The 58725-nt window shown below is 32.9% G+C and overlaps 7 protein-coding genes and 1 non-coding gene across 8 annotated transcripts; 4 read left to right on the top strand and 4 right to left on the bottom strand.

The window, feature by feature from the left end:
- Positions 1–6891: 6891 nt before the first annotated feature.
- Positions 6892–6963, top strand: TRNAH-GUG. Its single transcript has one exon. It is a non-coding gene; the product is annotated as a tRNA-His (tRNA).
- Positions 6964–9803: 2840 nt separating this feature from the next.
- Positions 9804–15859, bottom strand: LOC122602812 (auxin response factor 8-like). The gene is made up of 14 exons (XM_043775410.1): positions 15805–15859; positions 15354–15466; positions 15164–15262; positions 15000–15056; positions 14706–14861; positions 14552–14636; positions 14105–14195; positions 13829–13993; positions 13629–13751; positions 13390–13465; positions 11852–11999; positions 10669–11693; positions 10391–10581; positions 9804–10310 (listed from the first exon to the last, which is right to left on the bottom strand). Exons 1-14 carry the CDS (start codon positions 15857–15859, stop codon positions 10133–10135), a joined length of 2562 nt encoding a protein of 853 aa, XP_043631345.1. The 3' UTR covers positions 9804–10132.
- An 11887-nt stretch (positions 15860–27746) lies between these two features.
- LOC122605946 (pentatricopeptide repeat-containing protein At5g66520-like) lies at positions 27747–30142 on the top strand. The gene is made up of 2 exons (XM_043778914.1): positions 27747–29432; positions 29611–30142. The coding sequence occupies exon 1, from the start codon at positions 27827–27829 to the stop codon at positions 29426–29428; it is 1602 nt and encodes a 533-aa protein (XP_043634849.1). The 5' UTR covers positions 27747–27826; the 3' UTR covers positions 29429–29432; positions 29611–30142.
- A 1585-nt stretch (positions 30143–31727) lies between these two features.
- Positions 31728–34139, top strand: LOC122602753 (protein LEAD-SENSITIVE 1-like). The gene is made up of 2 exons (XM_043775344.1): positions 31728–31906; positions 33065–34139. Exons 1-2 carry the CDS (start codon positions 31801–31803, stop codon positions 33889–33891), a joined length of 933 nt encoding a protein of 310 aa, XP_043631279.1. The 5' UTR covers positions 31728–31800; the 3' UTR covers positions 33892–34139.
- Positions 34140–35604: 1465 nt separating this feature from the next.
- Positions 35605–37403, top strand: LOC122602751 (2-methylpropanoate--CoA ligase CCL4-like). Its single transcript, XM_043775342.1, has one exon. The coding sequence runs from the start codon at positions 35665–35667 to the stop codon at positions 37318–37320; it is 1656 nt and encodes a 551-aa protein (XP_043631277.1). The 5' UTR covers positions 35605–35664; the 3' UTR covers positions 37321–37403.
- A 3855-nt stretch (positions 37404–41258) lies between these two features.
- Positions 41259–43152, bottom strand: LOC122602752 (2-methylpropanoate--CoA ligase CCL4-like). Its single transcript, XM_043775343.1, has one exon. It carries the CDS (start codon positions 43107–43109, stop codon positions 41460–41462), a length of 1650 nt encoding a protein of 549 aa, XP_043631278.1. The 5' UTR covers positions 43110–43152; the 3' UTR covers positions 41259–41459.
- A 5967-nt stretch (positions 43153–49119) lies between these two features.
- LOC122603215 (2-methylpropanoate--CoA ligase CCL4-like) lies at positions 49120–51220 on the bottom strand. Its single transcript, XM_043775862.1, has 2 exons — positions 50053–51220; positions 49120–49896 (listed from the first exon to the last, which is right to left on the bottom strand). The coding sequence occupies exons 1-2, from the start codon at positions 51059–51061 to the stop codon at positions 49235–49237; spliced, it is 1671 nt and encodes a 556-aa protein (XP_043631797.1). The 5' UTR covers positions 51062–51220; the 3' UTR covers positions 49120–49234.
- A 2201-nt stretch (positions 51221–53421) lies between these two features.
- Positions 53422–56643, bottom strand: LOC122605518 (ATP-dependent zinc metalloprotease FTSH 6, chloroplastic-like). The gene is made up of 5 exons (XM_043778473.1): positions 56063–56643; positions 54918–55458; positions 54515–54828; positions 54135–54375; positions 53422–53906 (listed from the first exon to the last, which is right to left on the bottom strand). The coding sequence occupies exons 1-5, from the start codon at positions 56641–56643 to the stop codon at positions 53565–53567; spliced, it is 2019 nt and encodes a 672-aa protein (XP_043634408.1). The 3' UTR covers positions 53422–53564.
- Positions 56644–58725: the final 2082 nt, after the last annotated feature.

Here is a 58725-nt window from a genome sequence, read left to right as displayed (position 1 = left end):
ATATATTTATGTACTTATTATTATTCAAGCTTACTATTATGTACATAATAGTTTATAAATCTATTTTCAAGATGGTCATTATATCTTTGTGTTCAAATATACTTTAATTAGCTTTGTGTTTGGATTGTTGGACATTTATAGAGATTTTTGGTTGTTATCGCAACTTGTGAGTCTTGTACAATTATTTATGTAACTCAACTTCTTGAAATAAAATTTTTGGTTCATTGACAGTTCACCAAGTTTGATTAGAACTAATTTATAGTTTGAGATCGTATTGAATGATTATAGTTATTATTTAGGGCATTTCTAAGGCATTTCACTGCACTAGGGGGCAATTATCACTATGCTTGAATATCTAGGAGGCAATTTCTCTTAATGAACCTCTAGGGATCGAAACCTAGATAAATATAAGTAAGTAGTCCTAATTTGAGATTGAGGGTTGTTACATTAAAAATATATGATATCATAATAGATTTTTATTTCTTTCAAAACTATTTTTTATATTAGGCAATATGTCATTTTTTTTCATATTATTTTTTTAACCTTAAATTTTTTTAAATAATATGAAAAATAATCGATTGTGTCTTAACTCTTTAGATTTAGTTACATATCTACCATTGATTTATAATAGTTACTTTTTAATTCTTCATCACCCTAATCGATTTTATATATTAATGTTCATCTTTACAAGTATGTTGCTATCTCTATATCAAATTATAATGTAATGACAACAAATTACATACATATTTCTATATATTTTTTTGTTTTAAATTTTTAATTAAGCGTCCTGGGTTGAACCCGGGTTGATTAGCTAGTTTCAAAAGTAAAATATGATTGTGTTTTTATTTGACTAATATGAATGATTATCCAAAACTCCATATGATGTTTTTTTATTAACCTTGTCATAGATATTTGTTTTATTTATTTAATTTTTCTTAATTCATTGTTAGATAAAGGTTGGATTTATAGATGAATTTTAAGTTTTATTTAAGTCATTAGATAAAATGTTGATGTTATATATCTTTTTTAATTTTTTAAAATTTAAATTTAATTTAATAAATTCAAATATGATCATTAATTATGAAATAAAGATGAAATAATTAATTTGATCTAATGGTTATAAATTAAAGATGAAATTCATCTAAGGATTCTTATTTGTTTAAGAATGAATTTGAACTTTATTATATATATATATATTGGTAGATTATAAAAATAACTACTTTAACGATATAATTATGAAAAATAAATTTTAATTAAGTAAACACAACCTTAGTCTTTCAATTTTACATAATTAAAATTTGTGTATTTAATTAGTATTGATGTATATAATGAAATTATATATAGAGTTGGAATAAAAATAAGTTTAACATACTTTTAATTAGCAACAAACTTTTTCATCACCAATTTTAGATAAAACAACTCACATAACGGAAAACCATCAACGTTTGAGGATCGGTTGGGTACGCTGTACATTATAATTTTTATGTTTATCCAATCCCAAAATTGATTCCAATTATCAGAATTAGATAAAGCAGCTTAGAACATTTGTATGATCGTAAGCGCCAAGATTTTTCATCATAGCTGACTCTAAATCCAAGTTAACTTCTACACCCAACTTCATTTTCTATATTTGTTCTTCATCTTCGATTTAGATCAAATGCTATATGATGTGACTAATTTATACCCATTACCCACATCATTATTGGCCATTTTAGTAGATGTTTTAAGTCGTTTTTGTATGCATTTGGCGCGTTTATGGTGTTTGTTAGTGTTTTCAGGTTCTGAACAGGTTACGCGTTCATTTGGTACATTTTCGGTTGATTATTGGCCAGGAAATACGTTATGGTAATGAAAGTCGATTTGAATGGACGAGGCGGCAGAACTTAGCAAGTAATCGAGACCGAAACAAGTTGATCTTGTACAAGCTCTAGACTGCGCCGCAGTGGGGAGCCACAAGCCCACTGCGCCGCAGTCTTGATCCAAGGAAATAAATGGAAAAACCCCCACTGCGGCGCAGTGGGGATGGCAACAGAAGGACTGCGCCACAGTCTGTTGAAGAAAAAAAGAAGTCGTGGAATCATACTGCGCCGCAGTGGTGATCACATGGACCACTGCGCCGCAGTCAGCCGAAGTCAAAGTCGACCAACACCTCACTGCGTCGCAGTGAGGAGAAGCCAAGACCCACTGCGCCGCAGTGGGTGCACGGGGAAACAGACTTTGTTTTGTTTCTGCATCAGATTTTGGGGAGGTATAAATAAGAAACCCTAAGTCGAAAATTAGGGCATTCAAACTTTTTATAGGAGCTGCTCTATCAGGATTCTTCCTTCTCCAATCAAGTGTTTCACTTAGGCAGACTCATCGAAGATATTACGGGCACCCATCTAGATCGTATCTACATTATTGTCTTGCAATTTATTTTCTTCAAACAATTGGTACATCATGTTTCTTTTCTATTTCATTGATTATTGTGAATTGATCATGAGTGGCTAACTGTTTAATCATCCACCTTGATGAAACGAGACGGATAATGTGATTGCTATATTTTTAATTCAAAAGGGTTTATTTAATTATCGTTGTTCCGTGATCTTGATGATTTTAATTCTTTTCATTTAATTAAATTCGATATTGGTTGCATATGATTCTTCGTTGGTGGTACCAGTTGAATGTGTATGTGATTTTAAAACGGTTACTTGTCTATAAGTAATTATCACTAGTTCATGGTATGATAGTGAATATCATTTTAAGAAAAGATTAATTTTGTCAACGTGATTGATATCGGTTGGTGGTACCACGTTATTGTCACATAGGTTCAATTGATAATTTGATAGTCAATAAAACTGATTGTTAGAAGAATTGTCTTGGTTTTGGTGGTACCGGCTTGGGTAATTCAACTAGTAGTTAGGTGATTCGATAATTTGTTTACGGTTGGTGGTACCACGTGAGTAGTGTAATCTTGTCACGATTATCTTTTGAACTCTAGAGAATTTGTTCTTCATCAAATGCAATCACATTTGAAGTCAAGGGAAGTCAAGGTGGATGACTTTTAATTATATTATCTGAACTTGTCTTTTAAATTTATGCAATCATTTTGCAAATCAATTTATTTAATTGTCAAAGGGGAATTTCGAAGCAACACTTGTTTTCCAAATCATTTAACAAGCAACTAATCATTTCACAGTCCATGAGAACGAACTCAGACTTACCTCTCAACTATATTACAAACGATCGGGTCCACTGCCCGTGAGTGCGTAGTAGTGAGTTCTTTGGTAGTTTTAGCTTATAAATTTTAAGTTCGATTTTGCACATCACTATAATCTAGATTAATGCATCTTAAATAATCACTTCTTAAACTTATTACATCAATACATGTGAATATTAAGTTAGTTTAGAGATCCAAGATGACCTAACTTAAGAGGTTTATCTAACTTAAGAGAGCATAAGTTGACTTAGTTTATAGCTAGCTAAATCAAAATAAAAATAAAAAACTCAAAAAATATAAGCTGACATTTACACAACATAATAACTAAAAAATAGAAAAAAGATATCGTTAGAAATCTAAAGCACAAACTAATTTAAAGTTTTAAACTAAATAAACAACAACAATAATAAAACATAAAAAAGGTACAACTTGGTTAGTCCAATCCACATTAAGTCAAAAAAGAATTAAAATGTAAAGTGAGGGTTTAGAACCCAGGATCTATCTTAATATAAGTAAGCATAGAAACCAATCAACCATATATTGATCTTGTATATTATGTTCAACTTCTCTAATATATATCTTCCCTAAAAGTCATATTAACTATTAACCAAAAGACACGACAACAGTTACTGTTAACGTAAAAAGATTTTATATAGGTTATAATTAGTAAATATGTTACTATAAAAACTTAATATATTTATCTTGCGTATTACGTGGGAAAAATAATCTAGTTATCTATACACCATTAAAAAAATACTCTTTAAATGTTGTGTGGTACAATATTTTTTTTTTTGAACCGTGTGTGGTACAATATTATGAAACATATATGATGATATAGGTCTAATGTATGAGTTTTTTCCCATTAAAAAAGAAAAATATTAGACGTGTCTATATATAATTCAGATTTTCGAAGCATTAAAATTCGCTTTTTTGATATTAAAACTAAGTTGAATTACAATGTAAAGTTTAAGTAGCACTAGATTATAGAGAAAATATTGTTAAATTAAGAAGATAGATGAATAGTTAATGAATGATGGTAACATATATTGTATCAGGTTTCCATTCAATTTACTCACGAGAAATGGCTTTCATGAGTCAGGGTCACATATCCAACCTTTTTAGCATGATTTATTTATTTGCTTTATTATATTATTAATATAATAATTATATTAATTATTGATATATGAAGCTACACATAGAGGACAAAATCAATCACAATGTTTTTTTACTGGATCACAACTTTTATTATTATAATAAAATGCATTATTCTATTTGTTTGGTAAAAACAAATGAGTACTTGGTATAGACAAAGAAGTGAACTTGCTTAGATTGGGTCCATATGGTTATCATGGCAACAAACTATCATTTTGACAACCATCTGTTTGACACTTCCTATAGAAATTTAATCAATAAAAACGATTGTACCAGCATTTTTTCCAATTCGATTATTCAGATCTAGTGGTACAAACTACAAAGTCTATATAATTTTATTTTATTTTATTTTATTTTTTATAACTTCTATCTTGTATCTTGGGGACAAATAGTCAACTCGAAACGTTAAAATATGTTGACAAACCTTACTACACCACTTTCGCTACATCAATATGTTTGTTTAAACTTGAGGTCGATCTTGTAGTTAATTTATTATAACAAATACAAATATAATATTCTAAAAAAAAAAATTTTTTTTTTTTTGTTCTCCATTTTTATTTTATGATAGCTGTGTAATAGAATTTTTCTCACGCCATTCAAATGTGAGGTTTTTATAAACCAAAATAGTCGATTGTATTAACCGGACTTTGCTATTTGCTAAATAGCCATTATTATTCTCGATCTATAGCTTTTGCATCTATAAGAGAACAACAAACTACAAGTTTGTAGAAGTGAAATCAAAGGTAGCATCATTGATACACAACAGATGTTTAACAACAGGGACAATAAAAGTCAGATTGTCTTTAATCAAAACACATAAGATCAACCTTTTTAGTGATCAGTATTTGATGATGTGGATTGTGGACCTTATCTTTCTTTTTCTACAATTATCTATTATTATTATGAACTACAAACAGCAATTGCGTTGTTTCAAATATACGTTGTCTCATACTTGTAATCAATCACATTTCATTTTCCTAATTTTCGTTTGCCAATGAATATAAATAAAGTTTAGTCAATAATTTTACTCGTTAAAATCACAAAATGATGTTCTTTTGAAGCAAAACTTGAGAAGTACTCATCATCATAAAGATTGCCCAGATTCTTTTCGTGTCGGGAAAATGTACCAAGGCTTCTAAAGCATAGATTTCATATATGTGCAATCATATATGATAGCTTTTGATTTCAATTTTACAGCTTATATTTTTGTTTTTGTAAATAGACATTTATTCGAGAACAATAGAAATATATTTGCACTCGAACGTTACAGGCAAACGTATATACAAAATTTTGAAACTTTACATGATTTAGATTATCTCGCGTATCAATACATGAAAATTGGTGTGTATAAAAGGACCACCTTTTATAGATGAAAAACACACACATAGCAAACTCACTGCAATTCTCCGAATCAGCATCCCATCTCCGTGCTTCGTTCCTTTTTCAGGCAAGTGTTTAAATTTGATAGTACTCTGCTTCGAGCTGGTGTACCTTGGGAACAGACTACGAATCTGTATAAGACAAGTGTGTTTGTTTCGTTCATTTCGTTGTCTTCTACAGTATTTGAACTTATCACTTCTCATCTTCGGTTTCTCCTCATGTTCTTATTATTGTTTATTTACTTTGTATATTTACTTTTATTGTATCGTAATTAGTTAAAACAATGAGAAGTGTTTTATTCAGTATTTCCAACAAAAAAGCCGTCTCACTACCCGGCCTAGTCCCAACAGCATCACACCGTGATGTAGGGCCTGAAAGTGGTAAACACCACACCGGGTATATGGTTGTGTATTTTGTTTCGTTTTATTTAAACATATAGTCGATTTTTCAAAACATGGACAGGTTTTTGAAATATTTGGCATATCCCATGATATGATACATTGTACACATATCATCGAAAGCTTTATAAAAAGATCATGAACCAAACACATTGTTCGGTCCAAATGTCCAAAATGAATCCAAACATGTTTATATTGTTGGTGAAGTGAAGCATGTGGGTGGGTTCTACAGTATTACCTTTGCACCAACAGATTCTTGGCTCCAAGCGATGAGAAAACTAGTACAACTTCTTTATGATCTGAGATAGGAGTATATATTTTGCTCAAAAATCTATAATTTTTTTTAGCAATGATTTTGATAGTGATAATGCATATGAATATCGTTAATATCTTATTAATACTTCATATGTAAAAAACCTGATTTAAGGTGTATGGTCATGCCCAGTAGTCTAATGCGTTACTAGAATGTGTTTCTACTTTCTAGTAATTGTATATCGAGTACAATCACTTAAAGTCACATATAGGAAGTCTTAAATTTCTTAACCACACAATATAAATTTTTATGTACTTAATTACTTGTTAACCTAAAAATTATCACTAGCAAAACCTTTTATCTAAAAGTATCAAAATCCATACTGCATTTGAATTTAAGATTCATTGTTTCGTGAAACTGGCTACCACTTTCCAAAAACCCCAACTAACTTTCCTAAAGTTAAGCTACGTTTATATTTATAACTACAAAATTAAGTTAAGAATAACAAAGTGGCTGTAGTTTAGTGGTAAGAATTCCACGTTGTGGCCGTGGAGACCTGGGCTCGAATCCCAGCAGCCACACTTAATTTTTTTCATTTATTTTTATTTACTCTTTGCTCAGAAAGTTTACATGGATTTAATTTATTAATCGAAGATCTTTATTAGCGATTTCATCTATCTAATGACTAGAACTCATATATGGTTGTTAGAAGTTTTAAATTAAAAACAAAATTTGTATAATGTATAACTGTATACTTAATTAGTAAATGCATTCTTCAGGTTTCTCTTCTTCATTTTTTTTTTAAAAATCTTTTTTGACTTATATACAGCCTCTTGTGCTGCCTTGTAAACATCTTTATCTATATAATATGATTTTCAAAACAATGACTAAGTGAGTAACTGCAGAGAGAAAGAAGTGAGATCCATTGAGAGTCGATTGAAAGTCTTAATCCGTTCATGTAAGTATGTCTTTGGAGATACAATTATGACAAGGAGACTTCTATTATTGTATCTACTCCGATGAGACTGACTTGTGAAAATGTTAATGAGTATTAAAAGGAGTGTCCATTCTTGTAATCCGGTTGTAATTAGTGGTTTTGTGAAAATGTAAAAGGAGTGTCCATTCTCATTCTCTTGAGCCAAACAGTTAAACACTACCGAAAGAAGATTGTGGATTTTTCGTAATTATTTAGTTACATGCCTAGCAGCTTTTGGCTCGGTTGGATGAAAGATGTTTGAAAAATAAGTGGCTTATGCCACACACCAGGCAGGCAGTGGCGTGCCCAAAGGGGGGAAGGGGGTTAATACCCCGTCAAAATTTAAATTTTGTTATGTATTTTTAAATTTTTTATGAACTTTAAAAAAAAATTTATATGTTTTTTTTATCATTTTGCCCCATTTTAAATTTATATTTCACTAATTTTTTAATTTTGCTCCCTCTGATATTTTTTCCTGAAAGCGCCACTGTACGCAGGAACCATTTTGAGACTAGTCGCATTGAAGAGGTTGTTTGTCCGGTTAGACAACAACAAAAACAGAATAGAGTATATTGTTATATATGGCTTATTTTCATAACAATTAGACTAACACAATAAACGTACAATGCAACAGTGATAAGAACTTTTAATTTGTCTGAATATACTATGAGTCGGTAAAAGTAAGAGTTACACTAGTTTTTATTATGCAGTTTTCAGCTTGTTAATATTTAGTTTGTTAAAACTTATAAAAAGAAAAATGATATTTTAAAATAGGAAATGTGTAAGTATAAGTTGATAATAACAAATATGAAGATTATCAAATTGTTATATCTATCTAATACAATATTGATTAAAAATGTGGAAGACATATAACAAGATCGAAGGTATAAATACGAAATAAGAAAAAGATGTAATTTATCTATAATATAACTAAAAGAAGAGGTTGGGGGTACATTTGTATGAGATTACACATGAAACCACGATCAATTTTAGGATTATAATTTCATTAAAGATTTAAAAATGGATATATTGGTATAGTTGTCCATAATATCTTACAACTTTAATTGTAAGCAATTATTATGTTATTATTTATTTATGTCTTTTAATTTAGTTTGTTGTCCATTATCGGTTTATTATGGCTTCTTATTCAACTACAAAAAATAAGACTACGTTAGTTCATCTTGAATATCTTAACCCAACACATGATAATCATCATCTACGACTCCGTGATGTGCATGTATGGACTGTTTCGGATTGTAACAACCCAAAGAAAATTAAAACATTCGAGATGGTCTTTGTTGATGAATTAGTATGTTTTTTTTATAATTTTTTAAAAGTTTCTACTATATATGTATATTTGTTTTTAGTTTTTTGTTTCTAAACATGCATATTTGTTTTTGGGCTTCTTTTATTTTTGGGTTTTGTTAGTGACAGCCCTTAGGGTTGTCAGTAAAAACTAATTGGGTGCATTAAAATTTGTACCTTGCTGTTTGAAAAATCAGGGGCGGTTTTTAATATATAATGTACAAGTTTTTAAGCATGTAACATGTTGTTAGTGACAACCCTTAAAGCTGTCATTATCATTTTCCTTTATTTTTTTAGACACACATATAAATATATAGCCTAAGAAAAAGGGGTAAAAATTTGTATTTGGTTACAACTTCAGGAGATCGAAAGAACCAACTGTTTTTCTTCACTTTTTTCATCATCTGACAACTTTCTTTCTTTCTTCAAACTACAAATTTTATATTTAACGAATTATTAAAAAATAATAAACAAAAGTAATGAATTTGTCAATAAAAAAAAAAGTTGAAAAAAAAGTAATTGATATTGATATAGAGTTAATCTTCATATGTTTCGTTCTTTAATTTGTCCTTGAATTTTATTTAGTTTTTATTTAACATATTTCAATATTTTTTAAAAACTTAAATTTATATATTTTGACACTATCCGTCTAATGGACGGGCCTGAAGCCTAATAAATTAATGTAAAGTTAGTTAATAATGTTTAGACTCATGTATTTTAGGCCTATAAATCATTGCTCGGATATAAATGACGCATTAAGTTTAAATGTGGCCTCTGAACTTGCCCAATATTACGAATCAGTTTCAGATCATGGCCAACAATTCATACGAGGACAATGAAAGATCAAAAAAAGCTGTGAATCTGTGCTGGCTTACTAGTTGATTTTGAAAATTAAACCGAAGTTTATATTCCATATCTTCAGTTTCATTGGTTGACACACTGATTCACTCATGCCCATTGCCCACTAGCTTTCACCAGTGTTTGTCACAATTAATTACACAAACACACGCAAGTTCAAAACTCGTAATCCACAATAACTTCGTTCCTTCCATATATCTGCTACTTTGCGATCAGTTCTTTCAAAAGAAAACTTGCACCAACAGTTTACATCGAGCATATAAAACATTTTACACCTAAGCATAAATATACCAAGTAAGTTACCAGGTAATTCATGGTATATATAGACGAATAGACAACAACAGATCATACATTTCCACAATAGTTAACAACTTCTTGCTAAGTATTTGTTCTAAGTATCCAATCAAAATCTTGTCTATCATTTACTAAATTACCAGGATACAACTAAAAGACCTAGCAAATGTGATCATAGATAACTCATATACGATACGAAGTAGCACAACATAGAGACTGGTCAATGGAGACCAAAAGCAGCAGCAAAACGCCACATGCTGATAGAAACTCAGTTACTTGGTCTCACAGAGTTGCAGATTGAAAACATCTTTCTTTTATCAAAAACCAAGTGAACCCATGGATGGAGGAAGACCAGAGAGGTCTCTAACATCATTTCCAACACTATTCATCCTTTCACTCGAGGTTTGGCTGAAAGTTTCTAACTCTTGTTTCCCAAGTTTCTGCACATCCTCAGGAGAAAGTATCTTGATATACCAGACACTATTTACAAATGCCCTGCACATGATGTATACACTGTCAAGTTCATTTGAAAGAAAATTACAATAACAGAGGAAACATAGGTAACTTTGACGTACTCCCAAGGTCCGTCTCCAAGGAGAAGCATCTCATTCTCCCTGTCAACGAATACAAGCTGCCAGCCTGATCTTTGAGGGTCGTCAAGCAACCCATCAATATTAAACATCTGACCCAGTTCTTCTCGCAGCTCTGGGTAGCTGTTGAACCGGGTGATGTCTAAAGATCTCCCCACCGAACCTGATTTATAAACCTGCACAGACACCAAAATACAACTAACATTAATACACATTCTAAAAGAAGCTTCAACAGTACACGATAACCATTTCAGTCCTTGCACCTTGACAAATGTACGATTAGGGTTCGGTGGGCCAATTTGTCCTGTAGTGGGCAATAACTCAGAAGAGTCCTGCATGTAGCTAAAGTATGGAGAATTCTGAAACCCAGAAGCCCCTGAAGGCATGGTGGTAAGGTCAGTTTCAGATGATGAAGTACCAATGTTTGAAACAGAAGCAGGAAGTAGAAGCCCAGATGAATCGATACTGGTTCCACCAAATAAACCCTGATTTTGTGCATCCAAGCTTGAAGTCTCCTGCTCCACGCCAGTGTTTTTCTCAGGATATGGTAAAACCGATGGTGTACCCGAAGACACATTGGGTTGTGATTGAGCAAACCTCGACACCCAGGATTGCTGGTTCGATTGCTGTTCAGTAAGTGTGGGCTGGCTTGTTCTTGAAAAACTCAAAAGGTTGCTACTTCCTTCAGAGTTTAGAGAACCCAACATATTCTGCATGGCTGAAGGGGTAATGTTGGAGTTGAATTTGGCATTCGGGTCCATGAACTCGGTTTTCTGAAATGAGTGAGACGGGACATTAGACTGTGGCCTTGTTTGAAGTTGTTCTTGTTGGATCAGATAAGATTCAGGAAACGAATTTGGTGGCCGTTGACTATTGACTTGCTGCTGTTGTGGTTCCTCAGGGTGATTGTTGACTTGCTGTGGAATCTGGGTTTGACCATGCATAAATTGCTGAGGTATGAGCTGCTGAATTGCTTGTTGCTGAGGATGTTGGAAAAGCGGGTTAGAGGTGCCTGAAACTGAATGCTGCTGAGAGAATGGGACAGACTGCTGTTGCTGAAACTGCATCAATTGTTGTTTCAAAGCATCTCCGCTCCCTAAATTCTGTAAACCCGCAGCCAATGCAGCTTGGTACTGCTGATTAAGATTATTTTGAAGGAAGGATGGATCGACCCGCTGTTGCATCCATGGGAACATCCCAACAGATTGAAAATTAAGAGAATGGAGTCCTTGCTCCCCGGTTTCACCTCTCATCCATGCCATCCCATTGACTGCATCGTCTCTGCCATCTATGCAAACAAATGCATCAAGAAAGAAAGTTCAAATTTGAACAAATGTCCAAGTAGGAGAATTAACACAATTAAATCCAGATATTATTTTAGTATCAAAGTTCAGAACCGCTCTAACATAGTTTTAGGACTAGTAATGATGCATCCAATAGTTATACCCTGAAAAGAAGAAGCTCCAGGATACCAAGGCCTTTTCAGACGAAGGGGAAAGAGTGATGGATACATGGGAAATGTTGTTAACGGTTCAATTTCCCATAACGACACGCGGGGCTGCCTCTCACCAGCAGTTGATTCATCCCAACCGACCTACCAAAAAGATATTGAAAAGATTAAAATATGTGAATGTGGTAAATATAAAATGCATGTACAACTTTTACCCGTACCCATAATTATATATCAGCATCTATGCTTGTATAAATGAATAGATATGTTGTAAGTATGAGTGTGTAGAGTGTTATATGTATAAAGTATACAATCATCTATTCTTCAAACTTCCTTTACCAAGAAAAAGATGCACCAAGGTGACAGCTAAACAACTAAAATATGAAGAATTATAAAAAAAAATCTTAACGTGACTAACATATAGCATCACTTATCAACTTTTGTGATTTTGCATTGCTTGTGATAATGATATTGAATATATATGTAACTTTAAAAGGGCTGAAATAAACCCATCCTCAAATTGTGTAAATTGATTATTTAGAGATAACTAAACAGAGCTGGTTACACTTGTGAAGAGATGAGCCAAGTCAAAGCAATAAAAAAACATCCAAAACAGCTTCAACAAATCAAACCCTAAATGGATGATCACCAATTTTTTGAGGAAACTACACTTAGTGAGACCATGCTAAAAGAATAGAGGCTAAAGCAATAAAATAGAGAACCTGTACAATGAATTCAGCACAGATTGTACAAATTGATTAATCAACATTCAGATAACTTATCTAGTCATTGTTAATAAACACAAAGGAAAACTGTAGTCCTAAAAGTTTTCGACCTACTGATGCAATCAGACAACTTGGTAGACATAAAATTCTGAGATATGTAAGGTGACCTATATATACCCAATAAATTAGTCTAAAAGAAACACAGAACAATTGACCCATTAAGAATCTTCCATATGTTAAGACTATAGAATCAACACTATCTAAAAACTCCGTACTTAAATAACAGATTTAGGGAAAAAAAGATGAAATGACAAAGCATCTCTCGTCCCGCAAGACATAAATATCTTCATGTTTCTATTTGAATGCAAGTCAAGACCCCAGAATATAAGTGCATACCAAAAACTTGATTAACTCCATAAGGAAATACTATATTCGTTCAAGTTTTAATTACGTGTAAGTCAATTTATAAAGTTCAAAAGCACCAAATTGAAATCTTAATTGGAATATACAACTATAAAACTATGACCGCTGTGATTCTGTGAACTATCTCAAAAGTATCACTAGTACCAAAGTTATCCAGCTTTCAAAGGTTTCTGAAGTATAGAATGGTGCTAATGTTCAACTACTCATATCAACTAGTAAACTACCTGTAAGGTACTAAGATAGTCCGTACCTACATGATGTTCGTTTTAAATTTGTTGCAAGAATAAATATGTTATATCTATACATATACTAAGTGATAATCTACAAATCCATACATCCAACATCATATACACATGGCAATTATATTTTCGAAACCATTGCTTTACCTTGACAGATCGCCAATGAGAATTGGGCCAGCGAACAGGATCCAGATCACCAATCCCCGTAATTGTACCCATGTATCTAGACAACGGTAAAAATCCTTGCGTTAGATATAGCAAATCACAAGGAAATAACTGATACTTAGTATTGCACCTTCTCTAATATTACCATTAAGAGAAGAACAATATATTGCTAATGTTGCTTCCATCAAATGAACAAAGAATAAAAGGAATCTTAATATTACCTACGAACACTGGATTCTTCGGTTTCAAAGAGCATACGGAAGCGCATCCCAACAGAAACACGTGTATGATACACAGCTTTTACATATTTTGAAAGTGGTATAACAAATTCACATGGACTTGCCCTGGATACATTTGGCACATAAATGAGAAGATATGATAAACACAAAAGAGTTCACATGGCTTATCATCTGTTAGGCACCTTGGATTATAGAATATTGTGAAACAACTATTTGTAGCAGCAGCATGAGCAGCTGCAGCAAGGAGTCCAATGTGCATGCTATCGCTTGATAAAACAGATGATGGCATTACAGTTTGTGGTCGAGTCGCACGACGGATCCCCAAAAGGAGCTGATTCTTTTCATTCCTAGTTTGTAAAAATATATAAGGCAATTAAGCAACATAGCTACATGGACTTTATATATACAGTCATATGCGGAAAATTCAGGCCAAAATGTAACATTGATCGTATATATACCAGATAAAAAGCACAGAATCGCCAGCAACAAGTCTCTTCGCGCTAACAAACACACTCCACCCTGTGGTAAGAAGATGACGTTTGGGCTGCCCTGCATTTGAAGAGCAAAATATGTAAAATAAAGAATCAGATAACATGGATATTAATGGATTTGTAACGTATCATTTTGCCAAAAGTCGCTCCTTACTCACTTGTACTTGTACCCATTCTAATTATCAAGAACAAAAGTTACACAAACCTACTTTACAATGTGCATTGTCTCTCTTGAAGTAAAAAATTAAGTGGCAATATAGTTATTTTGCTTTTAAGTCTCCATCACCAATGGTGCAATCCATCCTATTAAGTTTATATCACATGAATTTTTATCTTCCCTACAATAAACTTAGTCGTATATAATCCCAACAATGGATAATAGTATCAGAGGTGGGATGATAAAAATGAGGATACCGCGAAATATATGCCTGAACTTCCATTCCACATCATGGAGATCCCGTGCAATAAGTTCTTGTGCAGGTGGCTGCTGTGAGAAATCCTGTAGACCCGATATAAAATGTCACCATCTAATTCTATTAGTAAAAGCACAAGTAAAAGATGCAAGTACCAGTGGAGGGAAGACTTTTTCGGCCGCACGGCGAGGAACAGAGAATCCTCCATGGGTACTCGTGTCACTTGCTGTCAACGTCTTGCAAAAATAATTAGTTGGTTGTCTGCTAGAAGTACCCAATTCAACAGGAAGAAAAGTATCCTTTTGTTCTTGCTGAGAAGAAATCACATGCAAATAATACAAATCATAATTAACAAAGACTGTCTAAAGCCTATCAAGTATTAACATGATAAAAATCGGAACTTTTTTTTACGGCCAGCAAAAGATTAAAACTTTGAACACAAAGATTACCGGGGTCAAGGGCTGCAATGTCATTTGGGCATACACTTCATCAGTTTCAACATCTGCCTGAAATTGCACAATTGGGCAACCTTTCGTATGAGTAAATAAACCAAAATTTTACACTAACATTAATCAATTAAATAACTATTAGGCGTTAAACGAATAGAACCCACATGCATTGTAACATTGTGAAGTTGGCAGATCAACTGGGGAGGCAAACTTGGATAATTAGGTATATGGGCATCAACTTCTTTATTAGTAGTGGCAGCAACCTGGCTTCCAGTTTCAATTCACATCACTTAATAGTTACTGACAATGCATACATATAAATTAAAACAAACATAATAACAAATTGTTGAAAACCTGCTCACTATGACCCTGGGGGAAGTACACAACTCGACTTCCAACCATCGGTAACGACACAAGTGGACCGGCACACGCATGCCATAGCTCCGAATTCAAGCATTTCTTTTCTCCTTTCATATATTTATTACAAAACAAACAAAGTATAAATAAAACCAGCAATAAGATCATACATATACAAATGTCAGAACTTATAAAACACTAATTAATCAAGAATGAAATATACAGATAATATATATCAATATATGTATTATGTATGTATGTATATATAGGAATGCTAATACTAGGATACAAACAAGAAAGAATAAATGAAAAGGAAACATACACACACACATGTAAAAAGTCAGATTAAAAAACAAAAAAGCTACCAAAAAATACATAAAAAAATATATTTTAAAGTATCAAAAAAAAAAAAAACATATAAAAAAGAGGAAAGATTTGAAGAAGATACCTTCAATAGGCTGCTGCTGCTGCTGCTGACTCAACCCTGATGTTGAAAGTTTCATTTTTTATATATATATTTATATATATATCTATTTGGCTTATTATATATTTATATATATAGATATATAAAAACTATATATATAATTTTGAAAAACCTTAATCCACTAGTAACCAATAATGAAAAGCCCCCACCCTCCCACCCCCACCCCCGAAAAAAAATCACCCAAATTTCTAACTTAACATTTTATTTCTAACTAAAAGTAAAATTAACATGCATTATACAGCAGCTGTTAAATTTTAAAAAAAATAATAATAATAAAGGAAAAGCAAAACCCTAGCCTAGCTCAGCAAATGGAAAAATCCTAAATTCAGGAAGAAAGGAGAGAGGTTTCATGACCCGGCCGACCGAAGGAAACCTGAAGGAGCAGTAGCTAGAGAGAGAGAATGTTGAAATATAAAAAAGAAGAAAAGTGAAGTGTGTGAGAGAGAAAGAGATAGATGTAAAAGTGAGAGAGAGAGTATATGTATAGATTTTTATTTTATTTTTTAATATAAGATTTATATAAGATTATAGATAGATAATTGTGTGTGTGGGAAGAGAAGAGAAAGAGAAGAGAGGGGTGATCTGGGACCGTCGGGAAGACCGTACCTGGAGATCGTAACCGTTGATTTTGGAGTGACATGACAGTAGGCATGTGCGACCATCCTTCAGTGGTCGTTGTCAGAGTACGAACACTCCCTTCTTCCCTTCTTTTTTTTCACTTATTTTATTTCTTTTCTTTTCTTATTTTTATATTTTAGACAAATATAATAAGTAGCTATCAGATATCTAAGTTTCGCTATATAGCTTTTACATACAATAACAATATTTTTTAATATTTATTGTATAAGACCATTCGTAAAGTTATGTGAATGACGTAGGTGAAAAAAATGAATGGTTAAGAGGTATAGTGAAGGGAGGAAGGTGAATATGATCACCTATCTAAAAAGACAAAATGTGTGGTCCATTTTTACATATTGATTAAATATATTGTGTTTTTAATAAATAAAAATGATAACCAAATGATAGGTGAATGGTTAAGGGAAAAAATAAAAGATGAAAGAAATGAGAAGGTGGTGTTAATTTGGCAGGAAAAAGTGTAGGTGAAAGAGTGAACGGCTACGAATGGTCTAATGGATAAATGATTAAGCACCATGTGTTTTATGAATTAAGTATTAAGATGTGAAAGTATATATATATATATACCTAAACTTAAATATCTAACAGTCACATAATCTATATCCTCTGAAATATTGTTGTTCTTAAATAAATATATTAGACATGTTTGGCAAGAGTTTTTTAGAAGTTTTAGTTTTCAAATTCAAACAATAAGCTTTTATTGTTTTAAAATTTTTGTTTGAATGAACTAGTTTTACTATATATATATATATAAAGAAAACTCCAAAATGAAACGTTACTAGCTTTTATTTTGGATGGAGTTTTTACTTTTATAAAGTATACAAAAACCTCTTGAAGTTGCAGTCATATCTCCCATATCAAACACCTCTAAAACATAAAACTTCAAACTAACAAATTCGCTTAAAAACTACAACTTACATTTACAATCAAAAGTTATATCTACTTTTGTCAAACATGGTCATTATAAAGTAAGTAACCTCTAATGTCGTCTTTTACGGGTTTTGAATCTCAATATCATCTTCGGCGATGTATGAGGGAATTTGAGATGCAAACAACCTTACCACTACCAAATGTAGAAAAACTACTTTTAGGTATTATCAAAAGTAGAAAAAGACTTATCAAACCCTTAACATACATTTACAAAGTCAAAAACTCTAATCACTTGATTCAACCTATTAGTTCCAAACTTATTTGATAAAAACATATTTAAAGTTGGACATATAGATAAATAATGTTACCAAGCTCAAATTTATTATCAAAAAAAAATATGTATGTTCAAAAATATATTAACATTAATAGCTTAAAGTTTTCGGTACATACGTACATGACTTAAAATCTAACTATGTACCTGTTAAAAAATTGTTAATGAGAAATGAAGACGATTACGGAAAAATAATGAATTACAATTAAAAGTATTTAGACAATTCAAATAAAATACTATGTATTATTTATTTTAAGAGAAAAATGAAAATGGTGTTATCTCACATTAAGACGGATAAAAACTCACTCATATGATATTTTTTTAATCTGTTAAAAATTACAATATAAATAAATTTTTATCATACTTGAATAATAATACCATCTTCATTTCCCCTTTCATAATAAATATATATATATATATCAGTGTTAAGGTTATATGTTATATTTGAAAGTTGATAGAACAAACTGAAACAAAAATGTGGATGCTTATATAGTTATATCGCATAAATTATTAAGGATATTTAATTTAATCAAAGATTAGACTAAAAAAAGTGAGCTATAGATGATTATGATAAATAAAAATGTATTATTTGAAAGGAAATATTATATTCACTATACAATGAGTTGATTATTGTAAAATAAGTATTAAAGTAAAACAATTAGGACATAATCTTGACTCCTTAGATCATAATGAAATTGATTCACAAAGATCACAAAGCACAAATATATATAAGATATACGATGATATTCATGATGTAAGATAATTTTTAATGAGATAAAATTATTGTTTTAATGTATTTATTTTATTTTAATACGAATACTTGTTTTATTTTATGTAATTATGCTATAAAAAAAAATAAATGAAAAGGATATGTATTTCTTGCAAAAGCATGTAATGAATGGAGACAGGGAGGGAGAGTGAGGGCGTAAGGATCGAAGATAGTGAAAGGAGAAAGATATTTTTAATTAAATAATTGGGTTTTGATGTATTTTTATACATAGTTTTTTGTTTTCTTTTTGGGTCATACATATACTACTCTGAACACTTTTTTACTGTATTATTCAATGATTTTGTATATCTATTTGCAACACTAGCGCTCTTCCACCGCCATTCACCATCAGCATCAGCATCAGCATCACCATCACCATCCATCTTGGTCCCAATATATATACAAAGAATTTATCCATCCTTCTTAAAAAGTCATGACATTAATGCTTTGTATTATATCTTTTGATTACTAGCATGTATTTGATGCGTGGGCAATGGACGAGCCCCTTATGATTAAATATCCATTGTTGTTTAAATTGGAAAAGGAGAAGAAAATATGTATTGTTGATAGGTTCAATAAGGAAGAGTTGACATTCAACGGGCTCTGGAATTGGATAAGACACCCATCCACATCTGAGGAATTGGGTGAGTTCGCGAATTTAATAAGTTTGCTGGATGGGAGGGTTGTCTCTGATAGGGAGGATAAATGGTTTTGGTTGGGTGCTAAGGATAAAGTCATGACGGTTGGTAATGTGAAGGATCTGATTATTGTAATAGAGACTTCTCCAATAGGTATGTCTTCGATTGGTGCAAATGGGTCCCAAAAAAGTGTAGTGTTTTCATGTGGCGAGCGGCTATGGATCGGATTCCCACCTCGAAAGCTCTTATGGCCAGGAATTGTCACTTAGACAACCCCTATTGTGTATTCTGTGGCGATAGTATAGAGGATGTAAATCATTTATTATGCGAGTGCATTATAGCGGCAAGAGTGTGGCAGCATATAAGCGAATGGTGTAAGTCCCCCCCTTTTTTCGTTTTTTCGATTAAAGACTTGTTGGAATATCATGAGATCAGAGGAAAAAGTAAGATGGAAAGGAAAGCTATAAAAGGCATTATAATGATAAGTTGTTGGAGTATTTGGAAAGCGAGGAACGAGATTAAATTTGAAAAGGTCAACCGCAATGTGACTGGAATCCTTCAAGATATCAAGTCTTTCGGCTATTTGTGGTATAGGAATCGTACAAAGAATAAGAGCATAACGTGGGAAGATTGGTGTAATTTTAAAATTGTATAATTTGTTGTATATTTACCGCCGGCGCTTTGCCGGGGTCATGTGAATAAAAGTTTACTTTTCAAAAAAAAAAAAAAAAGCATGTATTTGGAATCGCTTAAGGGGTGTTTGGTATGATGGAATGGAATGGGGAGAAAGAGAATGAGAAAGATTTCCTTTGTTTGTTTGCGACAAAGAAAGAGAATGAGAAAGGAGAAAGGGGAATCAATTCCATTCTCCACAAATTGTAGAGAATGAGTGAGAATGAAAAAAAAAAATTTTTTTCTCTTTTTTTAATATGTTATATGTAATAAATGTATTATTATTTAAAATTTTATTTTTTATATGTACCAAACAACGGAATCAATTCTCTTTCCAAATACTCATTTTCTTTCTCAGTATTTCCATTTTCGATTACATTTCCATTCTCTATGATTCCCTTCTACCAAACACCCCTATTGTGTATTTAGCCACTTGATAGAGGCATATATAAGTTAAATAGAAATTCAACTTTTAAATCATAGTATAGGTATATTCGATACGGTGTTATACTTTCATGTAAAATCATTAATTTACACATCTGAAAGTTCAATTCGTTCTAACTTTAAACCATACAGAATTATTTATAACTACGCACGAGAGGTTGCCAACTCGTAATACTTGTTTGTATGGTCTACCCCGTAAGATTACAAGAATGCTACTTTGTATATTAACTTGTGGTTATAAATGTGTCTGCCGAACAAATGCATGGATTTATGCAGTTAGGTAGCTAAGATCTTGCACTATTTGTTACCGTTTTAAATTAAATGCTCATTAGAAGCATATTTGACTTGCCATGAGTCTTAAATCAACGGGAAATCATAAATCCTCATAAAAGAGTAGGAAGTGATATGTATATATACATCACCAAATATGTTTTATAGTGTTTGTAAAACACAGTTGGTGGTGTATCGTAAAAAATTGATGGTGTATAGATTGACTTCATAAAAGAATAGCCTAAAGATCATCTTAACTATTACATTGAGACATGTGATAAAAACATAGGGTGAGATTAGAATAGAAAGTTAGTGAATAACACTAATCATGTTTTGAGCTTTTAGGAGTATTTTTAGGCTAATTAACACTTTTCTTAATCAACTGATAATTATATGGAAATTCCACTTTACTTTTGAGGTCTCCGTTGTCAAATTCAACTAAATACTAAGTCCTTTTTTTTTTAAGAACAGCTATATATATTAAAATAAAATGACATCTAGCGAATCCTAGACGTCAAACAAGTCACAAATACAACTACAATGTCTAGGAAACTCGACAGAAAAATAAAATCCTAGATACCTAATGACATCACAACAAACATGCCCGGATTACAGAAAAAGGAGAGAGTTTTGAAACCACTCGTCACGTGACAAAAGAATTTTTCTATATCTGCTCGTAGCCCAAACATATGATTGTAGTAAATCCTAAATACTAAGTCCTTTTTGAGATTAACATCTAATTTCTTGGGTTTTTAAAAATCATTTAGCGTGCTAATAAAATTATAGTAAATTGGGAAAACTGAATGAAGTTTTCATTTATGTAGTTTAGAAATTCTAGTTATAAAGTTGTAGTTTGTATCAACCAAATAGTTAGATTCCATTGAAGTTTGTTTTCCATTAATAAAAAGTTAGTTGAAAATTGTAATCTGTATTTCTGGATGACACATTATTTTCTGTTTTATATATCATATTTGTGCTTAAGCGACAAATTGTTAAAAGTGTTCGAAACTAAATTTTGAACTTTAAGTTTGTATTTAAAATGAATTAAAGTATGTGATAGACTGATAGTTATATTCATTTCCTCTTAATAACTAAGTGAAATATCGCGAGAACTTTTTTTTTTTTTTATTCTTTTAAGCTTAACTCTAGATTGGTGTCCACACAATGCATCGGTGATGATGATGCCGATAGCGGTGTGATTATTAACGTAAAAGTAATTTCATTTATGCCGGAGATGTGATTAATTTTTGCGGTGGAATGTGAAAGGGGGGAGGAGGGGGACGAATTGTGAGCTAGAGTTTTTGCTATGTGTTTCTGCGTGAAGTAAAGATAGAGGCTGAATTTTGTGTAAGAGCATTTTTGTCACAATCTATAAAATGAAAATAAAGATGTATTAAAATGAAGGGTAAATTAGATATATCAAAAATTTCAAATTTAAGGGAAAGAGAATTGAGTTTGTTTTATAAAGGATCGGAGTATAGATTAACCATAAAAAATTTATTCTTTTTATGTGAGATAGTAAATTCTTATAAATGTTAATGTCATGTGGATATTAAATGCAAACCCATCTCTTCAAGACTTCAAAATCGTATAATGAACTTGTTTGTCAAATATTCCTTAGAATATAAGTAATTAATACGTTGTAAGTATTCTAATATGTACCTACCATACAAATCATCAATAATCATATCATATCTAAATAGAATCATACCAAATTGACATGATATTCCAGCTAGAGTTCACAGTTGTGTCAATTCGATGAAACACGTATATATGGATGACGGGTGATATTATTTTTTAGTAGATCAGTTGTTATATAAAAACAAGTGTTTATCCGCAAGTAGTTATAACATATGTATTCCTTTTAACCAATTAAAAGTAGGTCATTAAGTTGGATTAACAAATAGGTACGACAAATCAAAAGTGCAAAACATCACCGTAGTCCCTACAACCTTTGCATAAATTTTGTGACATTATTTATGTGTATGATATATTTGTCGTTATCTGTATGTGCTTGAGACCAAGTATAGACAATGAATAGAAAATGTACCATTACAAATGGACAAAAAATTGATATCAAAATGGTTACGTAATAATCATTTAAGATATAGATACATTGTGATAATACAATGGTTTGCATATAAGCTTGATAATAAGATACCAAAATAATTTAAAAGTGGCACATGATTTTGATAGTATAATGTGTTTTATAAATATTTGTTATAGGAATATAATAAGGATGTAAAGAAAATAAAGCCACAAATATGAGCGAAATTAATCAATTATTTTGGACGTGTGGTCCATGCTATTTAGGCAACATGCCCCTCCTCCATAACTAGTAGGGCCATTTTGTCAAACTCTTTTAGGTGGATTTTGTGGAAAGACATAGTACCATACTACCATGTTACAACTTTTCTAATTCTTCTTTCAAAATCATAATTTCTAGCTTTTGTTGTAAGTTATTACTATTATTATTGACGTACCTCAGGCTTTCTCCTTCTAAGCTATTGTTGGATTTATTCCCTTGATGGGTCAAAATGGTTAAGAAGATTATAAAGAGTATTTGTTTTCATTTGGTGTAGGTCTTTGTGGAAGCACATAAACGCTTCAATATTCAAAGCAATAAAAAGTTGTGTTTCTCAGTAGATTGTTTCTTTTATTTAGATTAGAAATAGGCGTATGAAATCCCATTTCATATGACCTTTATGTCATATATAAGTATATAACATTGTTTCCATGCCTTCTTTGGCGCGTTATTGGAGTCATGTTATGTTAACTAGAAAATTTTGGACCATGCAAAATTCCTTTGTTGAAACGGTTCGTTATTTTAGTATATATGCCGTAAATTTTTGACGGCTTAATTAGAAATAATTTTGTCATTAATATGTTTGTTTAGAAGTATGCAAGAAACCAAAACGTAACCCGTAGTAGCAACCTGAACGGGATGTGATATGACAAAAATATCAATATATTAATTCAGATATCAAGTGGATGCGATATAGCAAAATGCAAGTAGTGGTACGGGGTGTATCACAATAAGGTTGAATGACAAATAAAAAGTGTGAAAAAAACAAAAGAAGTAACTCGTAATAAAAAAATCCGAAAAAGAAAAACAAAACTAAAAAAGAAAAAGACGTGACAAAATCCGAACAAGATGCAATGTGGCAAAATCCAAACTATAAGAAACGTGCGATGTGTCACTTTATAACCGATGCCACGTGTCAAGTTTTAATAAGCATGGTTACTATTGATAACCATGCAAAAAAAAAACAAAAAAAAACTCCAAATGGGATCCGTAATGTCAGAATCTAAATAGTGATGCGGGGCATATGATGAACCAATAAAAGAGATCATATAAGCAAAAAAAAAAGGTATCAAAAAACCAAGAAAAACCAAAAGATAAATAACCTTAACGAAAATATAAATAACAAAGGAAAAATAAAATATTGTGTAAAAATTTCCAATATATTAATTCAGAACACAAAAGCCAAAAGACTATGATGAACACCAAGAAAAAACCCCAAACGGGATCCAAAATGGCAAAATCTAAATAGTGATGTGGGGTATACGATAAACCAATAGAAAGAAAACACAAAAACAAAAAAACTATGTAATAAACCAACAAAAACCGAAAGAAAAATAACCTTAACTGGATCCGATATGGCAAAATCCGAAAAAACGCGGGGTATAGGTGGACCAATAGAAAGAAAACACAAAAGAAAAAAAAACTATGTAGGAAATCAAGAAAAACCGAACAAAAAATAACCTTAACAGAATCCGATATAACAAAATCTGAGGAAAAACGTAAGGTACAGGTGGACTAATAGAACAACGCCACATGGCACGGTACAAGTGGACCAATAAAACAGCGCCACGTGGCACGTGACACTGTTCATAAACATTATCATTAATGAGATTACAATTTGAGTAATGTTAATGTATTTGGGATATATAAAGTTCGCATGTGTTAATATATTACATGTCACTAAACAATTTCCAAAATTTCTTGCTTAATCATTTGTTTACACACGGGCCGGGGGATGTTTCAAGTTTTTGTCAAGGATAAAACGAAAATCCAAATAAGGTCTTTTGTCGTATATATAGAGTGGGTTAAAGTTATAGTTTCCATTTGTATACGTATATGTTAGGTTTTCAGGGCCAAACAATAAACGAAAAGTACAGCTTAATAGATATCATAACCAGAAGTCATAAATTTTGTTGTTAAAAAAAAAAATACCACGTTGATAATTGAAGAAAAATTACAAACACTAATATATAAATGAATAGAAGTCTTATATAAATGTCAATGAGATTGGTGACTTATGAATAAGATTTTTGACTTTGAAAAATTTTACGAGAGTTCGAGTCTTACTTCTCACAAATGTGAGAGACGGGGTTTGGAACTCCCAGGTTTTATCTTAATTATGTAGTCAGGTAAAAAAGATGGCTTATATAAATGAAAAATATTATTAAGCTATTCTGACATGTTGTTAAGCTAATATCAATCCTAAGAATATATATAATCTTTATTTCTATATTATTAATTATATAAAAGTTATCTACCATTCTATTTTTATTAATAGTTATATAAAAGTTAGTTTTGAAATGTTTCAATTGTTCTTAATTAATGAAACCTTTATTTTGGAAAGAGTTATAGGAAAATTACCCAATTTACTTTTAATGAACTAATTTATACTTTAAAATCATATCTTACTAATTTACACCATAAACCCTCACTTTTTAAAATATCTTTATTATCTCCATTACATCAACCCATGTCACTCGCTGCGGCGGCCACCCCTAATAGTCGCCGTCACTGCCGTTGCATTACACGGTTACCGCGTTAGTTGTAATACAAAAGTATGAGGCCTAAAATAATTTCGTTCCTAAGCACTAACTTTCCTAGCTTTACTTGAGATACCATTCTTATAGTAATAGTTTAGGGAACTCAACACTTGGTTGTTTTGTGAAAATCCAAAATCAATGGTTTGGGAATTCAATAACAGTTGTCGAATTGTTATGTCTGTGTGCCACTGTCGATTGTGGTACCACTTAGTATGAAAAAGAAAGAAAAAGGGAGATGGTCCAAGCTTCCAAAATTTTTGGAACTTATAGCGTGGAATTCATGTTTGGATTATAAACATTTATGTAAGAATGATAAGGATAGAAGATTCAAAGTTGTAATTGATGAGACGAGGATATAATTAATATTTAATTTCTAACTATTTATGAACTACAATTTTGTTATGTTGTCAAAAAATTGAATCAAGGAAAACATTTAAATTGAATCTAAGATCAAACTTAATGGGTGATGATTACTTTAAGTTGATTCCTCAACTTTACTTTTGACCCTTGAATGATTTTTAAAGGCCAAGATTTAAAGATTAACTTTGAATCTTATTATTTGATTTTCATATAAGGGTTAAGATACTCTTGACTTGATCCCTCAAGTTGAAAGTAACTTGAGAAAATCTATGCCCCAACTTAATACTCGTGACTTGTTTTTTTGGTTATTGTAACCACGATCTAGGTGGCCTAGTGATCATGCTATTCAGTTGGCCGAGTACATTTAGGAGTGACAATTTTCGACACAATCCATGACACGTCAAATAAGCACGTTTGAGTTTAAGCTAAACAATTTGGTCATAAATAGGTCGAGAGTAACTAACACGTTAAATATATAAGTTGAATTTGGATTAAACGGGCTGTAAACATGGTAATATTGTTCCATTCCATATTAAATTGCATATATTCTAACAAAAATAGAAAAATAAAAACTTAAGAAAAATTAAGTCGGATTGTCGTAAATAAAGTTAGACTTATACAACAACTTTCGATGAACATCGATCATTGAAGTTTGGCACCTTAACTTTTTTTTTTTTTTTTTTCTTTTTCCTAATGCCCCATTTTTAAACTTAATCTACAATATGTTGCTAAGATGCCATACCGAAAACAATAATACCGAAAAGACTATTGAAATTCGTCCACTAATTTGATGATCTAGATTCTGAAATCAGCCACACATTGCACATGGACTTTGGATAGAAGTGGAAAGGTGTTGCGAGGAAAACGAGTCCTCTTGACAAAATATTTACATTATTTTAAAATGTTTTTTTCCCTTCACTTTTCAAAAGCAAATTAAAGAGAAGAAAGTAAAGGTAGACTATGAGGGTATACAGTAATTAGATGCATAAATAGATACACACAAAGAATGAAGCTTGTATTTTGCGTTTTTAATAGCTTGGCTAAATGAATAAACAGAGGAGGATTCTATATTCGAAACTATCATGTACGTATAAACACTAAACTTTATATTTGGCCATTTAGGTGACTAATACCTGGCCAATAATAGCGTCTCTGGTTATTAAATGCTTGACGGTGATATATTTAGGTACATATATATATGGACAATGTAGGATCCAGTATTTCGTGTCATTAGGTGCATCAATATTATAACCAATAATTCTGTAATAGACTAACCAAATAGTAGTACTTGTACTCGTAACACAAAGTAAATAGACCTAATACACTCTATAAAAAATGGCAGCCCATATTTGTATCACTTAAATTTATAAGTGTACCACATTGTACAAATAATATAACAGACAATACAAGTATATGATACACAGTAGTGATAGATTAATCAAAAAGTGTGGTACGAGTATTATTTCCCATATTTTATATGGAAATTTACACTACACGAAAAAAGAACAATATAGTTCATTTGAAATTTAGAACCCTGTAAAACTTTGGAGGATTCAGTAGGGATGCTAATTAATCTGGTTAATCCAACAACTATTGGGCTTGCGTTTGGGTTACCTGGGTTTCTTTTGATTTTGGGCTATTTGGACATAAGATAAAAATTTGTACATTTGATACTTTCATACTTATAGTTTTGGTGATATTTTTAATTTTTACCTTCAACTTTTCTTTTCTTCTCTTGTTTCGGGTTTCTGTTTCTCAACATTGGGTTCGTTTTATTGGAGTCAATAGAATTGGATATGCACTGTTCAAAAAAATAGAATTGTTTTTGCATCAAATTTAGAATTTTGTTTACCATAGTTGAAGCATTTCTGTTAGCATGTTTAAAAACTGATAGGGTTCGGGTCAAATCAGTCACAAAGAGTACACGACCATGAACAAAATATATTATTTGGGCAATGTAACTTAAAATTCTGTTTTAAAAAAGAAAAAAAAAAACTTAAGATTCTGTTAGAAACCGCTATAAAAACCTGGTCAAATAAGACAAAAGCTGTCTTATACTTGTTGAATTGAACACTAAAAAGACCATCAAAAAATAACAGAATATCTATACACATGATCATATAAATTAACTAAAACAATATAAATACACTAATGGGATCTCAAATTGCCTCCAAATATTTAAAATCAAGTAAGAAACAACTTTCCCTCCTAAACCAAACACACCTTACCCTCACTCAAACCAACCAAATCCACGCCCATCTCGTCGTCTCGGGCTCGATATCCGACCCGTTTGCAGCCGGAAAGCTCTTATTCTCTTACATAGCTTCCCCACAAACCAACCTTAATCATGCACACACATTGTTTGAATCAATTCCTCACAGAACTACTTACATTTGGAACACCATGATCAGAGCTTTTACTGATCATGGTGCTTCTATAGGTGCATTATTGCTGTTTAAACGTATGTTCGGGTCCGGGTTTTTGCCCACGAATCATACATTTTCTTTTGTGTTAAAAGCTTGTGCTGATTTATGTGAAGTTAAATTCGGGTTTATTTGTCATGGACAAGCGGTTAAGTTGGGATGGGAAAGTTATGATTTTGTACAGAATGGATTGATACATTTCTACGCGGTTTGTGACCGTTTGGATAGTTGTCGTAGGTTGTTTGATATGAGTTTGAATAAGGATGTTGTTACTTGGACCGCGGTTATTAATGGGTATGTGAAAGCGGGACAAGTGGATATTGCGCGCCAACTGTTTGATGAAATGCCTAATAAGAATAACGTGACTTGGAGTGTGATGATTAATGGGTATGTTCAAGTTGGGTTGTTCAAGGAGAGTTTGGATTTGTTTAATGATATGTTGGAACGTGAGGTTCGGCCTAATCATTCTAGTATCGTGGTTGCGTTATCTGCGTGTGGTTTTCTTGGTGCGTTGGATCAAGGTAGATGGATTCACGCATATGTTGATAAGAAGAAGATGGAGTTGGATGGGATATTGGGGACGGCGTTAGTGGATATGTATGCAAAGTGTGGGTGTATTGAATTAGCTTATCGTGTGTTTGAGGAGATGCCTTGTAGGGATGTATTTGCTTTTACGTCGTTGATTTCTGGTTTGGCTAATCATGGGGAAAGTGGACGTGCAATTGCATTGCTTTCTAGGATGAAGACAGAAGGGGTTAAACCAAACGAGATTACGTTCATTTGTGTTCTAAATGCATGTAGTCGGATGGGATTAGTTGATGAAGGTGTAAATGTTTTTGAAAGCATGACGGATGTTTATGGGATTGAGCCTCGTGTACAGCATTATGGTTGTTTAGTGGATCTTTTAGGTGGTGTTGGAATGCTAGAGCAAGCGAAGAAAGTGGTGACCGAGATGCCCATGGAGCCTGATTCTTATGTGTTGGGTGCATTGTTGAACGCATGTAGGGTTCATGGTAATGTTGAATTGGGCGTAGAAATGGTTGAGGGTTTGGAGGAAAAAGGCCTTGATCGTAGTGGAGTTCATGTTCTTCTTTCAAATATATATGCATCGGTTAACCAATGGGGTTATGTGGAAAATGTGAGGAAGAAGATGGAAAACGAGAAGGTGAAAAAGGATCCGGGGTGCAGCTCGATTGAAGTTGATGGTTTGGTATGTGAATTTGTTGCTGGAAACAAGTTGCTTACAAAGGAGATTGAATTGTTGTCTTCAGGAATTGACAAGCACCTGAGATCATATTGGATTGATCATGATGTAACATTTGGATCATAGCTAGGTAAGTACTTGTTTTCCCTTCTTTTTAATAAATGAAACATTATTAACAACGAGGTTTGTATGGTCAATACATGTGTTATTCACTTGCATTGAATAGATTATGTTTCCTACACGGCTACGTAATTCTGAGTTTTTTTTTTTTCTTTCTGTTAAACTCTTTTAATTTGTTCTTTCTTCAGTTATGAAAAGCAACTTCAACAACAGGATCTAGGCCAAACATTGAAACATATACTCAGATTGAACAGTCTTCGTCTTCTAAAGACAAAAAACACTTCTTTGACTTGAATTCTCTGTTGACTGCATTACCCGATGATTAAGCAGGAAAAACACTTGAGTGACTTGTTGATTGTATATACAAGCTTATAGCCTTATGCCCTTATACTACATTCTTTACCTCACCTGTTAATGTAATAATGTCCAAACAGTCGTTCAAGAAGCAAGATAATGGAACCTTCAACGGTATAAATCTGTAGATTTAATAATGCATTAAAATTATGGACTATATCAGCAAAAAGATGGAAGTATTGGAGGTGCAGAAAAAATGATCAGTTTCAACTAGTTAAGGCAGACCTTATACAAGTGTTCATTTTATTATTTTTTTATTTGTATTTTTTAATTTTCACATATGTAGTGATGGTATTGAATTTTGATAAAGGATGTTTTGAGTCTTGACTATATATCTTGGTAAGTGTTTGCTTCATGACTAATTCTTCAGATGACATATTAGTTCGGAGGGTCACCATAGTTTTCTCTTAGGTTCCACATTTGTTTGATCCTTGTTCATTAATACTAGCAAGCCTTAAAATCAGGCATGTTAAATGGAATAAATCCGTAAGGTATGTATTGTGGAGGACCATCTTAATGGCATATATGTAGTGGCCATATACAAAACTTTAAGCTCATGTTAAGTAATGTTGCTTCAACTTAGTAGTGTGTTTATGGGAATAGGCCAATACAACTCTTCAAATGTAAAGAAAAAGTTCCAGCGAGGACTGCGCAAAAGCAAGCAATAATAAAACGGAAAACAAACATAGCGCGCACTATAGCAGCACCACTGTTCAGGTTTGAGGGTTACATGAATTTTATTGACAGACTTTGACATATGATCTATGTGTTTGATTTATGGGGACTGGGGAGTACGTTGCTTATTGTTGGAGCCAAGTACTCCTATATGGCTATATGGCTATAAAATCGCCTTGGTGGATGACAATCTTTCTACAGATCCTCGTCCGCATAACCTACTCTTGAAGGTCTACATTTTGCTGATTCTTGACATTTTAGTAACTAGCAAGCTAAAGTTATGAGATTAAGCAGACTCATTGGGTGCCGTAGTTGGTTAACAGGTATGTGACATGTATATAAATTGATAGCCATTGAGTGTTTTTTTTATTATGGTAAAATTGTACACTTGCTGAATTTTTTAATAGTAAAGGACTAAAGGCAAACAAAAAATATTATACAAAGTTTATTATTACTAGTAGACTGTAGACTAGTAGTCATTTGAGATTATGCTTACTCTTAGATAAACGAGTTATTGTACAAAGTTAAATTATGAAGTAATTACTTTTTGCGTTCCACAAACAACGTCATCAAACATAAAAGATTATATTTAAGATTTCTTGCGTTAAAGATTGAAAGTTATCATTATCGTTATACATATATTTGACTTGAAAAATTATATGACTACTAATTATCAAGGAATAACTAGCTTGTTATGCGTTACCAACTCGGTCGATTTAGGAGTTGAGAGTATTCAGGTCTATGTGGTAAGTACCGAATACTTAAGGAGTCGCCAAGGTGAAAAGTACTCGACAAGTATTCGACTCGACAGGGGTAGTTTTGCAACACTACTAATTATACTTAATGTAGGAAATAACATATAAAAATGTGAATAACTAATTTATTTGTTAAAACTATACATTAATTTTGAAAAGAACAAAAATGATAACAAGAATTTGTTATAACAATTCGGTGTATAAATTAGACGCAATTTTTATATTTTTGTGTATATTTTAAAGTATTCCGTAGTTAAGACAGATAAAAAAATATTTTGTATTTTATATTTATAATTTATAATTTTTAAAATCTAATAAAAAAACAGAATATTCTATGGGATTTAGTTATGGAGACTAATGGAGGGGAGGGGGATGTCGAGTGGCACACGGTAACTTAACAAGGGATGCCAAGTTTGATTAAAGCGACACCTTTGTGGTCCCATCATCACACGCTAATACGAGTACATAATTACATTAAAAAAAAAAAAGAAATTTATTTTTATAATTATTATAATTATACAGACACCCGTCACAATCAAAATCTCGAAAGTAATATCCATCCTGAAGGAAAGAAAATTTGGAACAGCAGAAAGAATGGAAGAGATGAAACAAATATTATCAAACAAAATCGATATATCACAAATTAAACCTGGCGATCACATCTATTCTTGGCGTACCGCTTGGCTCTACGCCCATCACGGTAATTAATTAATCTTACTCTATTTTTTTTTTTTATTCTTTCCCACCCGGAAAGCAATAATTATGATAGTGTGTTAATTTTATATTGATCTAAAATTAAGGTTATGTGTAAAAGTTGTCACACTGATATTGAATTTGAGTCTGGATTTGTATTTGGGTTCTTCTGCTTAGTCAATTTTATTTTAGGGTGATTTTTATTTTTATTTTAATCCTAAATTGATGGAAATTGCCCAAATTAAAGAAATGCATATCTATATAACTTAGTATCTGTAAATGTGCTTTATTGTGTTGTACAGTACAACCATGTAAAGTGGTGTATCGTCAAAAATTGGTGGTGTACAATCTTGTTGAAGGTGTAGTACTACTTTGTTTATCGGTTGACAACTCTGCTTATGCTTTCGATTTGAAATTTTGTTAAAATTCCGTTGCGTTAAACTCTTGCAGAAAATGTGTAGTATGCTACATAGCTAGAGGCTAAGCTGCTAATGAAGAATCATATTAATTGTTAACTTGGATTTATGGTAGTTAAGTCTAAGCCACATATATCTGTAAGTAGAATTACACGTTAATTTTGAATTTATCGCATATCAGAGCATTTCTGGCGGAGATATTTAATTATGTGAAAGTTATTTGTCGAGCGTTTAGTTTGTGGCGGTTGCTTATTGTATATTTCCACATGTAAGACTGGCATCTGAATATAAATGAAGAATAACTATTTTCTTGCACCAAATCTTTCTCTATCTGTATCCACTTGACCTCTGCAAGGGAAGTAAAAAGTAACACAAGGAATAAGACCACATGTCTCGCATTCACGTATGCTTTAGGTTGACCTATCAGAACACATGTGTTTGCCTGTATAAAGAGTGATCGACTTTTGGATAGATCTTACTTTGTGTCAAAGAACCATTGCGCTTGCTAAAGTTCAAAATAAACACTATGGTACATTTAGAATATCACATCTTTGACATACATTACATCAAGCAACACATACGGTTAACTATTAATTTGAATTTTGTTAACTTGTGGATTATTAGAACAAGTTGTACTATCATTAATAGCTGTTAATGCTATAGGATTGTTATTCTACCTTTTAGGAAGTCTTTGATTTTTGCTCTGAATTATCACTTGAAATATCTCATCTGTCTTCAATCTGCTGCAGGAATATATGCTGGCGATGATAAGGTGATCCATTTCACTCGGGGTGGGGGTCAAGAGATTGGTACAGGAACAGTGTTAGACCGTATTATTTTTAGCACATCGCCCTCTAATTCCGGAGATCCTTGCTTGAAATGCGGTGATCAGTCAAATTCTGATGGTGTCATTGCTTCATGTTTAAACTGTTTTCTGTCTGGCGGCGATCTTTATCTATTCAAATATTCAGTCTCTCCAGCCATCTTTCTTGCCAAAGCTCGAGGCGGAACATGCACTCTTGCTCTTTCTGACCCTCCTGAGGATGTTCTTCATCGTGCTCAATTTCTCCTTGAAAAAGGCTTTGGAGTATACAATATTTTCAAGAACAATTGTGAGGATTTCGCAATCTACTGTAAGACAGGCTTGCTCGTGTTCACAACTATTAGTGTTGGTCGAAGTGGGCAGGCGGCAACCTTTTTAGCTGCTACTAGTGCTATTATTTCATCTCCACTTCGTTTTTTGACCGCTAGTGTTCCAGGCTTGGCAGTTGTGGGATGTGGTATATATTGTATAAGCAGGCTTGTTTCTGACATGGGAATTCGTCGTGATGTTATTAAAATCTCAGTTGAGAGACTTGTTGGTAGCACAACATTAAGTGAATCTCAAGCTCTGGAACCTGAAGCTTTGATTGAATCGGCCATGGAGCCTGAAGCTTGTGTCAAGAAACCTGAAGAAACTCAAGCTTTGATTCCCAAAGACACCCAAGTTCCAGTTGAGCGGCTGGAGGAGTCTCAAGCCTTGGTTGAGGAGCCCAAGGCGGATCAAGCTCTTGTTGCCACTGGTAAGGGAGAATGATAGCGTGGGATAAAAGTTGCGTCATGCAAATGGAAAGACAGCCATTAGTATCATGATGACTACTATCGTTGTAATGATTTGTTGTCATTTACTTGCCGATCTTTAAAAACAAAGGGCACTATATTTTCAGACTAGGACTGTTGATTGAAAACCGCCATTAGGCATGTTTGTAATATTAGTTGGTAATGTAAAGCTACTCTTGATGACATTATTACCTTGTATGGGAGTGCTAGTTTGATTTTGTATAATTATACATGGAGAAATATTAACTATTTAGCTAAAAAGGCGTTGTGCCTGCAGATTGATACTTGTTTGCAGGGTTTATAGATTGATACTTATACAACATGCTCTTAAGCTCTTTACATCCTCCCATGGGCTGCGGTAGGATGAAGAAACAATGAATTCTGAAACACTTGAGAATCCATAGTACTGGGGAGGCAAACACAATATTGAACAAATTTTTGATCGATTACACAGAAAATTCCCAGCAAAATGCTACAGTTAATTTGAGAAGAAACTAGCTATGGAACCACCATTGTTATAGCGTATCATATACAAACAAACTTTTATAAACATAACTTCAACCAATGAAATGATGATTATGTAATATCTCTCTTTCTCTCTCTCTCTCTCTTTTTTTTTTTTTTTTTCCTGTTTATTGATTGGTCCACCTCACATGTTGTGTAAATTTTGGTTTGTAGAAAGTTTGTCATCTCGTTCTATTATACACCCCTTAAACTTTATGATATACATATAGATTACACTTATTATATGAACGCTTATGCTTGTAGAAAACCTTTTATATGTCTCTGTCTTTGGATGATAAAATCAAAATATGTTTTCCTAAGTCTAATCAATGTATCAGAACATGTCTAATAAAATGTGATACAAATTTGAAGACTATCAATTTGACATAAATGCAAGGATTTAATCGCTCATTAACAATGAGGTTCATAAATAATATTGACTTAATTTTAACATTAAGTTTATGAATGAGTTTTTACCACGTCTTTTATCATCGTAAAATAAAACTTTTAACCTAGCAATATTGAAGTAGGTCAGTGTAGAAGCTATACGAATGAGGAGGCAAGAGGGCTCATGCCCTTTGAAACCTTGAATTCAGTCATGTATTTTACAGGTGGAATCCTGTAAGTTGAAAATAATTTGATTAGTCAAGTTAGTTCAATTTTAGGTAACTTAATGTAAAAATCTTATAATAAGAAAAGATTAACTTTTAAGTAAATTGAGCTTCTGATTTATCCATTACAAAATTTAACAATATGATTGATCAATCAAGTTTTAAAAACTCTCTTCTATTAAGATTAACCAACATACGAGTATATATTTTTAGCTACCAACCTTATCTGACAAAACGAGTCTTGTAGATGATGACCATTAACTGATTTTTGGTACCTTAAAATCCTTATTTATACTAAATTATATTTTATTTGTTTGCCACACCACAATGTATATCATATTATTATTACCTATATATGGAGTAATTTGTTTCTATAGATAGAACAACATTAAATTTGTTAACGGATTACAACGACAACAAATATCTTAGCGACACAAAAATCGTTATTGATTTGGACAACACCATTTGTGTTAATCCAGTGATTAACATTCAACATAACATTTAATTGCTATAGCTAGTGATTAGTGTATATATATGTGTATGTTTAAATCGTACAGAACACAAATCACAAAACTGTTTTTCTTCAAATTATATTTCATCTGTTCCAGTCACACACAAAAAAAAGGACACAAAACATGGATGCATTAAGGAAGCCTAATGCTGCAAATTCAAGCCCTCTAACACCTCTTGGTTTCCTAGAAAGAGCAGCCATCATATACGATGACTCTCCTTCAATCGTATACAACGATCTGACTTACACATGGTCAGATACGTATCGTCGTTGTCTACAATTAGCTTCATCCATCTCTCGTCTCGCTATAGGAAAAGGTGACGTTGTTTCAGTACTTGCACCAAACATCCCTGCCACTTATGAGCTTCATTTTGCAGCCACAATGACTGGGGCCGTGTTCAACACAATCAATACACGTTTAGATGCACGTAACGTGTCAACTCTTCTTGTTCATAGCGAATCCAAGCTAGTTTTCGTTGACTACCAGCTCATTCCTCTTATCCAAGAAGCGGTTTCTTTACTCTCGGATAAATGTCCTTGTCCACTACTCGTGGTTATAACAGATGATGCAGCTGCATCATTTAGTACTACTATGGATTATAATTTCTTCATTAGTACATATGAAACCATGGTGGAAGCCGGTGATCCTGGATTCATTTGGGCCCGGCCCAAAAGTGATTGGGATCCATTAACATTGACTTACACTTCTGGGACAACCTCGGCTCCAAAAGGCGTCGTCCATAGCCACCGTGGGACGTTTATTGGAACCATGAGTTCTCTTCTAGACTGGTTTGTACCTAAACAACCTGTCTTTTTATGGACACTGCCAATGTTTCATGTAAGCGGTTGGAACTATGTCTGGGGTATGGCTGCAGTTGGAGGCACAAATGTCTGTCTACGCAAATTCGATGCATCTGTTATTTACAATTCCATTTATAAATTTCATGTGACACACATGTGTGGCGCCCCAATTGTGCTTAATATGTTGACAAAAGTTAATCCTCTTTGTCACAAAGTTCATATTTTGACAAGTGGGGCGCCACCTCCACCTGCTGTTCTGTTAAAAATTGAGTCACTTGGATTTGAAGTGACTCATTTTTATGGAATGACTGAAGCAGGTGGACCGGCTACCGCTTGTACATGGAAGGAAAAATGGAATAAATTTCCAGCGTCCGAAAGAGCTAAACTTAAGGCAAGACAAGGAGTTCGAACAGTTGGGATGGCTGATGTGTATGTGGTAGATTCCGAGTCAGGGTTGAGTGTGAAACGGGACGGGTTGACTCAAGGAGAGATAGTGATTAAAGGCGGGTGTATAATGTCCGGTTACTTAAAAGATCCAGAAGCAGCCGCGACATGTATAAAAAACGGGTGGTTTTATACAGGGGATGTGGGCGTTATGCACCCGGATGGGTATTTGGAAATTAAGGACAGGTCAAAAGATGTGATTATAAGTGGTGGAGAGAATATTAGTAGTGTGGAGGTCGAGTCAGTTTTGTACTCGCATCCGGCTGTGAATGAGGCTGCAGTCGTGGGACGACCTGATGAGTACTGGGGTGAAACGCCGTGTGCTTTTGTTAGTCTGAAAGATGCCGAAGGGAAGCCACGGCCCACGGGCGAGGAGATAATGAAGTTTTGTAAAGGTAAGCTGCCCGGATACATGGTGCCAAAATCAGTTGTTTTTAAGGATGAGCTTCCAAAAACATCCACAGGCAAGATTCAGAAAAATGTCCTAAGGGAAATTGCCAGAAGTATGGGATTTTCGGGAAAAAGTCGAATCTAAATAAAAAGTATATAAATAATATATTTACTTTAGTTTAAATAAAAGTATAAATGAAGGCTAAGTTTTTTCCCCCTCATATCTACTACCCGATATAGCTATACCTTTTATGTATAGTTTAAATAGTACCGTCTTTTTCTAAGGTTAGATATTTGACTTCATCTTCTTTTTTATACTTTTTGAATTGTCAATTATGCATCACTGTTTTAATAAAACCTTTGGACATGGACACACATTAAAAGAGAAAGAGAGAGAGGGGGGACAGGTTGAAATTAATAAATTTCATATTATAAAATGATCGATATGATCATATGATTGAAGAATGACAACAATAATATTAAAAAAAAAAAAAGAGTATAATTTCATCAAAGAAAGATATGAAGACATGATATGTAGATAAATATAACTCTTTTAGATTAATATATATACCCCATATCGGTTGTGTAAACAGTAATGCAGGGTTAAATTGGCTTTCTTATCCATCAAAGTAGTCCTTTGTATGTAAATAAATTCAATAGATAAAGCTTACAAATTCATATCATTGTTATTATATCTTTTTTTTATCAAAGATATCATTGTTATTTTTTCTTTTGACAAACCCAGTATTGACGTATTGTTATGGACGTATCGGTAACACGATACTTTGCATTGGCGTGGAATAATTGCTAAATCTCAGGGACCTGAAACATTGTGTTGGGTCCAATGGTGTTCACCTTTGATGAGCCCGTTTTTAAAATAAAGCTGTTTCTTTATCAGCCCATTTAGGAGCCATTTGGGTTTTCTAGTTGCACAAAGTGAGTGTGTATACCTTTTTTCTGGGGTAAAAATAAAAAAGAATATATCCATTTTCATTTTAATTTTATAATTTTTGTTTTTTAATAAAGTATAAGCATAATTATCTGAGAACAAAATTATGTTCAAATAGGTTTTCTTTATAGCCTACAAAAAAAAGTTTGTTTTGACAGGTTTTCTTCAATCGACTGTTGCATAGTTTGGGTTGATGATATTGGCAACTTGTCTTACTAGTAAATGTTAACCGAATATACCACCCTCTTTTCGAATAGCGTAGATCAAAGATTTGACAAACGAGCAAAAAAAAAAAAAAAAAGAGTTAAATCAGATCTACTGACCTGACCGATTTAATTAGGTTACCTTTCTTATATAAGTGATGTTATTATATGTTAGCATGGCTAATCTGTAATTTTCAGAATCGTCATATTAAACTACTTGTTATTTCTTGTTTTATACGTAAGAAGACTTTAGTTTTTTATTAGAGTAAAACAAATACGTATCTTGATTTTATTTTTTTTATGTAAGATTCTCTTTATTGGGGATCCAATTGGGCACGCCGAACAATATAAAAAAAATGCTTTTGTTTTATAAATTGTCAAGTGCAGAAGTTGGTATATGATGGTGTTTTTATCTTTTATCGAAAGAGAAAGCAACGACAAATTTGTTAATAATTAAATCACAAGTGATGCTTTCACAATAAGATCTATTATCTCTATATCTCTATCTCTACCTTTATACTAAATAAAAGATAATTGTCTTTTAAAAATAATTTTTAGAAAAATTGTGATGTGGCAAGTCTACAATTTTTCTTAAAAAAGTCTTTATTTTAATTATAATGTCATAATATATTACAATATTTTAAATTAAAATAGCTCACCAAATACTTATTTAAAGTTCATAATATTTTATTACAAACAAATAAATTTTTTTAATAATTATTATGTTATTCATTTCATCATCATATCGATTTATAATATATTAATGACAAAAATTACATGCATATTTTATAATTTAAAATTAAATTTTTTTTTTAACCCGAGTTAGTGTGTATACATGTAAGGTACGGTACGGGCTTCGCCCTTAAAGATATTAATAAAGGGTAGTTGGTAGGAGCGATAGGTCATAGAGTGTAATATGTCATATTGGGTGATTGGTAATGGGGTCACATACTGAGAGACTTCGTCTATAGTTTAAAAAATATATATTTTAAAAATATTTTTATAATTTTTTTGATGGAATTATTTAATTAAAGAGGGAATGAAAAAAATGAAAGAAAAAAAAATCATGAAAACAAGCTAAAAAATTCAAAATCGAACATTCTCCCCCTTATCTCCTTAAGGTACTTTCTTATTTGATTTCTATTCACGTTTTAAACAAATTATTTTATTATTACGTTTATAGAATGCAAATAACTTAAAAGAATTAATGTTTGTATGAAAAAAATGATTATCAGCTATGAAAACGAAGTTTTGAAAAAACATGTATATACGCTTTTTCAAAACACAGTTTTAAAAAAAAAACAATTTATTTTATAAAACGCAAAATCTGTTTTGTACGCGCTATACCAAACACCCCTAAATATATAAATTTAAATGTTGTGAGTGTAAGCAAAATCAAATTAGATTAAAATTGTATAACTCTAAAACATTGAACGCATATATCGTTTTTTTTTTAGACAATATTTGCTTACATTTTTTATCTGACAATTGTTACTTATCATCACCTTCATATATTTTTTGATTTAACTAAAAAAATCATCATGTATAAAATTTCATACTTGTAAATACAAATTCTTTTTACATCCCCACTACTACTATAATAAAACAAGAAAGAGTATTTATATATACTCTCTATAATTTCAATACTTAATCTAACACTTTCTTTACTGCTATACACTTGTACTTTTTGGACTATCGTTGAAATAATAATAAAAAAAATAATCGTTGAAATAAAAAAAATAAAATAAAAAGAAGAAGAAGGTAAAAGAACGTTAATTTCTTCGCATGGTCGTCTGTTTTTATTTTGGATTATTGATGAAGCCAAAATAGAACCAACGAAATAATTCTCAAAAGTGTAAATCTGAGCAAAAAGCCAAAAACCACAAGGACCATCCTCATAGTAATGTAGTATACTATTTTTATAAATAATTTTCTAAAGTTATACTACTCATATAAAGTTTGAGGAATCTTAAACTTTCGATTAAAATTAAAAGTAAGAATTTAAATTTAAGTTTTGAATCTTGAATTAATTTCAATCTAAGGGTCAAAAGTTTTAAACAATATATAAAAGGGAGTGATATTCGTATCATATATTTTAATAAATTAACTACACATATGTTTTAGTAACTTATATGTAAATATTTAAAAAATTATTAATGTGTTTGATTAATTAAAATCTGATATGAATATTATTTCTCATGTAAAAAAGATGAACAAACATGATATACTTATCAATATCTATCTATACTATATTATAAAGCAAATCCACTTTTGAACTTTCAACTTTTTAACATTCATATAATACTGTTAAAAGAAATCTCAACTATTCATTTTTTTTTCCTCCCTCCTCAAATCTCAACCATTTATTATTCTCTCTCATTCATAAATTATTCTATTCCGCTAATTCATTTAAAATATTTTATTTCATAAACTATACATCAATAAATTATAAAAATTATATGGGTGTTCTTAAAATTTCATGTTTTTTAATTAGAAATGTCATTCGATATACTTTCGACGAATTTTTAAATTCGAGGGCGGAGCCCGGATGGCTAAAGTATTTTGCTATCACACTCTATAACCTATCACCTCATATTGTTTATCATACTCTACGACCTATCACCCCACCATCTCACCGTCGCAATACGCGGATACTTTGTCTCTAGTGATTAAAGTTGCACTGTTTATTGTAAGTGTACTTTTATCACAACTAACATGTTACGAGTATAATAGTAGAGAGGTTTCTGCTCAATTCTGAAAATTAATGTTAAAGTATTACAGAGTAATTTAAAAAACCTATCCAAGAGATTCTGAATCAGAAAAAATATCTGGACTTGCATCCAGGATCATGAATAAGTGACTAACATTTGATGTTATTAAATAAAAATAATAATATATAATTTAATGATGATTCGGGAACTGGAGTAAATATTTTGCATGATACTCCGTAATACTTAGTCGATTGGGTTTCAGTTTTACAAAAGATCGACAATCTACCGTCCATGAGGTAGTTATTTTGTTTAGAATACATACATGATTATTAATGAAAAGAGATGTTTTTTACTTGGAGCTTAATTTTTACTTGAATGTTGAATATTGATCAAATTTTACAGAGTGTTACCCGCAGCTAATTTATATACGGCTTTTTAAGGCAAAGCCCATATCTTTGGCAATTTCCCTTAGTAAAAATTTCTGAATCTTTCCAGTAGACGTTTTCGGAAGCTCATCCTTGAAAACAACCGTCTTTGGCACCATATATCTCGGCAATTTACTTTTACAAAACTGCATTATCTCCTCAGCAGTTGGCCGCGGCTTCCTCAGTCCCTCTTTCAGACTGACGAAAGCACACGGCGTTTCACCCCAATACTCATCCGGCCGTCCCACAACCGCGGCCTCATTCACAGCCGGATGCAAATACAAAACCGACTCAACCTCCACACTACTCAAATTCTCACCACCACTTATAATCACATCTTTTGATCTATCCTTGATTTCCAAATACCCGTCCGGATGCATAACGCCCACATCCCCTGTATAAAACCACCCGTTTTTTATACTTTTCGCGGTCGATTCTGGATCTTTTAAGTAACCAGACATTATCGACCCTCCTTTTAGTACTATCTCCCCTTGAGTCAACCCGTCCCATTTCACTCGCCCTCCAGACTCTGGATCCACAATATCGACTTCCGTCATTCCAACGGTTCTTACTCCTTGTCTTGCCTTAAGTCGAGCTCTTTCGGTTGCTGGAAATTTATTCCATTCTTTTTTCCACGAACATGCCACGACTAACCCACCCGTTTCCGTCAACCCGTATCCATGAGTCACCTCAAATCCTAACGCTTCTGTCCGTAACAAAACGGCTGCAGGAGGTGGGGCCCCTGCAGTCATTATACGGACAGTACGGCTTAGTTTTTCACCTTTCGTTAACATGTTCAGCACAACTGGTGCGCCGCACATGTGTGTGACATTAAGTTTATGGATTATTTTGTGTATAGTTGATGCGTCGAATTTGCGTAGACAAACGTTCGTGCCACCGACCGCAGCCATACCCCAAACGTAGCTCCAACCGTTTGCGTGGAACATTGGCAGAGTCCATAAATAGACAGGCTGTTTTGGTACGGACCATTCTAGAAGTGAATCAAGGGCCACAATAAACGTCCCACGGTGGTTATGGACCACGCCTTTTGGGGCTGATGTTGTCCCAGAAGTGTAGTTCAACGTTAATGGATCCCAATCACTTTCGGGCCGGGCCCAAATGAATCCAGGATCACCGGTTTCCACCATGGTTTCATAAGTACTAATGAACTTAGAATCATTAGTACTAAACGATGCAGGTGCATCATCTGTTATAACCACGAGTAGTGGACAAGGACATTCATCCGAGAGTAGAGAGACTGCTTCTTGAATAAGAGGAATGAGCTGGTAGTCAACGAAAACTAGCTTTGACCCGCTGTGACCGAGGAGTATCGAGACGGTACGAGCATCTAAACGTGTATTGATTGTGTTGATTACAGCCCCAGTCATTGGGGCTGCAAAGTGAAGCTCATATATGGCAGGGATATTTGGTGCTAATACTGAAACAACGTCGCCTTTTCCTATTGCGAGGCGAGAAATGGATGAAGCTAATTGTAGACAACGACGATATGTATCTGACCATGTGTAAGTAAGATCGTTGTAGACGATCGAGGGAGAGTCCGCGTATACGACGGCTGCTCTCTCAAGGAAGCCAAGAGGAGTCAGAGGGCTTGAGTTTGCACCATTAGGCTTCCTTAATGCATCCATTTTTTTTTTTTGTGTGTGTGTTTTGTACTAACAAATAGAAAGGTGCAGGACAAGATATGAAATGAGTAGATGAAGTAGCTGAGGCTGGATTTAATGTTGTGGTCACAATGTGTGCCCTCTGACATGAATACGCATTGCTATATATTGGCTAACTGGTCTATTGTGTAATATATAATATAGTAAATATCATGCACTTATTATTACCTACTATTCTGTAGATTATTATTAGTATTATATGACTAAATCTCATAATCAATAAATTTATAGTTGGTAGTTTGAATAGTTGATAAAAAAAAAAAAGAAAGCATAGTTGATATTTTTATAATTTATATCAGTGACTAGGGGTGTAAACGAGCCGAGCCGAGCCGAGCTCGAGCTCGAGATCGTTTAAGGAGCTTGGGCTCGAGCTCGTTCGAGCCTTAGTATATAAACTCGAGCTCGGCTCGTGATTTGTTAAGAAAGCTTGAGCTCGGCTCGTTTGTCAAAAAAGAAACAAATCCGAGTTTGACTCCTTTAGGCTCGGCTCGATTAGTATATGAAAGCTCTATTAATATAATAAATGTATATATTATTATTGTTATTATTATTGTTATTATATTATATATGAAAGCTCGTTTAGGCTCGCGAGCTTAATCGAGTTATAAATTCAAAGCTCGAGCTCGAGCTCGTTTAGTAAATGAGTCAACAGTTAAGCTCGAATTCTGCTCGACTTCGTTTAAGCTCGGCTCGAAACGAGTTTTTTCGAATCAACTTCGAGTATTTTGCGAGCAGGCTTGATTCGTTTACACCCCTATCAGTGATATGGGTGTGTGTTATATGGTGTTTGACTGTTTCTGTTTGTAACGATCCAACCCGACCCGTTTTAGAAAACTTACCCGACTAGATGATCACATGTTTATTTGACCACATTTTGAGTTACATAAAGTAGGACCCCAATAAAGTTATAACATGGATTATTTCCCCTGTTGCAAAGGCAGTTGGGTGTACTACATACCAAAAACCAAAAGTGCTTAAACAAAACTTCCCGACCAGAAAAGAAATATAGTGTGAAGTCAAAATCATATTTAAATGCAAAACTACAAATATTATGATTCCACTAATTCATTGGTCTTGTTATAATATAGTTGTAGCAAAAATATAGACAATAGTTTATTTTTTGATATATTTTGTCAATAAAAAACTAAAAAGTAAGTAACTGTTCAGTGCCACCTTATGCGGGTTTTGAGCCCCAATACCTCGACGGTGTATGGGGGAGGTTAAGATGTAGGCAGACCTCACCTCTACCTAAGTAGAGAGGCTGCTTCCAGTTTCTACCTAAATGGTAGAAAAGGCCCTCCGACCTTTTTGCATGAGATGAGGATCGAACCCATGACCTCTGTATCCAGAGGCAAGGATGTTTACCACTGATCCAACCAAACTACTTATATATTTTTGTCAATAAAAAACTAACTGTACAAAATGTACATTATACTTACATATCAATTAATGAATGAATTTCCGATAAGTTTACAAATAAGTAGTCTATATATTAATCGATTTATGATCAGGCCAGGCCGAGCCAAAAGGGAAATGGACTAGAGAATGCCTAGAGCCCCAAGTGATAAAAGCCCACAAATTTTTTAGCCAATTAATAAGACAGGGAAAAACAAATGACTATATCTATCTGCAGTTAGAAGATGGTATATGTACGTATTTGAAAGGAAACATATATGATGATTCGTAAGGGAAACAACAAAACTAATACTCACAAGTTGTGAGTCACACCTAGCAATTAAAAAAAGTCACTTATAACTTAGAAAGCGTGGTTTGTAAGTTTCATGCAATTTGCCAATTTGGGAGGATGAATTGTACAATTTTCAAAATGTGTGGGAAAATGATTTTGTTAGAAAAAAAAAGTTAATATATGGAAGATAAAGGATTACCTAATTATATCTTAAAACTAACATATAAAATGTGAATTGTGTAACATCATAATTTAATTATTCACTAGATTTTAGATCCGTGTCCGATACTGTATACGGGCTTACGATATTATCAATATTAGATCTTCATACATCAAATTTATAAAAGATTGTAGTTTCAAAGTTAAAAATATACGTAAAAACAGATAAAAACAAATAGTTCAATTCAAATGTCAAGAATGATATAAAATAATAAACAAAATAATGTAATAAATAGGCATTAGAAGTATATTCACATCATCTTTTGCAAAACGTGTTTATAGACGATATTTGTTGTAGTTTTATTTGTCCTTGCATCTTTGTGGCATATCAAAACCTTGAGACCTTTTTTTGACTCAACTCGAGATGCTGTAACGTACAATTGTCGGTGTGAGAAAACCGAACGTTGTAGATACAAACCAACAGTCGATAATGATTGTCTTTGACTTTTGTTAATTGTCATTGCGTGAGAAACCACCAACGGAAATTGTCTTCTATGAAACCTAAATGAGATTGTTTTATCTGACATTTGTAGCTTCATTCTTATTCTTATATCTTCAAAAAATATAATAATAATAATAATAATAATAATAATAATAATAATAATAATAATAATAATAATAATAATAATAATAATAATTTGGTTTTTGTTAACCATATTATTGAATGATTTTGTTGGTTCCAATGAATGTGTATGTATGGTATTATGCAAATAATGTGACAAATTATATAAGAATTTTCATATAATAACAATTATGACTTTTTTCATATGCTTTGTCAAAAATGAATTTAACTTGGAATACAAATAACCCTCTTTTCAGAGGTAATCGATATTACCCAATATATTTAACTTGGAATTTCATCTAACAATATTTAAAATCCGCTGATCAAATTAATTAGAGATTAAAGGTCTACATAAATATGATCTAGAACAATGATGAACATATAGGCTAATATTTATAATTTAATAATTATCTAATCTAATATAAATATAGATAGATACGTACACATTGTATAGTCGACATTTATATGTATCAAATTCAATTAATAACTTAATATTTATCTTTAGTAGTTTGATGATCTAATAAGTAATCTTTAGGTTAGATGTGATCGACAATATGTGTGTAAATAATATATTTATTTATATAAAAAGTCAAGAAAAGTCAAAATTAAAAATTTGAAGAAATCGAGAATATGATTGATTAATAGTTATTAGAACAAACTGTAATTTGATTGATAAATTATTAGAGCAAACTGTAATTTAGTATAATAAAAGATTAAGAGACATGAACATACAAAAATTGAATTAAGTACTTCCATATTAGTGTATGTGACTATATTGTATGTCGGCCCCCACCATCGATAAGGAATTATGGACTATCGACCATAAAAACTTTCATATTGATTTTTTGGACGTCATCCCACGTGTTTCACGTAAACCATGAATATTCATGAATCTAGATCTTTTCATAAATTAGATGTTAAATTTTTTATTTTTTAATTTTTTTTCTATGTCGTACCTTATTTTTGCTAGCTCTTTGTTAATGATTTGTTATTAATAATACTAGATCACGTTTGTTCGTTAAAACAATAATAAAATCTCTTAAATGTAGTGTAGTGGTTCATTAGATTTCGCTCTTTGAGGACTAACCACGTGTTTCACGTTTCAAACTTTTGTGATTTTCTTATAATTTTTTTGTGTAATACGCATGCATGTAGTTATATTTTTTTTAAATACGCATGTAGTATCTAAATTTCAGGTCGCACATATTTCAAAATATAGGTTTTTCACATGGGAATAAGGCCTTTGTAACCTGCAGTTTTTCTGTCTCTTCCTTACTACCACATTAGCTTTTCTCTCTGCTTAAATCACTTCTTTATACTCACTATCAACCATACCTCTTCTTTACCTCTTCCTCATCCATTCCTTCATTTTTATCTAAAATACAAAATGATACATAAATAAATTAAAAAAAGGAAAGTGTTACATTATTATTAAAAAAAAAAACAAACTTCAACGTTGACGATGGTTTCTGGCAAGTTCCAAATGTGTTCGACTAGAGCGCCTCGAAGACGGTTGTGAGCTAGTCGCTCGATCACATAACTCTCCCATCATACGTAACTGTGTTCCAATTCGTTCGTCCCAAGTACGAACTGGCCTTTGGGTGGAATTAACTTCAAATCGAGCGGACTAATTGCACAACCGTTATAATCAATGACCATGTTGTGCAAAATCACACAAGCGTACATCGTACGTTTAACTTTGTTGATGCTCAATGGACGCGCTCCATGAGTTAGGATTTACGTCTTTCCTTGCAGCTTCTTGGTAGCGCTTGAACTTTGTGGTCTTCAGGACCATGAGACACTTAAAAGACTTCACAAGTGTTGACCATTCAGGATAAATAGGTACCGTTGGCTAGATAATATCTCTTTGTAAACTGCTTGCCGTTAGCGGTAAAGTTGACCACAGGAGCTCTATCTTCAAGGAGCTGGTCAAACAAGTCAGAATCATTGAGTACGTTGATGTCGTTGTTTGAACCGGCGGATCCAAAGTAAGCATGCCAAATTCACAAATCATATGAGCTTCAAGCATAATCGCGGGGAGCCCTTTGTCGCCACGAGTGTATTGGTCTTGCCATGCGGTGGGGCAGTTTCTCCATGGCCAATGCATACAATCAACGTTTCCGAGCATACCCGGGAAACCATGCACCTCCAAATGTTTCGCGGTCAGTCGATCAACATATTCTTGTGTCGGTTTTCTCATGTACACTACGTGATACAACTGAACAATGCACTTACACAAGTTGTTCAAAGCTTCGTATGACGTTTGTCGACCCATTTCCAAGTACTCATCTAATTGGTCGGCGTTGGCACTGAACGCTAGCTGGCGTACATCGGATGTACATTTTTGAAAAATGTTTAAAGTGAGAGCACCACAACATTGAAAGGAGGATTGTGAAAGTATTGAAAGTAAGCTGGTAATGGTTGTATGGCGTTAAAAGTTTGTATTTCTTTCACTATACGAATAAACAATTCCTTAGGCATTCACTAGACGGGCTACAGGGCAAAGTAATGATTAAATAAACGGGTTGCCGCTTCGGCATGGTTTCCGGCTATATACCTTATTGGTGCTCTTGGTATATTTACCTGTGCTGAAATTTCTGCTTCTCTTTCTTCATCTTCCAAAAAAGTAACAAATGTGTTCAAAATTTCTGGATCTATTGTGTAGCTACGAATGTATGATGTTGAATATTCGTCGGAACTTGACATTTTTTGTTTTATTAAATGTTGGATTGTTTTTAAATTTGTATGTGTGTTTTTTTTTTCTTTTTGGAATGAAATGGGGTGGATGATAGAGTAATAGAAGAGTATATGTGTGTGTTGTTTGAAAGCGTAATGTGTGTGTGTGTGTCTTTGTGTTTGAAACAGTGAGTAATGTGTTTTTTAAATAAAAGGTGAAAAAGGAAAAAAAAAGTTACCGTTAAAATAAAAAAAATGTTTTTTTTGTTTACGTTAGCCGGGTCCACCACCACCTCTTCCTCACCCGGCGATGGTGGAAGTGGCCATCTAGGAAGAGCCACACCGGGCTTGCTGCTAACGCAGGGAGGGAGGACGAAAGCCACGCCAAGGATGAAGACATGCGTTGGCATAGGCCTAAGACAGCTCTAGTGGATGAGGGATTTATGACATTTGAAATTATATTAATTGCTTGGATGTAAAAAAAGATGAAAAATGTGGATGGGAGACTTTTGATGTTTGACATTAGATTGCTTAAATGTATAAAAAAGTGAAAAGAACGGAGGGAAAGAGAGATAATTGGCATGGAAAGGGAACAAAAGTTGAAAACAAGTCAAACGGTTCACCGCGATAGTAAAAAGAAAAAGGTCGGAACGCGAGACGGGTATTATAGTCGGCGTTTCGGATGCGACCCGGCGCCGAATCATGTGATGGAACACCTTGTATCTCACAGTCTTATCTTCTCTGTTTAAGTACTAAGTAAGGACTTTTTGCCTTCTAATTTTGTAACCAGGTAGTTGTGTTTGTCACTTATCATTTTTAAAGCAAGGTTGTTCGACTACAAATAGTGATATATGTTAGGCAAACTCATGTCTCATCTTTTAGTTGTACACATATGTTCAATATATGGACCATCTAATCTAAATACACATATAGAAATTAAAGATGTTACATACGACTATTCTTTGATGGTCCCATTTTCTTGGCAACTTGACGAAGCACAAACTTTTGGATCTTCCCAGTTGACGTTTTTGGCAACTCTTCTTTAAACACTACCGTTTTCGGCACCATATATCCAGGTAACTTACCTCTACAATACTCCGCCACCTCCTTCTCCGTCACTTTGCCTTTCATCTCCGCCTTCAAACTCACAAATGCACACGGTGTTTCTCCCCAATATTCGTCCGCCCTTGCCACCACAGCCGCCTCATCAATTGCCGGATGCGTGTACAAAATAGATTCCACCTCCACACTACTCAAATTTTCTCCACCGCTGATAATCACATCTTTGGATCTATCTTTAATTTCCATGTACCCGTCGTTATGCATTACCCCCACATCACCCGTATAGAACCATCCATTTTGTCTCATACATTTATTTGTCCCCTGCGGGTCCTTAAGATAACCCAACATAACACACCCTCCACGTAAAACCACCTCCCCTAAAGTTGACCCATCCCGAGTCACACTCACTCCTGACTCGGGATTTACAACATCTATTTCCGTAAATGCAACGGTTCTCACACCTTGCCTCGACTTCAACCTTGCTCGTTCAGTGGCGGGCAACCTGTTCCATTTCGGCTTCCATGCACATGTCACCACTAATCCACCTGTCCGTCCCAGACACACAAAACAAAAAAACTAATAAAAATTGAGATTTGCTAATGACAGTGCGCTTAGAGCTGTCAGTAAAAATATATATTTTGAATTAACTGTACTCAGAGTTTTCTTTTATACAAAAATTTTTCAATGAATATAGTAATTACCTGTTTCGGTCAACCCATACCCATGACTAACCACAAACCCGATGGACTCTGTCCGGGCCAACACAGCCGCCGGTGGAGGAGCTCCGGCGGTCATGATCTTCACTGGATGTTTCAACGGTTTCACCTCCGGCATATTGGATAACATATTAAGAACAACCGGTGCGGCACACATATGTGTCACACCGTGTTTATCAATCGCATCATAGATAACCCCTGCATCAAACTTCCTTAAACATATACTAATACCACCAACCGCAGCCATACCCCAAGTGTAACTCCAACCATTCGCATGAAACATAGGCAAAGTCCATAAATAAACCGGTTGTTTCGGAACAGACCATTCAATCAAAGAATCAACCGCAATAAGAAACATCCCACGGTGCGATTGCACGACCCCTTTAGGATCCGAAGTCGTACCAGAAGTATAATTCAAACTAATCGGATCCCATTCGGATCTTGGTCTAATCCAACTAAAACCCGGATCACCTTTTTCAACCATACTTTCATAATCACTTACAAAAAAGTCTTCCATTGATCCCATTACTTTTAGCCCTTTTTCATAATTATCGTTTATTAAAACTAGCATTGGTTTATTAACACTATTTGGAAATAAATTAACTGCTTCAAGTATAATAGAAACAAATTGACAATCAACAAAAACAAGTTTACTTTCACTATGCATTAGAATAACAGAAATCGTACGGGCATCAAGACGAGTATTGATAGGATTTATAACAGCACCAGTAAATGGTATAGCAAAAAATAACTCAAACATAGCAGGAATATTTGGTGCAATGACAGAAACAACCTGTTGAGGTTTATTAATTCCAAGTAAATGAACAATTGATGAAGCAACTTGAAGACATCTTTTTAAGGTTTGGTTCCATGTGAATGTTGTGTTGTTGTATATGATAGAAGGACAGTCTCCGTACACCGTGGCACATCGGTCTAGAAAGGTTAAGGGAGTGAGTGGGGTTGAGTTTGCTGGACTGGGCCGGAACTGATCCATGGAATGATTTTCTGGCGATCTATAGAGATGATATATATATAAGTTGTTAGATGTATAGTTGAAGAATCAAAATTTGAGATGATCACGTTGGACTTGGACTTTTTATTGATAAAATTAAAATAGTGATGGGATGATAACATAATTGGCAAATGGCAGGACATTTAACATGTGGAAATCATCTGGTATTAATTGATTTTATTAATTAAACGTATAAAATATATGTAGATGTAGATGTAGATGGATATGGTTATCTAGCCTTTCTAAGACTAGCTAGTGATCACATATCACATCATCGTCTTGTTCGGATCTGGAAATTTTGTATTGGCAATAATTTTATTATACAGTAATGTAGTATTTGTTTTCATGAATATGAAATTGAAGTGGACGTTTAAAGTATATTTACTTATTTAGGAGGGTTCTCGTACACATTTCTTTTTCTTATCTTTTTTTCTTTTGTGTTGATGAGTCATTGACATGTTAGTTTTTATAGATTTAATTAGATGCACTTAAGGAAATTTAATATTGATTCCATATTATATAAAAAAAAAAGTGAATATAGGTTTGTTTCACAACAAATCTCTCATATTTATTTTTTAATACATTTTATAAAAAAAAGAAATCGGATTGCGAAAATCTCTTATATAAATAAAAATAAAATGTTCCTAGATGTTTTTCCTATGTGGCATGTCAACTTTTTTTTTTAGGCTATTTTCTAGAAATTTATATATAGATAATCAATGGGGTGAAACCTCAGTGGTACCGTTATAATATGAACATATGTTGTATGAGACCACGGATGAATGCTAGAGGTCACATATAGATAACCAATGGGGTGAGACCTTAGTGGTACATATATGGCCAAGAGGTTTTCCACTCATTTAGATATATAGATTTGCATCATAATCAGTCAATATATAGTTATCTTTTTTAACCGTTTAGATTTGGTTATTGACATTTTCAAATTTGATGGCGATATTAAAAAAATACTAAGAAGTTCGTGACCATTTTTAAACAATATTTGAAATTACCATGGTAATAAAAAAAATATAATGTGCATATGTAAATAGTATATGAGTTTTGTTAGTAACAGCCCTTAGGGTTGTCAGTAAAAATTAATTGGGTGCATTAAAATTTGTACCTTACTGTTAGAAAAATCAGGGGGCGGTTTTTAATATATAATGTACAAGTTTTTAAACATATAATATGTTGTTAGTGACAACCCTAATTATCATTTAAATGTTAAAGTTGTAACACATTGTATATTTTTCATTTAGTAAATCTGATTCCAACTAAATATTTTTTAGTCGCTAAATATATAGAAGGAAATTTAGAAGGAATTTTTACAATAAAAAAATTACATAACTTGAAAATGGTTCAGTCTGATTTTATTGAATTTGAACCAAAACCAAATATTTGGTTTGGCTTGTTCTTGGTAAACTTGCTTTGATTTGATTTTAGGTTTAAACTTCCAGAATTGTCAGCTCAAGTGAACCAAAAGAAAGTTATTTATAGATGGATTAGTCATGGTCGGGGAACGACATATATACTTCCATTTTTTAAGCTCGATGCTCGCTTATATGTTTTTTATATTATTCATCGTAACTGTATTGGAGTAGTTTGTAAAAAGCACTACTTGGTCATACCTTTGTAGCCCGGATGGCAAGCTAGGCCCTTGAGGTGTGTGTGAAGATGAGCATCTCATCAAGAACAAAGCACCAAAAGACACCAACGGAAAAGTAAAGTTGGCCAAAAAATTGTAAATTTTTGTTTTCATTTTCATTGAATTCGCTGCTTTCGCTCTTGCTTCAGATACACAAGCGCCCGCTTCTCCTATGAAGCCGAGGCCAACTCTGAGCATATTTGGTGTGTAAAGTTGATTTTGGATATGGGCCGATTCTTGTACATATTGTGAAGTTCTGTGATTTGCATAGTGAAGGACTAAAGAGAAAAGTTACAGTTGACATATCGGTTTGCGTTGAAAAAGTTATATGTTGTTCGAGGAGAACATTGCACAAGATTAAATAGAAAACATATAATGCGCACCAGAATGTTGGTAGCACGAGTCTATGTAGTTTGATCGTTTGGTGAACTATATAACTAAAAGGTTCATTCTAATGGCCTAACTTCATGGTGAGCAGGAGGGCCCTGCCCCTCCACAGAATTGTCTTATCATATGCATATGATATGTAATTATAGGTTAGGAAGTTGTCATTTAATGTATTTTCAGAAGTTTCTAACATTTGGTGATGTACACAAGTCATTATCAGCAATATTTTTGAAGTCTAAAAGGCAACTATGAGCGCACGAAAAGAACATTTGAATTGCGATACCATAATGATATGAAGCTACTAAATATTTTTAACTGTATGTTACGCGAACAGAATGCACGTCTATGGATATTAGAACTTTAGAAGCGAATGCGATCCTAAACCAACATGGAGTACTAAGTACTAACGGTTACTTGAGTTATATATCTACAATATGTATGAAATGTGGAGAATCTCTATGCACTGATTAATTCGCGTACATTTTTCTTCTCTATATGTGCAGAAAATGAATCAGAAAACTCGGCTAGGATTGCTCTGAATTCGTCGCCAGTAAGGGTTTCTTTCTCTAGTAAGACATCTACTAATTTGTCAATCGCATCTCTGTTGTTCCTTATATGTGATTTTGCAATCTCATATGCCTTTTCGATTATACATTTCACTGATCTGTCTATATCTTCTGCAAGTTTTTCTGACATCGAGTTTCTTGCTAACATCCTTAACACCACATCACTGCTTGTTACTGCTGGATCAATCAATGACCATGGCCCGATCTCTGACATTCCAAATCTTGTGACCATCTGTTCACAAACAAATGCAAATTATTGGTTATTTTCTGCGATTTTTGATCAATTTACTTCTTTCTCCCGAAATTCTACACGATATCGAGAGCCCACAAGTTAGGACTATTCAAGGGCTTCAAACTTCTATATGTATTCGAATGTGAGGTGGATCATTACACTTGAGGTATACATGTTTGAAGGAATTTTTTGAAATGAAGATATATCTTTAGAATCATGAGATTTTACCTGTCTTGCAATTTGGGTGATCTGGTGCAAGTCCCCTGCTGCACCAGTAGTGATTTCTGGTTCACCAAAAATGACTTCTTCTGCTGCTCTACCTCCTAGACCACCAACTATTCTTGCAAAAAGTTGTTGCTTGGAGGTTAGAGACGGATCATCATTAGGCGTAAACCATGTTAGTCCACGAGCTTGCCCTCTAGGTACCAAAGTTACTTTTTGCACCGGATCATGCCCTTGAGTCAAAGTCCTGCATTTACCAAAGGATCTCAAAATTCAGATCATATTTTGAACATCATTATGCACCCAAGTATATCATTTTAGTTGTATCACTAAGTCACCATGCTATAACAAGGCAATCGGATGGTGGTAAGGTAACTAGTACTTACGCACAAACTGCATGACCAATTTCGTGATATGCCACTAAGATCTTGTTCTTTCCATCTGTCATTTTAGTTCCTTCTAGTCCTGCAACGATTCTATCAATTGAGTCATCAATCTCTTTCAAAGTAATCTTATCTTTCCCTCTTCTGGCAGCAAGAATAGCTGCTTCGTTCATGAGATTTGCCAAATCAGCACCACTGAAACCCGAAGTACGCATAGCAATCACACTTAATGACACAGATTTGTCAATCTTTTTGTTCTTGCTATGAACTTTCAGTATTTCTTCTCTTCCTCTCACATCTGGCAGACCAACACTTACCTGCACAAAAATAGTCCAAGATCATTCTTTTCTAGTCAATTTTTCGCTGTACAAACTTTTATTTATATTTTCTTGTTTATATTACTAACCTGTCTGTCAAATCTTCCTGGCCTAAGCAAAGCAGAATCAAGAATCTCGGGTCTATTAGTAGCAGCAATAACAATGACTCCACTATTACCACCAAATCCATCCATTTCTGTTAGGAGCTGATTCAAAGTTTGCTCCCTCTCATCATTACCTCCACCAATTCCAGTTCCTCTTTGTCTTCCAACAGCATCTATTTCGTCTAGAAAAATCAAACAAGGCGAGTTCTGTTTTGCTTTGTTAAATAAGTCTCGAACTCGTGATGCCCCTACACCTACAAACATTTCAATGAATTCTGATCCAGATAATGAGAAAAAAGGTACGCCTGCTTCTCCAGCTATGGCCTTTGCTAGCAGCGTCTTCCCGGTTCCTGGTGGACCAACTAGAAGTACACCTTTTGGAATCCTTGCACCAACTGCAGAAAACTTCTCTGGGGTCTTGAGAAACTCGACTATCTCTTGGAAGTCTTGTTTTGCTTCATCAACACCAGCCACATCATCAAATGTTATGCCAGTATTGGGTTCCATTTGGAACTTGGCTTTGCTCCTGTAAACCAGTGACGTCTTATCATCACTAATCAGGTACAAACTCTTGTTCGGTATAATCTTTAATTAGAGTGGTTCAGTTACTAACACATGTCGTATGGCTAAATATAATGCAAAAATAACCATTTATGAATCTTATAGCTAAATATCATTCATTCATTCATATGCTCGAAATTCATATCATTACAGTTATTTTGTAAAATAATGCCTGTCAAAATGGGTGGGTTGGCATCGGAATGGATAAACTTTGACACTGTTGAAAGAGTTAGCCCGAAACACTTTTTATCCAGAAATCTGAATTATATTATGTACATATTTAAGAGTCTCAACTAATGATATAATAACCAGAAATTTGAATTATATTATCTACATATTTGACCTCTTTCCTATTAAGCAGTTTTTTTAGTCTATCTATTTGATCAGTTAGAGATAAAAATGAGATGAACTAAATGGGTCAGAGATCCCCCTTACAGACATGACCTAAAAAAGAATTAGATAGCACTTGGCAATAACCAGATGTAAGACCTCATGTCACATAAAACACAAGACTCTAGTTATAACTTACTAACCCCATTATGTGTACAAATATTGCTACTTGAACTTACCTTCCTAGCCCAAATGGCAAATTAGGCCCTCCAGGTGTGTTTGGAGCTGAAGATCTCAACAATAAAGCACCAAGAAGTATCAACGGAAAAGCAAAGTTAGCCAACAAGTCAAGAACAGCAAATGCCATATTCATTTCCATAGGATGAGCTGCAAAATCCACTTCTTTCTCTCTTAATTTCCTGACCAACTCTGGCTGTAAGCCAGGCAATTGAACCTTAACTCTTTGAATCTTATCAAGAACAGGATTCAATATCTCAACAATAGCCACTGTCCCATTTTCAAACAAGTCCACTTTCTTGACAACACCTTCATTAAGGTAGTCCAAGAATCTTGAATAAGATATTCTACTTGAAGTGGCTGCATCCGGGCTTTCGGGCTCTGCTTTTGCAGATTGATCATGGTCAAGTACACTAGTAGTACTGCCTATAAGGGTCAAGCCAACATTTTGTAACATGTTTCTTCTGTTGAACTTGTTAGTGTCTAAAGTTGATCTAGGACATGGGGTGTTTCTTGTGTCTTTTGTAAAGTCTTGTGATTTGCAAAGTGGAATGTGAGCAAAAAGAGTAATTGCAGTTGACATGTTGATTTGTAAAGTCTTGTTTTGTTATCAAGTGTTTTTGGATATTGGAGGGAATATATAGTACTGTCAATCTGTCATATTGTATGCATTTTAAATAGGGAAATAGATAAATATAATAAGGGATGTTTCTAGCATGAGTCCCACTTGATGTGGCCTTCAAAGCTAACCCATGTTTTCAAGAATGATCTAGAGGTAACCTCATTGTGTTAGAACAAAGTAGTATTAAGATGTATATGATCATGAGTCACACTTTGCTAGTTTTATTAAGTATGAGTTTTTCTTTTGGAGTTCTATTTTTTAGAATCAAAAGTTTATATTTCCATTTTGAAAGTGATGTATATGATGATTACGTTTAGCTTTTTGTCATGTTGTGTAATACCATACACTTGTCACTTGTGTGGCGACTAATATTGTCAATAACTTTTATTTTGTCTTCTTATATATCTAGGCATATTACAAAGTGTCAACAAATTATGCCTCCCAATCTCCTATCAACAAGATTATGTAATCTATTATGCGGGTGTATAGTAAAAGGAAATTATATAAAGAATAAAAATGTAATACACAACGAAAATGATAAAAGAAAAATAATGAGTATTAAAAAAAAGAATATTTGTAGCTACAAGTAGAGAATAAAGATAAAAAAAATTAATAAATTTAATAAAATTAATATGACTTCTTTTTATATATAAAACAAATACATAATTATGATTATTTTATCCTAATATAAATAACTAAAAGTATAATATATAAAACTTCATGAAAGACATAAAAGAAAAAATAAGTTTTAATTTCATTTCTCACCATTTTGCATGGAATGGTGAGAATGAAGCTTCCCCCTATTACTAATTATTTTTCATTTTTTTATATCACATTAATTCTCATTCTATTTTCATCATTTTTATTCTATCTAGTTATAGTTCTAAGATCTATATATATACCTTCAAAAGTCCCGAACAACCTACCTAAGCTATATCTTTTCGTATTAAAAAGTTATATCTCACGATTCATTTTTCTTAATGTACATAAAAAAATTATATTTTATAACAAAATCACACCTTAAATTTTATGGCAAGTGTACAAATATAATTATAATAATAATAATAATAATAATAATAATAATAATAATAATAATAATAATAATAATAATAATAATAGTTTGAATGATTTGATGTGAACTCAAGTTTTAAATTCAATGAAAATTATTGTAATCATATAATTATTAACTAGATTTTAGACCCTTGACATGAGTTTACATTGTTATAAAGATTATATTATTATCAAAGTTTAACTATATGCAAGTTAAAAAGTTTTATTAACTCAAAAAAAAAATAGCCAAATAATAATCCTGAAATATGTTAAGAACGTAATTAAAAATAAAGATAGATGTTTCATCAAGTTGAGCTTACATGCATGTTTAGCTAGCGGAAACATTGAGTGCGTTGATTTTACTTGAAAGTTTGAGATTAATCGGAACGCTCCTTCTTCAAGTAAATGTCCAAAGTTCAGAATTAATGAATAATGGATTGAGCGGTATATCTTTTTGCCCTGTTAATAGATAAACTTACACTCAATTTTTAAGATATATACATGAATAATGTATTAATGGAAATGGATTACCTATTCATCTACCAATACTTCAAAAAAAAGGATAATTATACAATTACCTTTAAAAATAAGTGTAGATTAAAATAATTATAAATTAAGTGTTTAGTGAGGATAAAGTGTAAATTATCGATAAAAGCAAAAAAAAAAAGTAAATTAATGAGACTTTTTCTACAAACATTAATATAAGTATAATATGGTAATATATTTGGATAATGATTATTGGGATTTTCAATTTAAAATTAAATTAATAATGACATCATCTAATAAAATTGAGAGCTATAATTAGTTAATATTAGGTCGGTTTTTTTTTATTTAGTATATATATAAAGGAAAGATAAAGATTAATGAAAAACCTTTTAAAAAAATGTACGAGTAATTAATCTATATCTATATTATATTATAAAGCAAATTTTCTCTAAATTTTCAACATTGAACTTAAATTTTCGATATTGATATTAAGTACTTCCCCAAAAT

This window comes from Erigeron canadensis, chromosome 6 (genome assembly GCF_010389155.1).
Source record: "Erigeron canadensis isolate Cc75 chromosome 6, C_canadensis_v1, whole genome shotgun sequence".
Taxonomy (NCBI): domain Eukaryota; kingdom Viridiplantae; phylum Streptophyta; class Magnoliopsida; order Asterales; family Asteraceae; genus Erigeron; species Erigeron canadensis.
Note: the sequence above shows the minus strand (reverse complement) of the source record. Positions and strands in the feature narration are given on the sequence as shown.

What these genes read in the sequence shown, in the direction of transcription:
- LOC122602753 (XM_043775344.1), top strand. Translation starts at nt 31,801, where the DNA reads ATGGAAGAGATGAAACAAATATTATCAAACAAAATCGATATATCACAA. An exon ending in TTGGCTCTACGCCCATCACG is followed by an intron (nt 31,907 to 33,064) that starts GTAATTAATTAA and finishes AATCTGCTGCAG; the next exon opens with GAATATATGCTGGCGATGAT.
- LOC122603215 (XM_043775862.1), bottom strand. Translation starts at nt 51,061, where the DNA reads ATGGATCAGTTCCGGCCCAGTCCAGCAAACTCAACCCCACTCACTCCC. An exon ending in GTATGGGTTGACCGAAACAG is followed by an intron (nt 49,897 to 50,052) that starts GTAATTACTATA and finishes TGGGACGGACAG; the next exon opens with GTGGATTAGTGGTGACATGT.
- LOC122602751 (XM_043775342.1), top strand. Translation starts at nt 35,665, where the DNA reads ATGGATGCATTAAGGAAGCCTAATGCTGCAAATTCAAGCCCTCTAACA.
- LOC122605518 (XM_043778473.1), bottom strand. Translation starts at nt 56,643, where the DNA reads ATGTCAACTGCAATTACTCTTTTTGCTCACATTCCACTTTGCAAATCA. An exon ending in CAGGAAGATTTGACAGACAG is followed by an intron (nt 54,829 to 54,917) that starts GTTAGTAATATA and finishes ATTTTTGTGCAG; the next exon opens with GTAAGTGTTGGTCTGCCAGA. An exon ending in TCACCCAAATTGCAAGACAG is followed by an intron (nt 53,907 to 54,134) that starts GTAAAATCTCAT and finishes GTTTGTGAACAG; the next exon opens with ATGGTCACAAGATTTGGAAT.
- LOC122602752 (XM_043775343.1), bottom strand. Translation starts at nt 43,109, where the DNA reads ATGGATGCATTAAGGAAGCCTAATGGTGCAAACTCAAGCCCTCTGACT.
- LOC122605946 (XM_043778914.1), top strand. Translation starts at nt 27,827, where the DNA reads ATGGGATCTCAAATTGCCTCCAAATATTTAAAATCAAGTAAGAAACAA.
- LOC122602812 (XM_043775410.1), bottom strand. Translation starts at nt 15,859, where the DNA reads ATGAAACTTTCAACATCAGGGTTGAGTCAGCAGCAGCAGCAGCAGCCT. An exon ending in ACAATATTCTATAATCCAAG is followed by an intron (nt 13,752 to 13,828) that starts GTGCCTAACAGA and finishes AAATGTATCCAG; the next exon opens with GGCAAGTCCATGTGAATTTG. An exon ending in CTTGGAGACGGACCTTGGGA is followed by an intron (nt 10,311 to 10,390) that starts GTACGTCAAAGT and finishes CATCATGTGCAG; the next exon opens with GGCATTTGTAAATAGTGTCT.